General features: G+C 31.3%; 1 protein-coding gene and 1 pseudogene across 1 annotated transcript; both read right to left on the bottom strand.

Moving 5' to 3' along the window:
* Nucleotides 1-55,179: 55,179 nt before the first annotated feature.
* LOC142222236 (large ribosomal subunit protein P1-like) lies at nucleotides 55,180-57,272 on the bottom strand (annotated as a pseudogene).
* Nucleotides 57,273-57,801: 529 nt separating this feature from the next.
* LOC142222226 (large ribosomal subunit protein P1-like) lies at nucleotides 57,802-60,302 on the bottom strand. Its single transcript, XM_075292244.1, has 3 exons — nucleotides 60,261-60,302; nucleotides 60,197-60,218; nucleotides 57,802-58,037 (listed from the first exon to the last, which is right to left on the bottom strand). Exons 1-3 carry the CDS (start codon nucleotides 60,300-60,302, stop codon nucleotides 57,811-57,813), a joined length of 291 nt encoding a protein of 96 aa, XP_075148359.1. The 3' UTR covers nucleotides 57,802-57,810.
* Nucleotides 60,303-72,089: the final 11,787 nt, after the last annotated feature.

Raw genomic sequence — 72,089 nt, 5'->3', positions numbered from 1 at the left:
ATAAAATTTTGACAAAATTTTCTATAGAAATAAAATTTTGACAAAATTTTCTATAGAAATAAAATTTTGACAAAATTTTCTATAGAAACTAAATTTTGAAAAAATTGAAATAATTTTTTTTATTGAAATTTACTGAAACAGTTCTACCAAAAATGGTAGATTTTTTACTGTTTGGTAGAGTTCTTGATGTTTTGGTAGATTTTGCAAAATATTCCCCTCTAACTAAGAAGTACTTCACAAATTTCCTCTAGAAATAAAATTTTGACACAATTTTCATAGAAATAAAATTTTAAGAAAATTTTCTATAGAAATAAAATTTTAACAAAATTTCCTATAGAAATAAAATTTTGACAAAATTTTCTATAAAATAAAATTTTGACAAAATTTTCTATAGAAATAAAATTTTGACAAAATTTTCTATAGAAATAAAATTTTGACAAAATTTTCTATAGAAACTAAATTTTGAAAAAATTGAAATAATTTTTTTTATTGAAATAAAATTTTAACAAAATTTTCTATAGAAATAAAATATTGGCAAAAAAGTCTATGAAAATAAAATTTTGACAAAATTTTCTATAGAAATAAAATTTTGACAAAATTGAAATTAATTTTCTATAGAAATAAAATTTCGACAAAATTTTCTATAGAAATAAAACTTTGACAAAATTTTCTATAGAAATAAAATTGTTAGAAAATTTTCTAAGAGATAAAATTGTGAGTAAATTTTCTAAGCAATAAAATGTTGAGAAAAATTTCTATAGAAATAAAATTTTGAAAAGATTTAAATAATTATTTTTTTTATAGAAATAAAATATTAACAAAATTTTCTTTAGAAATAAAATGTTGACAAAATTTTCTATAGAAATAAAATTTTTAGACAATTTTCTAAGGGATAAAATTGTGAGAAAATTTTCTAAGAAATAAAATTTTGAGAAAATTTTCTATAGAAATAAAATTTTGACCCTATGTAGGCCAAAATTTGTGTTACCATCTCAACTACTTCACATTTGCTGGAAGCTATATAAAGGAGACAATTTTTTTACTTCTACAAAATCACTAGAATTAAAATTTAAATCGGCTAACGCTATCCAGTTAATTGGAGGAAACTTCCATTAAAAATGGGTCTAAAATGTGTAAGAGTTTACCATATTTTCCCAACTCTGGTGTACGTATATATGGGAGCTATATCTGAACCGATTTTTACTAAATTTGACATGTATAGTTAGAATAATAATTCTGTTATCTATGCGAAATTTCACGTAAATGGGAGTATAACTTTGGCCCCCCTGGTCATATGAGTGCAGATCGGACGGAAGATATATATGGGATCAATATCTAAATCTGAACCGATTTCAACCAAATTTGGCACAATTACCGATACTAATAAACGTTCTCCTTGTGCGAAATTTGAAGCAAATCACGGCAAAACCCTGGATTTTGAGGCCATATAAGTTCCAATCTGACGAAAGATATATAGGGGAGCTATATCTAAATCTGAATCGATTTTGACCATATTTGGCACATACAATAGTATCGTTAAAAGTACCGCTTGTGCAAAATTTGAAGTAAGTCAGGGCAAAACTCTGGCTTTTGAGACCATATAAGTCCATGTCGGGCGAAAGATATATATGTGAGCTATATCTAAATCTGAACCGATTTTAACAAAATTTGACACACTTAACGATACTAATAAACGTACCCCTTGTGCAAAATTTGAAGCACTTCACAGCAAAACTCTGGATTTTGTGGCCATATAAGTTCAAATCGGACGAAAGATATATATGGGAGCTATATCTAAATTTGAACCGATTTCAATCAAATTTACCAAGCATTTATAGAATGTCAATTCTACCCTCTGTGCAAAATTTCACGAAGATCGGTAGTAAACTTTGGCCTCTGTGGTCATATGAGTCTAAATCGGACGAAAGATATATATGGGAGCTATATCTAAATCTGAACCGATTTGGCTGATATTTTGCAAGATTTTCGAGATTCACAAAATATTTCGATGTACGGTATTTCAAGAAAATCGGTTGATAAAGACGCTAACTATGACCACATCGGGGATAAATATATATTGCAGCTATATCAAAATCTGAACCGATTTTTTCCAAAATCAATAGCGATTGTCTCTGTCCCAAGAAACGGCCCTATGCCAAATTTGAGGACGATCGGACTTAAATTGCGAGCTGTACTTTGTGCACAAAATTACATATACAGACATACGGACAGACAGACAGACAGACAGACAGACGGACATCGCTAAATCGACTCAGAATTTAATTCTAAGCCGATCGGTATACTAAAAGATGGGTCTATGGCCACTATTTCTTGGCGTTACATACAAATGCACAAACTTATTATACCCTGTACCACAGTAGTGGTGAAGGGTATAAATATGGGAAACATTTAAATCTGAAGCAATTTTAAGGAAACTTCGCAAAAGTTTATTTATGATTTATCGCCCGATATATATGTATTAGAAGTTTAGGAAAATTAGAGTCATTTTTACAACTTTTCGACTAAGCAGTGGCGATTTTATAAGGAAAATGTTGGTATTTTGACCATTTTTGTCGAAATCAGAAAAACATATATATGGGAGCTATATCTAAATCTGAACCAAATTTGGCACGCATAGCAACAATGCTAATTCTACTCCCTGTGCAAAATTTCAACTAAATCGGAGTTAAAAATTGGCCTCTGTGGTCAAATGACTGTAAATCGGGCGAAAGCTATATATGGGAGATATATCCAAATCTGAACCGATTTCAACCAAATTTGGCACGCATAGCTACAATGCTAAGTCTACTCCCTGTGCAAAATTTCAATTAAATCGGAGCAAAAAATTGGCCTCTGTGGTCATATGAGTGTAAATCGGGCGAAAGCTATATATTGGAGCTATATCTAAATCTGAACCAATTTGGGTGCTATTTTGCAAGTTTTTCGAGACTCATAAAATATTCGGATGTACGGAATTTGAGGAAGATCGGTTGATATACACGCCAATTATGACCAGATCGGTGAAAAATATATATGGCAGCTATATCTAAATCTGAACCGTTTTTTTCCAAAATCAATAGGGATCGTCTTTGAGCCGAAACAGGACCCTATACCAAATTTTAGGACAATCGGACTAAAACTGGGGGCTGTACTTTGCACACAAAAATACACCAACAGACAGACAGACAGACGGACATCGCTAAATCGACTCAGAATTTAATTCTAAGACGATCGGTATACTAAACGATGGGTCTCAGACTTTTCCTTCTTGGCGTTACATACAAATGCACAAACTTATTATACCCTGTACCACAGTAGTGGTGAAGGGTATAAAAATTAGAAATAAAAATTTGAGAAAGTTTTCTATAGAAGTAAAATTTTGACAAAATTGTCTATAGAAATAATATTTTGACAAAATTAAAGTAATTGTTTTTATAGAAATAAAATTTTAACAAAATTGTCTTTAGTAATAAAATTGTGACAAAATTTTCTTTAGTAATAAAATTTTGACAAAATTAGCTACAAAATAAAATTTTGACAAAATTTTCTACAAAATAAAATTTTGGCAAATTTTTCTATGGAAATAAAATGTTGACAAAATTTAAATAAATTTTCTATAGAAATAAAATTTACTTTTAAATTAAGTTAAGCTTAGTTAAATTAAAACAAGAAATATTTTGAACTGCAGAACTTGGGTCCCTTCCTACTCTTTAGAGTTAGATGTGAATCCCAGTTATGGGTTCCTTTGTTTGTTCTCGACAACACTGTGCCACATCCCATGATCAGCTGCTGCTCACATCAAGTTCATAGAAAATTTTGTTATAATTTTAGCCTGATGCGCTTCTGCAGCCAAAGTTGTAGATGCTCACTTCAAGTCCGTTGGCTATTGAGGATGGATAGAGAAACCTTACGTTTGTTGCGATGGGACCTACAATGATGGTAGTGTCGATGGTGTTGTTCTACAGCTTAAGTGGAATTCACATCAACGGAATTGTATTCGTTCTAGTCCTGTATGCAAGGGACATTAATTTTATGAGGCTTTCAGTTTTCTGTTTTTTTTTTATATTCTTTCAACTTCCCTTTCCAATTTTCCTTTGGCTTCTGGGTTTCATGAATTCGTCCAGTTCCTTTTTTTGTTCGTGCTTCAGCTGAAGTTGTTGATGTAAGTGGTTGTTGTTGCTTTTGTTTCAGTCAGTCACTGGCATATGTTATTGCCAGAAGAACATCAGAAATGGGACGCGAAGTCAAAACAAAAAAATGGTAAGAGTTTAAAGGAGAGAGCGCACCTCTTGTTGTTTTTGTTGTTAATACAATGCAGCACATTATGCACTTTAGTAAGAAGAAAAGCGTAAAGAATTTTAAGTAAAATAAGTGAATGAATGAATGACTGACTGAGTGAGTGAGTGCATGACTACGCTTTTCAACTTTGGCGGCAGTGGGCGGTATTGCACGTTTGCATTGTCCTTGCACAATGGCAATAACATTAACACTAGCAAACAAGACAAACACATCCTTGTACCCCTCATACCACGTCACCCGTAGTCAACTCGTCAACAACAGCTGGAGTAGCGGTAGTAGCAGCAAACGACATTATCGTTACCATCATCGTCATCGTTGTGTCGTGGTCGTGTTGATGCAACCATCACAACATGACCACGCCAACATGTCTACCAAAAGAACATAACACCCAACAACAACTCACACAAACGCACGCATATTCGAAGAGTATATGCATGGGGCAATGTATGCTCATATACTCATTCTCTGAACCACCCATAGAACTCCTTCGCTCATGGACAACAGAGACATTTCACTTTATTATGCACCGCAATCATCATCGCCACCATCAACGCCGTCATAATAAACGCCACGAACACGACAGGATGTACAAGCAGTTAATGACGTTACACTGTGAGACAAACCATATACAGAATGTAGGATATCATATAAAGGATTTGATAATACTCGTAAGTAGGGAATGGGTTCGAACGGCTTAATTATATTTCCATTTTGAAGTAATCTAATAAATAAATCAATTTGTTTAATTATTGGTAATGGCAAAAAGTCTTTTGATGTATTGTCAATAGATGTAATTGGAATTAACTTTTTCTACTGATACCAATCATATTTTTCCATACCATATGGTATGGGAAATATGGTTGAAGGAAACAGGCCAAACAATGTCGAAAATAATATCAAATTTTATGATCAGTTTAGAATTATTGAAACTGGCTACCTTTGGCAGAAATTAAGGCCTTCAAACGGATTCGGACAACTGTTGCCAATCGAGCTAAAAAATAATATACCAAGATTTTTAGAAAATTTTATCAAAACACTTCGAGACAAAACAATCTTATTTTGTCACAATTTTATTTCTATAGAAAATTTTGTCAAATATTTATCTTTATAGAACATTTTATTTTTATAGAAAATTTTGTCAAAAATCTATTTCTATTGAAAATTTTGTATAAAATTTAATTTCTATAGAACATTTTGGCAAAATTTTATTTCTATTGAAAATTTTGGCAAAATTTTATTTCTATTAAAAATTTTGGCAAAATTTTATTTCTATAGAAAATTTTGGCAAAATTTTATTTCTATTGAAAATTTTGTCACAATTTTAATTCTATAGAAATATTTGTCAAAATTTTATTTCTATAAAAAATTTTGTCAAAATTTTATTTCACTACAAAATTTTGTCAAAATTTTATTTCTATACTAAATATTGTTAAAATTTTTTTTCTATACAAAACTTTGTCAAAATTTTACTTCTAGACAAAATTTTGTCAAAATTTCATTTCTAAGAAATAATTGTCAATATTGCGTTTCTATAGAAAATTTTATTAAAATTTTATTTCTATAGAAAATTTTATTAAAATTTTATTTCTATAGAAAATTTTATTAAAATTTTATTTCTATGGAAAATTTTAACAAAATTTTATTTCTATAGAAAATTTTATTTCTATGGAAAATTTTTTCAAAATTTTATTTCTATTGAAAAACATTTTCAATTTTTTCAATTTTTTTTTGTACAGAGAATTTTGTCAAAATTTAGTTTTATTGAAAATTTTGTCAACATTTTACTTCTATAGAAAATTTTGCCAAAGTTTTATATCGATAGAACATTTTGCCAAATTTTATTTCTATAGAAAAATTGGTCAAAAAATTATTTCTGAAATTTTCTGAAAATTTTATTTCTATAGAAAATTTTCTGAAAATTTTATTGCTATAAAAAATTATCTGACAACTTTATTTCTATGGAAAACTTTGTCAAAATTTTATTTCTATAGAAGATTTTTTAAAAAAATTTATTTTTATAGAAAAATTTGTCAAACTTTTATTTCTATAGAAAAATTTGTCAAACTTTTATTTCTATAGAAAATTTTGTCAAATTTTATTTCTATGGAAAATTTAGTTTAAAAAATTTATTTCTATATAAAATTTGGAAAACATATTATTTCTATAGAAAATTTTGCTAATATTTTTTTTTTATTTTTTTATAGAAAATTTTGCTAAAATTGTTTTTAAAAATTTTATAGAAAATTTTGTCAAAATTTTTTTCTATGGATAATTTGTAAAGTACCCAGCAAAAACTGGGTAAGCACTAGTGATTCTATCAGTAATACCGGTAATCAAAAAGTAACTACTTGTAGTATTACCTGGGATTTAAAAATAATAACTTACCTGTGTAGGCAAAAAGTGATTCTTTCTATTAATACCGGTAATCAAAATCATATCTTGAGGTCCGGGTTCGGCTCAACAGTGGGCACCGTTAATAATAACGATAAGTAATGCCAAATTACATTTCACAAAAAAATTGCCAATAAAATATACCTTTGTTTTCTAAAGTTGTATAGTACATAATTTATACTACAAAATAACATCATTGAATAGATCCATGTCGTGGAGCGTGGTATAGTGTGTTGGATTACAAAACAACAGGGGTGAGTTCGCACTTTTTGGGTATCTTTATGGTAAATATATTATTTTTTGAGAGCTGGTATGCTTGCGAAGAAGTACTTATTTTTCGACTGCTGGTATGCTTGCACGGAAGTACTTTCCTCCAATGTCATGACCGTGTAAAAGTATTACTACTGATATATGTACGAAGAAGTTGTTACCAACTTGGCGCAGGCATACTTGTACTCATACCTGGTAATAGGAGTTTTTGCTGGGTACCTCTTAGTTGGAATGAAATATGTTGCGAAATCTTCCAAAACATCAATAATTCTACTAATCTAATACAAAATCAATACAAATTTTTTTCAAAATTTTATATCTATACTAAATATGGTTAAAATTTTATTTCTGTACAAAACTTTGTCAAAATTTTACTTCTATACAAAATTTTGTCAAAATTTCATTTCTAAAGAAATATTTGTCAATATTGCATTTCTATAGAAAATTTTATTAAAATTTTATTTCTATAGTAAATTTTATTAAAATTTTATTTCTATAGAAAATTTTATTTCTATGGAAATTTTTTTCAAAATTTTATTTCTATTGAAAATGTTGTCAACATTTTTTTGTAAAATTTTTTTTTTCAAAATTTAATTTTATTGAAAATTTTGCCAACATTTTATTTCTATAGCAAAATTGGTAAAAAAAAAATATTTCTGAAATTTTCTGAAAAATTTTATATCTATTGAAAATTTTATTTCTATAAAAAATTATCTGACAATTTTATTTCTATTGAAAACTTTGTCAAAATTTTATTTCTATAGAAAATTTTTTCAAAAATTTTATTTCTATACAAAATTTTGTAAAAATTTTATTTCTATGGAAAATTTTGTCAAATTTTATTTCTATGCACCGAAAAAAAAGTGAACTGTTTTATAGGAAGAATGAACTACCTCGCTTGAAAATTGAACTAAATTTTACTCCACATTTTGAGATTTCCACAAAGTGTTGTTAACACCAGGAAAATTTGTAAAATTTGTAGTTCACGAAATTACATCCTCTCATAGAAGAAAAAATGAACTAAAAATAAAGAAGAAAATCATTGGCGCCAAATCATCACCATTTTAACCATACAGTAGTTCATTCTTACTATTTTTGGGAATCGAACGAAAATCTTCGTTTGCTTTAGTTCATATTGAACTTATGTGTACGGTCGGTCATTGAACTTTATACCCACGTTTAGTTCATAAAACTTTTGAGACATACTTAAAAAAAGTAAAATTTCATTAAGCAGTAGAAAATTTCGAAAAAAATAATAAAATTTAACTACTAGGTTAGGTTAGGTTAGGTGGCAGCCCGATGTATCATATCACATGATGGTTACATCAGACAAATCTTTGCCCCGCTACTAAGTAAATTTTCGTCACACGAATAGCACCATGTCTACACAATAAAACATCGATAGGCAAAAAATTAACGTCCCCTACTCAGTTAATCTTCGTCTCACGACTATCCCCGCACCAGTAAAACAAATCTTCTTCAAACATAGACTAACCTTTGCGATCGGCGTTAAACTTTCTCACAAGATCGACCCCGCTACGACGAAGTTAATCTCAGACAATGAGATTTTGCCAAGTCGGCGGATAAAAGTCTCCCCGAGCAAAAAGCGTCTTCGTCATTCGACTATCCCCGCGTCTGTGAAGTAAATCTTCGTCAAATACGGATTAATCCTCGCAAAGCACACCGCTTTCTTTAAACTTCCTTAGGTTAGGTGGCAGCCCGAAGTATCAGGCTCACTTAGACTATTCAGTCCATTGTGATACCACATTGGTGAAGTTCTCTCTTATCACTGAGTGCTGCCCGATTCCATGTTAAGCTCAATGACAAGGGACCTCCTTTTTATAGCCGAGTCCGAACGGCGTTCCACATTGCAGTGAAACCACTTAGAGAAGCTTTGAAACCCTCAGAAATGTCACCAGCATTACTGAGGTAGGATAATCCACCGCTGAAAAACTTTTGGTGTTCGGTCGAAGCAGGAATCGAACCCACGACCTTGTGTATGCAAGGCGGGCATGCTAACCATTGCACCACGGTGGCTCCCAATTTAACTACTAGCAAATAATTTGTTTCCGATAAAAATAAGTTAAATTTAGCGTTAGTTTAACTACCGAAATTTTTTTCTGTGTGGAAAATTTGAATAAAAAAATGTATTTCTATGGAAAATTTGTTTAAAAAAATTATTACTATATAAAATTTGGAAAACATATTATTTCTATAGAAAATTTTGCTAATTTTTTTTTAATTTTTTATAGAATATATTGTTAATTTTTATTTTAATTTTTATAGAAAATTTTGTCCCCTTAGTTGGAATGGAATATGTTGCGAAATCTTCCAAAACTTCAATAATTCTACTAATCTACTAAACAGTAATAACTTTACCATTTTTTGATAGAATTCAACCTAATTCTACTGTGATAACCGTGATTCGGATCCATATATTTTCGTGACCAAGTTTTGTTTGAAGCGTGCTAAGTGCGTGGTGCTGAGTTGTGTTGGAATGTCTATGGTCCAAAATGTTTGTATGTCTATGGCTTCACAACAGTATTTAAGAGATTTTTCCTATAATATTCGGCATTTATTTTTGAGCTCAGGGTCGATGAATACGAACTTGGGGGGATCATTGGCTATTGCGACGATCTACACCATTACTAGCGGTTAGATTAGATCCCAGCAAAAAAGTTGCTTTGAAAAAAGTAGTTTAGAGCCCCAATTTGTGATCCGCAAGTAGTGCAAACTTTGATCATCTCCAATGAATTTTACATGGGATTGTCACAGGATGGAAGTACTTAACAAATTTCTTCAAGAAAAATTTTTCTATAGAAATAAAATTTTGACACAATTTTCTATACAAACAAAATTTTGAGAAAATTTCAATACAAATAAAATTTAAAAAAAAATTGTATAGAAATAAAATTTTGTCAAATTTTTTATAGAAATAAAATTTTGTTAAAGTTTTCTATAGAAATAAAATTTTGACAAAATGTTGACAAAATTTTCTATAGAAATAAAATTTTGACAAAATTTTCTATAGAAAAAATTTTTGACCAAATTTTCGATAGAAATAAATTTTTGTCAAAATTTTCTATAGAAAAAATTTTTGACCAAATTTTTGATAGAAATAAATTTTTGGAAAAATAAAATTTTAACTAAATTTTCTATAGCAATAAAATTTTGGGAAAATTTCCTATAGAAATAAAAGTTTGATAAAATTTCCTAATGAAATAAAATTTTCACAAAATTTTCTATAGAAATAAAGTTTCATTGTTGTTGTTTTTTTATTTCAGCTTAAAACCATACATTGACTAAACTACAAGAGTAGCTTAACCAACAGAGGAAAAGAATGTTTGTCAAATTTATTTGGGCAAAGCCCTATAGACTGCAAGATGGTTGGATGGACGCACGTTTCGGAATTACCACATTCCTCATCAGCATCCTCTACTTGCAGCAAAACTATCAACCAATTATCAGAATAAATTCAGGCAGTTTATTAAACCCAACAAAAACCACACTTGAACCCTCCGAAAAAAGGTTTTACATTGATAGCCGACAAAATTTTCTATTGAAATAAAATCTTGACAAATTTTTCTAAACAAATAAAATGTTGAGAATATTTTCTATAGGAAAAAAATTTGATAAATTCTTCTATAGAAATAACATTTTGACAGAATTTTCTAAACAAATAAAATTTTGGGAAAATTTTCGATAGAAATACATTTTTGACAAAATTTTCTATACAAATAAATTTTTGACAAAATTTTCTATAGAAAAAATTGTTTACCAAATTTTCGATAGAAATAAATTTTTGACATAATTTTCTATAGAAATAAAATTTTGGGAAAATTTTCTATAGTACTAAAGTTTGGATAAAATTTCCTATAGAAATAAAATTTTGAAAAAATTTTCTACAGAGATAAAATTTTGACGGAATTTTCTATAAAAATGTTGACAAACTTTTCTATAGAAATAAAATTTTTGGAAAATTTTCTATAGTAGTAACGTTTGGATAAAATTTCCTAAAGAAATAAAATTTTGACAAAATTTTATATAGAAAGAAAATGTTGAAAAAATGTTGTAAACAAATAAAATTTTGGGAAAATTTTCTATAGAAAAAAGTTTTTGACCAAATTTTCGATAGAAATAAAATTTTGACAAAACTTTCTATAGAAAAAAAATTTTACCAAATTTTCAATAGAAATAAATTTTTGACAAAATTTTCTATAGAAATAAAATTTTGGGAAAATTTTCTATAGTAGTAAAGTTTGGATAAAATTTCCTATAGAAATAAAATTTTGATAAAATTTTCTATAAAAATAAAATTTTGGGAAAATTTTCTATAGAAATAAAATTGTGACAAAATTTTTTAAACAAACAAAATGTTGAGAAAATTTTCTATAGGAAAAAAAATTTGATAAATTCTTCTATAGAAATAAAATTTTGAGAGAATTTTTTATAGAAATAAAATGTTAACAAGATTTTCTAAACAAATAAAGTTTTTGGGAAAATTTTCTATAGAAAAAAGTTTTTGACCAAATTTTCGATACAAATAAATTTTTGACAAAATTTTCTATAGAAATAAAATTTTGACCAAATTTTTTTAAGAAATAAAATGTTGACTAAATTTTCTATAGAAATAAAATTTTGTGAAAATTTTCTATAGTAGTAAAGTTTGGATAAAATTTCCTATAGAAATAAAATGTTGATAAAACTTTCTACAGAAATAAAATGTTGCCAGAATTTTCTATAGAAATAACATGTTGACAAAATTTCCTAACAAATAAAATTTTGTGAACATTATCTATAGAAATAAAGTTTTGACAACATTTTCTATACAACTAAAATTTTAACAAAATTTCCTATACAAATTAAATTTTGCCAAAATTTTCTAAACAAATTAAATTTTGCCCACATTTTCTAAACAAATAAAATTTTAAGAAAATTTTCTATAGGAAAAAAAATTTGATAAATTGTTCTATAGAAATAAAATTTTGACAGAATTTTCTATAGAAATAAAATTTTGACAGAATTTTCTATAAAATAAAATTTTTACAAAATTTTCTATAGCAATAAAATTTTGACCAAATTTTCTATAGGAAGAAATTGTAGACAAATTTTTCTATAGAAAGAAAATGTAGACAAAATTTTCTATAAAAATGAAGTTTTCGCAAGATTTTCAATAGAAATAAAATCTTGGCAAAATTTTCTATACAAATAAACTTTGGGCTCACAATTGTTCCTGAGTGTCGAGTTCATCCTATAGTCTAAGGATCACATATCCTGGCCAAGTTACTGGTTACACTTCCACACGTAAGCAAATAATGATGCTGCTTCCTCTTTCCGCTAGACAAGATTGTGACAATTTTTGTTCTGTTCATTTTGGATTTTTCTGTGAAGCAAATAAGCAAATGACTTCGCCTACTTAGAGTCTCGCGATTTTCAGGCTCATCCTTTTTTTGTTGTAACCAGCTATTATTTTGCAAAATTTTGCAAAAAAAAAATGGCAGGACCTGCATTCGCTCAGATTAAAACGAATAAGGTCGTGAATTAATGGATGGATGAAAGGTAGAAAAGATGAGGCAACAACCATGGTTGAATATGTAGACGATAATGCAGCGAATGAGTATTAGGGATGTCAGAAGAGAAGTGTAGGGATTATGTTTGGGATTTTGCGAAGCATAAAATAATTACTTGTCGGCAGGAAAAAAAAACAAAATGTCTCCGAAAGAGTTTAATTGCATTTAAATCCCTCTTAAATTGTAATTTAATTGTAGTTCCCAAAAGTGGACAACATTTAGATGTCCTTGAATGTCCATTTTTGAGAGGATTCACTATATATTCTTGGTCTTGGCGAAATCCTGAAATATATCGCTAGATATTTTTCATCTATTCCTTGACATCGGTAACTGTTACCATAATCCAAGTACTGCGGTGAACTTCTATACAATGAAGCTCTCTCTCTCTATATAATGAATAAAAAAAATGTTATTTCTATAGAAAGTTTTTTTTTCAAAATTTTATTTCTATAGAAAATATTGTCAAAATTTTATTTCTGTAGAAAATTTTTTTCAACATTTTATTTCTATAGAAAATTTTGTCAAAATTTTATTTCTGTAGAAAATTTTGTCAACATTTTATTTATATAGATTTTTTTTTAAATTGTATTTCTAAAGAAAATTTTGTCAAAATTTTATTTTTAGAGAAAAAAATTTATTTCTATAGAAAATTTTTTCAAAATTTTATTTCTATAGAAAAATGTTTCAAAATTTTATTTCTGTAGAAAATTTTGTCAACATTTTATTTATATAGATTTTTTTTTTAAGGAAATTTTGTCAAAATTTTATTTTTATAGAAAAAATTTTATTTCTATAGAAAATTCTGTCAAAATTTTATTTCCATAGAAAATTTTGTCAACATTTTATTTCTATAGAAAATTTGGTTAAAAGTTTATTTCTATAGAAAATTTTGTCAAAATTTTATTTTTATAGAAAATTTTGTCAAAATTTTATTACTATGGAAAATTTTGTCAACATTTTATTTCTGTAGAAAAATTTGTCAAAATTTTATTTCTGTGGAAATTTTTGTCAAAATTTTAGTTTTATAGAAATTTTGGTCAAAATGTTATTTCTATAAAAAATCGTGTAAAAATTGTATTCGTATCGAAAATTTGGCCAAAATTTTAATCTATAGAAAATTTTGTCAAAATTTTATTTCTATAGAAAATTTGTTTATTTTGGAAAAGCTTTAATAGAACTTTGCGCGCAAGCCATGTTGGAGGATACATACGAAATTTCCTCCGCATTTTCTTGCCAAAGCCAAATTTGTATACTCAATTGCTATCCCTACCGATGACAATTTCAATGCTCTTGCATTAATGGCGTTTTATGGTAGTCTGCAGGCGGTATAAGCTCGCTGTAGAGTAGCACTTCATTTAGGTATAATGATGTTGAGTAAAAGGCAGCATGGATGACTGATAACTGACTGCTTACCATTTGCTTCGACTAGGTTTGACACTTACTCTCATTTGACAGTCGAAAGTCACAATTTGAAATGAAATGGTGGCACTTGAATATGACTGACAACAAGGTTGTGGTTGGAGGGTTTTGTTTTTTGAAAGTTGTTCCGAATCTGACAGCATTCGCTGAGTTGAAATGGTTGTTGTGGCACATGGCGGATATGGAAATATATGTGCTCGACTGTGCCCATAGCTTACCTTCTGCATGATGGGTTGGATATTATCCATTCCGTGTTCATCCTGCAAACATTCAAATACATTTCGCGAGGACTTGCGTCCAGATGTAATGCACTTTCTCTCTGCATTGCGAGCTCAATACTACTGACTAAGGGGAAACATTTGTGAAACAAGATTTCTCGACATTCTACTGACTAAGGGGAAACATTTGTGAAACAAGATTTCTCGATCTGTAAATTTATCATTTGGCAACGTAGGATCAAAAGTCAATGACATCAATATTCCATTCGTCCTTGTATGTCAATAAAGATGAACATTTTTCAAAAGGAAGATTTCACATTGCGTAAATGTTGGTGGATATGTAGACAACATTTACAAGGACATCAGAATTCTGGTTGTTTGCAATATTTGATGAAATGTCGATGGAGTGAACCATTTTTCAGAGATGCGCTATATATTGAGTATTTTGGGGAGCAATTTCTATGTTGAACATACCAAAAAGTAATTATGTCCAGTTATGTACTAGACCATTGACGGCGTTTGGTTAAGATGCGTTATAACCTGAATCAAGAAAACACCACCGGGTTAAGGACCACGGTTCCCACAGTAGCTAGAATTCTACAAAAAATGGTAGATTTTTTACTCTTTGGTAAATTAGTAGAATTCTTGATGTTTTGGTATATTTTGTAATATAGTCTTTTCCAATTAGGAGGTACTTGATAGAACAGAATTTTCTATAGAAATAAAATTTTCACAAAATTTTCTATAGAAATAAAATTTTGACAAAATTGTCTATAGCAAAAAATTTGGACAAAATTTTCTATAGAAATAAAATTTTGACAAAATTTTTTATAGAAATAAAATTTTGACAAAATTTTTTATAGAAATAAAATTTTGACAAAAATTATATAGAGAAATACAATTTTGAAAAAATTTTCTATAGAAATAAAATTTTGACAAAAATTTCTATAGAAATAAAATTTTAACAAAACTTTCTACAGAAATAAAATTTTAACAAAATTTTCTACAGAAATAAGATTTTAACAAAATTTTCTAGAGAAATAAAATCTTGACAAAATTTTCTATAGAATTAAAATTTTGAAAAAATGTTCTATAGAAATAAAATTTTGAAAAAATTTCTATTGAAATAAAATTTTGATAGAATTTTCTAAAAAAAATAATTGACAAACTTTTCTATAGAATTACAATTTTGACAAAATTTTCTATAGAAATAAAATTTTGACAAAACTTTGTATAGAAATAAAATTTTGACAAAATTTTATATAGAAATAAAATTTTGACACAATTTTCTAGAGAAATATAATTTTGACAAAATTTTCTAGAGAAATAAAATTTTGACAAAATTTTCTAGAGAAATAAAATTTTGATAAAATTTTCTATAGAAATAAAATTTTGATAAACTTTTCTAAAGAATTAAAATTTTGACAAAATTTTCTATAGAAATAAAATTTTGACAAAATTTTCTAGAGAAATAAAATTTTGAAAAAATTGTCTAGAGAAATAAAATTTTAAGAAAATTTTCTAGAGAAATAAAATTTTCTACAGAAATAGAATTTTCTAGAGGAATAAAATTTTGACAAAATTTTCTATAGATATAAAATTTTGCCAAAATTTTCTAGAGAAATAAAATTTTAACAAAATTTTCTAGAGAAATAAATTTTTAACAAAATTTTATACAGAAATAAAATGTTGACAAAATTTTCTATAAAAACAAAATTTTGACAAAATTTTCTATGGAAATAAAATTTTGAAAAAATGTTCTATAGAAATAAAAATTGACAAAATTTTCTATAAAAACAAAATTTTCTATAGAAATAAAATTTTCAAAAAATGTTCTATAGAAATAAAATTTTGATAAAATTTTCTAAATAAAAAAATAATTGAGAATTAAAATTTTGACAAAATTTTTAATAGAAATAAAATTTTGACAAAATTTTCTAGAGAAATAAAATTTTAACAGAATTTTCTAGAGAAATAAAATTTTAACAAAATTTTCTACAGAAACAAAATTTTGACAAAATTTTCTATAGAAGTAAAATTTTGAAAAAATGTTCTATAGAAATAAAATTTTGAAAAAATTTCTATTGAAATAAAATTTTGATAAAATTTTCTAAAAAAAATAATTGACAAACTTTTCTATAGAATTACAATTTTGACAAAATTTTCTATAGACATAAAATTTTGACAAAACTTTGTATAGAAATAAAATTTTGACAAAATTTTCTATAGAAATAAAATTTTGACAAAATTTTCTAGAGAAATATAATTTTGACAAAATTTTCTAGAGAAATAAAATTTTGACAAAATTTTCTATAGAAATAAAATTTTCAAAAAATGTTCTATAGAAATAAAATTTTGATAAAATTTTCTATAGAAATAAAATTTTGATAAACTTTTCTAAAGAATTAAAATTTTGACAAAATTTTCTATAGAAATAAAATTTTGACAAAATTTTCTAGAGAAATAAAATTTTGAAAAAATTGTCTAGAGAAATAAAATTTTAAGAAAATTTTCTAGAGAAATAAAATTTTAACAAAATTTTCTACAGAAATAGAATTTTCGAGAGGAATAAAATTTTAACAAAATCGTCTAAAGAAATAAAATTTTAACAAAATTGTCTAGAGGAGTAAAATTTTGACAAAATTTTCTATAAACACAAAATTTTGACAAAATTTTCTATAGAATTAAAATTTTGAAATTTTTTCTATAGAAATAAAATTTTGAAAAATTTTCTATAGAGAAATAAAATTTTGACAAAATTTTCTAGAGAAATAAAATTTTAACAAAATTTTATACAGAAATAAAATGTTGAAAAAATTTTCTATAGAAATTAAATTTTGAAAAAATGTTCTATAGAAATAAAATTTTGACAAATTTTTCTATAGAAATAAAATTTTGACAAAATTTTCTAGAGAAATAAAATTTTAACAAAATTTTCTACAGAAATAAAATTTTGACAAAATTTTCTATAAAAACAAAATTTTGACAAAATCTTCTACAGAAATAAAATTTTGACAAAATTTTCTATAGATATAAAATTTTGGCAAAATTTTCTAGAGAAATAAAATTTTAACAAAATTTTCTAGAGAAATAAATTTTTAACAAAATTTTCTACAGAAATAAAATTTTGACAAAATTTTCTATAAAAAAAAATTTTGACAAAATTTTCTATAAAAAAAAATTTTGACAAAATCTTCTACAGAAATAAAATTTTGACAAAATTTTCTATAGATATAAAATTTTGGCAAAATTTTCTAGAGAAATAAAATTTTAACAAAATTTTCTAGAGAAATAAATTTTTAACAAAATTTTATACAGAAATAAAATGTTGACAAAATATTCTATAAAAACAAAATTTTGACAAAATTTTCTATAGAAATAAAATTTTGAAAAAATGTTCTATAGAAATAAAAATTGACAAAATTTTCTATAAAAACAAAATTTTCTCTAGAAATAAAATTTTCAAAAAATGTTCTATAGAAGTAAAATTTTGATATAATTTTCTAAAAAAAAAATAATTGAGAATTAAAATTTTGACAAAATTTTTAATAGAAATAAAATTTTGACAAAATTTTCTAGAGTAATAAAATTTTAACAGAATTTTCTAGAGAAATAAAATTTTAACAAAATTTTCTACAGAAACAAAATTTTGACAAAATTTTATATAGAAGTAAAATTTTGAAAAAATGTTCTTTGGAAATAAAATTTTGACAAAATTTCCTATAGAAATAAAATTTTGACAAAAATTTTCTTTAAAAAAATCGTTGACAAAATTTTCTGTAAAACAAAATTTTGACAAAATTTTCTATAGAAATAAAATGTTGACAAAATGTTCTATAGAAATACAATTTTGACAACATTTTCTATAGAAATAAAATTTTGACAAAATTTTCTTTAGAAATAAAATTTTAACAAAATTTTCTATAGAAATAAAATTTTGACAAAATTTTCTGTAGAAATAAAATTTTGACAAAATTTTCTATAGTGATAAAATTTTGATAAAATTTTCTATAGAAATAAAATTTTGACAAAATTTTCTATAGAAATAAAATTTTGACAAAAATTTTTATAGAAATAAAATTTTAACAAAATTTTCTATAGAAATAAAATTTTGACAAAATTTTCTAGAGAAATAAATTGTTAACAAAAATTTATATAGAAATAAAATTTTGACAATTTTTTCTACAGAAATAAAATTTTAACAAAATTTTCTACAAAAACAAAATTTTGACAAAATTTTTTATAGAAATAATGTTTTGGCATTGTTGTTTTTTTATTTCAGTTTAAAACCATACATTGACTAAACTACAAGTGTAGCTTAACCAACAGAGGAAAAGAATGTTTGTCAAATTTATTTGGGCAAAGCCCTATAGACTGCAAGATGGTTGGATGGACGCACGTTTCGGAATTACCACATTCCTCATCAGCATCCTCTACTTGCAGCAAAACTATCAACCAATTATCAGAATAAATTCAGGCAGTTCATTAAACCCAACAATAAACCACACTTGAACCCTCCGAAAAAAGGCTTTACATTGATAGCCGACTTATGCCGAAATAAATTCAAAACAAACATATCTCTTGACACATTTCAGAATACCTCAAAGTTTCTCTAAGTGATCTTTATTTAGGTACTCTAAGTTCGCTCTGTGGGAACTGTAGACCCAAAGACCTCGGTGTGGGAGATGTAAGCTTCAAATACAAATCAAATATCAGGATAGGAACATTAGGCTCTGAGTACTCAGAGGTCTCTATGTGGGAATTGTAGACTGTAGGCTCGGATGGCTCAATGTGGAATTTTTAGGCTAAAATCTTTCAGTTTTGGCTTAAGGGTCTCTGTGTGAGAACTCTATGTCTGAAATTCTCTCTGTAGGAACTGGAGGTCCACAGGTCTCTGTGTGGGCGATGTAAGCTTGAAACTATCAGGGTAGGCACATTTGGCTCTGAAGACTCAAAGTTCTGTGTGTGGCAGGTGTCAACTTGTAAGTCTGCAGGTATCTATGTGTGGTGGTTCATCCCCTGAAAGTTACGTTGTGGGGTTATTTATAAATATTTCAAAACTTTGCTAAGTGGTTTCACACGTAATTTGGAGTGTTATACAGACTCGGCAGTAAAAATGAGGTCCCTTATCATTGAGCTGAATATAGAATCGGGAAGTACTCCATGATAAGAGAGAAATTCACTATCTGTGGTATCGAAATGCACCGAATAGTGCCACTACACCTAACCTTACATAACCTAGTATGGAATCCCTTATTACTACTCTTGATTAAATTAATTATTAGAAGGTTTTTTTTTCAATTCTCTTAATATGTTAATTAAAAATCTGTTGGTGATATTTCTTCCTGTGCACGGTGAAGAGTTAAAATAACCTTCAAATAAAGAACTTCAAAATCAAAGGACACCGCTCACCATTGTGTAGTCAACAACAATTCCGAAGTCCTCTTCATCGCGAAAAGTGAGCAAAGCATTAATTACTCTCAAAAAACATCTTAAAATCATTACAGAGCCAAGAATAAATGAAGACTAAAATATGTTTTTATGCACCCAATTCAGAAAGAAATAAACTTCAACGTACCACCTTAAAGCGTTAATAATGAAATTATTTGATGTCATTCATGCAATCACTTTGGTAGAGCCTAAGATTTGGCATGAATTACTTCTATAAGGTTTTGAAATTTCATCCCTTACTGTAGGCTATAATTTCATACACTTCTTGACGCATTGTCTTAAATCGAGCACATCCCTAAACAAAATATTTTCCCTTTACCAGAAATCATTTTTTAATGACCCATACATTAGGGATTTATAATTCATATAATTAATGCAGCAAAATTCTCCAAATAAATGCAAATCTTCTATGGGTAGAGGGGGATTTATCTATAAAAAAATCTCAAAGATAAAAATTTAGGAATAAATTTAATTTAAATGCCACATTGGCTTGTGGTCAATATAAGCCCATCAAGTGCCATCAATGGCAAAAACATATTGCAATTTTATCATGGTCATATTATTTTTGTTGAATTAATGTGAACATTTTCTGATGACTTCAATGAAATGAAACAGCAAAATAGCTACACGGGGTATTGTAAAATATTAATGCTGCAGCTTTGACATATACCTCAAACGGATTCTTAGCAGCTGCCAAAGATGCCATCATACCTCCCAGTTCCCTTTGAAATTCTGAAATTTTTTTCATCCACATGCGCTGACATTACAAGAAATATTGCAGCAAATACCACATTTCTTCCTATTTAAGTATCCCGAATCGCCAGCACCAGCAGGGACCACAACTGATGTTTCCCATGTTTTGCTGGTTAATGTTGGCATTTGTGATGGAGTTGAGTTGAGTTCTTATTCTACAAACTTTACAAACAATCGAGTTGTAAATGTTGTCGAATCGTTTGGGGGTGGCAAGTATGTCAGTTGAAGAATCAAAAAGAAAATGCAACAACATTAACTTAAGAATAAAATAAAATTGTTCATGAATTGTTCTGTATCAAAAAGAGAACTGAAATTCAACATATTGCTACGGCTGCTGCTGCTGTGCTATTATACAATTTATTATTCCAAAGGGATACATCTGTCAAAATAGGGTTATGATGCAGGGAATGATAGAATAGATGAAAATTTACGAAATTAGCACAATATAGTAGTAGAAGCACTGAAGATAGTATTGTCAGATAAAGGGTGATACGGTCAAAATTTGGTCAATATAAACTTGACGTATTTCTTTCAATTTTGCATTTAAAAAACCTGAACACCCCTCATTTTGAAGGTGTGTGTGTAGAATGTTGCTCCTATTTTGATTTTGGAATTCACTCTTCAGTTGTCAAAATGCCGTCCAAGCAAGAAGAGCAGCGTATCAAAATTTTGCTCGCGCATCGCGAAAATCCGAGCTACTCGCACGCAAAGCTGGCAAAATCGCTAAAAGTTGCCAAATCAACCGTTACAAATGTAATTAAAGTGTTTGGGGAACAGTGTTTGTCGACAGCCAGGAAGTCTGGATCGGGGGGAAATCGAAAACCGGAAGCCGCTGAGACGACACAGGGAGTTGCCGGTAGTTTCAAGCGAAACCCTAACCTCTCTCTCCGAGATGCCGCAAATAAGCTGGGTGTATCGCCTACAACCGTACATCGAGCCAAAAAACGAGCCGCACTATCGACTTACAAGAAGGTAGTGACTCCAAATCGCGATGATAAACAAAATACGACGGCCAAAGCGCGATCCCGGAGGCTGTACACGGCGATGCTGATGAAGTTTGACTGCGTGGTAATGGACGACGAAACCTACGTCAAAGCCGACTACAAGCAGCTTCCGGGACAGGAGTTTTATAAGGCAAAAGGAAGGGGAAAGGTTGCAGATATTTTCAAGCACATAAAACTGTCAAAGTTCGCAAAGAAATATCTGGTTTGGCAAGCCATCTGTACCTGTGGCTTGAAAAGCAGCATTTTCATAGCTTCCGGGACTGTCAACCAAGAAATTTACGTGAAAGAGTGTTTGAATAAATGTCTGCTGCCTTTCCTGAAGAAACACGGTTGTTCCGTACTGTTTTGGCTGGATTTGGCATCTTGCCATTACGGTAAAAAGGCCATGGAGTGGTACGCCGCCAACAACGTGCAGGTGGTTCCCAAGGACAAGAACCCTCCCAACATGCCAGAGCTCCGCCCAATTGAGAAATACTCGGCTATTGTCAAGCGAAACCTAAAGAACACCAAAAAAAACTGCTAAGGACGAGCAACAGTTCAAGGCAAACTGGCTTTCTGCGGCAAAGAAGGTGGACAAAGTGGCTGTACAAAATCTGATGGCAGGTGTCAAGCGTGAGGCCCGGCAAATCGGATTTGGAAAAGCGAAAGCCTAACTGAATATTTTTCCTGAATTTTATACTAATTGAACTTGAAAAAGAAATTGAATTTGATTTTTTAAATAAACGATTTCACCGATTTACACGCGTTTTCCCTTGACCAAATTTTGACCGTATCACCCTTTACTTTTGATCCAAAATTGTCAAAACGGATTAAATTTAGCCGGGCCAATATTTAAATACCCATCGGGAAAATCTTGCGTTATGGATTACATGCTAGTATATAGATTTTTAGATGGATTTTATGACACATATTCCCTAAAGGAGAACGCTTCAAATGGCTAAGTTCCACTGTTAAGTTAAGTGTAAATTTCATAAAAACGTTCCTTCTTATCCTCAAGGTCTTCATATATTGATGTCTGGAATGCAAACTACTGAAGATGCCCATACCAGACGACACATTCCCCGTTGGTTAAGCTGATGATATAGCCGCTGCGAAAAAAAACGAGGAATACTGTAGAGGCTCAACGAAAAATGCGCCAATCCATGATACGCGCGAATGACCTGTTAGATACGCAATTCGCCATGCAAATTACCGAAATTTTACAATTAGAGGAAGCCTGATGTTTCGCTCTCACTTAGACTATTCAGGATATTGAGACAAGGAAACTCCTTTTTATAGCCGAGTCTGAAGGACATTCTATATTACGGTGAAATCACTTAGAGAAAGTTTGAAACTTTCAGAGAGGTCACGAGCATTACTGTGAGAGGACAAATCTCCGGTGAAAATCTTTGCCTATAGACCATGCTGGTAATCCCAATATGACAGTAAATCAAATACTTAGGGCTAAGGATGGACTCAACGTAATAACGTACCCCAAGTAGAAAGAGTGTGCCGCGGATAAAGCTGCTATGACAATGACATGACTGAGCATGCCTATGGCAAACCTCTTTCAAGCAGAAGGAGGATGCTCATGGGTATGAGAAACATCTTGGGGTCGACCCTACTGGTAATCCCAATAAGACAGTCAATCAAATACTTAGGACTAAGGATAGACTCAACGTACCCCAAGTAGAAAGAGTGCGCCGCGGATAAAGCTGCTATGACAATGACATGACTGAGCATGCCAATGGCAAACCTCTTTCAACCAGAAGGAGGATGCTCATGGGTATGAGAAACATCTTGGGGTCGACCCTACAGAGATGAACTAGAGCAAACAAGCTGCTTTCAATACAGAGAATAGGAGCTCTGAGAAGCAAATGCGAGAACGATTCCAATAGAACTCCAAGCGATTTATTGCAAATACGTATTCGAGACTAAACAACAAGATAGCGAACCTCCAAAAAGAAACCAGTGATAAATGGCAGGAACTATGAAGGAAGAAGACAAAGAGCCTATGGACGCACCGACTTATAACCGACATACAAAGAAACCAGTGATAAATGACAGGAACTATGAAGGAGGAAGACAAAGAGCCTATATACGCACCGACTTATAACCGACCTACAATTAATGCGGGAAAGAAGCCATGGTGCGAAATAAGGATGCACATAGACGACATCCTTATAATGCAGTAAATCAAATACTTGGGACTAAGGATGGACTAAAAAATTACCATACTCTAAGTAGCAACGGAAAATGCTGTTACGATAACGTCATCCCATGAGAAAGATAATGGTAGGTATTGGAGGTCCTCTTCCAAGCAAAAAAAGGATACTCAAGGAGATGAGTAACATTATACCCCTCTATAGATATGAGATCTGAGCGTCAACAGAGATGAACTAGAGTGGATAAGCTGCTTTCAATACAGAGAATGGCAGTTCCGTGAATTATTTCAGCCTGCCTAATAGTATCTGAGAAGGGCGCATTAGCAATAACAGGAACTATTCAAATGGACCTCCAGGCAATAGGGCGGGAAAAACTATTCAAGGCCAAACAACAAGGCTCAAAAAAACTTGATACCGTACATACAACAGAAAGTAGGGATAAATGGCAGAAACGAAGCGGCTGTGCATAAACTGTACCAAAGCAAACGTTTGAAAGACTAGCTAGACAAGCCATTAGGTTAGGTTAGGTGGAAGCCCGATGTATCAGGCTCAGTTAGACTATTCAGTCCACTGTGATACCACATTGGTGAACTTTTCTCTTATCATTGAGTGCTGCCCGATTCCATGTTAAGATCAATGACAAGGGACCTCCTTCTAATAGCCGAGTCCGAACGGCGTTCCACATTGCAGTGAAACCACTTAGAGAAGCTGTGAAACCCTCAGAAATGTCACCAACATTACAGAGGTGGGATAATCCACCGCTGAAAAACTTTTTGGTGTTCGGTCGAAGCAGAAATCGAACCCACGACTTTGTGTATGCAAGGCGGGCATGCTAACCATTGCACCACGGTGGCTCCCATGACTTATGGTTTACACTTAGCCAAAGACCAAACTGCTACAACTAAGAAGACAGTATCTGCCTCTACAAATTGGAATACCCATGTACCATGTCGGTAATACCAATAAGACGGTCAATCAGACTAAGGGTGAACTCCAAACTAAGGTACTCCAAGCAGATAGAGCAACAGAAAATGCTGGTAAGATAACGACACGACTGGATAACGGTAAACATTGTTAGTCCTTTCCCAAGAACAAAAAGGATTCTCATGGAGATGAGTAACATCATACTCCTCTATGGATGTGAGATCTGTTCCCTACAGAGACGAACTAGAGCGATCAATCGCCTATCAATACAGAGTATGATAGCTCTGAGCATGACTTCAGCCTGCCGAAAGTATCTGGGAAGCCGCAAAAGAGAGGGAAAAAGTATTCGAGGTCAAACAACAATGCGTTTTGATACCGAACATCCAACAACCGACCAGGGATACATGTCAGGAACGAAGAGGCTCCACGCAAACAGTACCAAAGCCATGATAATTAGATAATTAGCCATGCAAAAGACCGAACTGCTACTAAAACAGCATCTGTCTCTAGAAATAGAAATGCATAGGGTCCATGTCGGCAATTCCAACAACACCGTAAATCAGACTAAGCCTGGACTTCAAACTAACGTACTCCAAACAGATACAGTACACAACGAAAAAGGCTGCTATGGTAACCACACTATGGAGAAGGCTAATGACAAACTTTGTAAGTCCTCTTTCTAGAAAGAAGAATGATAATCATGGAGATGAGTAACATCATACTCCTCTATGGATGTGAGATTTGGTCGCGAACAAGCTGAGAAGAGAACCCCAACTCTGAGAACCACTTCAGCATACTGCACATAATCAGGGTAAGGCGCATTAGCAATAGCGGAAACAATCCCATAAAAAATAACAAGGCGCGACAAATTTGATACCGAATATCGGACAAGAGACCACCCAGCAAAAACTGGAGCACTATTTCAGCAGGATTGTAAGGGAGAGAGGCAGTACCAACTGCTCTCAAAACAACCGAATCAGCGCTGATTTTTGTGAGCGATGCCCCGATTTAGAGCAGCTTCTACATAGCGCTGAAATAATTGCTGATTTTAATAAAAATATTGCTTAGAAGTAATAAATAATCTTGAGTATAACATTGTTGGTATGAAAGAAGGCCCCAGCAAAAAATACTTCAGCAGTAAGAGTTTAGTTGCGCTTTTTGGTATACAATAAAGTAGGCAGTAAATGAGTAATCAAACCAGTTTATGATCATTCCTTTACGTTATTGCAACCAATCCATGCAGTAAAGATGCATGAAAGGTAGCGCTGTTTTCCATCACGCCAACAATGCTATATTCACGATTATATATCACTTCTGAGCAATATTTTTATTAAAATCAGCAATTATTTCAGCGCTATGTAGAAGCTGCTCTAAATCGGGACATCGCCCACAAAAATCAGCGCTGATTCGGTTGTTTTGTGAGCAGTTGGTACTGCCTCTCTCCATTACAATCCTGCTGAAATAGTGCTCCATATTTTGCTGGGACAGCACTACCTTTCATGCATCACCGATTCATGCAGTGTGGATGTACTGCCTACTTTATTGTATACGAAAAAGCGCAACTAAACTCTTACCGCTGAAGTATTTTTTACTGGGCAGGTATAAATGATAGGAACGACGGAGGAACAAGGCAAAGGATAGATGGACACATTGTCAAAACTTACATAATGCAATCAGGTAGAGTATCGTAAAAGCTGCCTTGATAACGACACGATTGAGAAGGATAAAAAACATTGAAAGTCCTCCTTCAATCAGAGGAAGGATACGCAAGGAAACGAGGAACATCATGACTAGTTTAGGTCGTAGCCCGTCGTGTCTCGCTCACTTAGACTATACTGTCCATTATGATACCTCATTGGTGAACTTCTCTCTTATCACTGAGTGCTACCCGATTCCATGTTAAGCTCAATGACGAGGACTTTCTTTTTATAGCCGAGTCCGAACGGCATTCCACATAGCAGTGAAACCAGCTTTAAAACACTCAGAAATGCCACCAGCATTACTAAGGTGGGATGAAAAAATTGTTGGTGTTCGGTCGAAGCAGGAATCGAACCCACGACCTTGTGTTTGCAATGCGGGCATGCCAATATTGCACCACGGTGGATCCATGGATATGAGATCTGGTCGTCGAGAATCACTTCAGCATACTACGTAGTATCAAGGGAAGTCGCATTAGAAGGAACGGTCCCAATAGACCTCCAGACAGTTGAGCGGAAAAGTAAAGTATTCGAGGCCAAACAATAGGGCGCGACAAACTTGATGTCGATGGAGTTAAGAGACAAAGACAAAGATACCAAGCCGCATTAGCAATAGTGGGAACGATCCCAATATACCTCCACACAATTGAGCGGAATAAAGTATTATAGGTCAAACAATAAGGCCCAACAATACCGAAAATCCAACAAGAGACCACCGTGGTGCAATGGTTAGCATGCCCGCCTTGCATACACAAGGTCGTGGATTCGATTCCTGCTTCGACCGAACACCAAAAAGTTTTTCAGCGGTGGATTATCCCACCTCAGTAATACTGGTGACATTTCTGAGGGTTTCAAAGCTTCTTTAAGTGGATTCACTGCAATGTGGAACGCCGTTCGGACTCGGCTATAAAAAGGAAGTCCCTTGTCATTGAGCTTAACATGGAATCGGGCAGCACTCAGTGATAAGAGAGAAGTTTACCAATGTGGTATCACAATGGACTGAATAGTCTAAGTGAGCCTGATACATCGGGCTGCCACCTAACCTAACAAGAGACCACTGATAGGTGATAGGAACGATGGAGGAAGGAGACAACTTATCTCAGATGCTCTCTTGTTACGGCAGTTTTCGAAAGTATCTGAACCGTACAAGGAAATGGGACACAGCCACCTGCATTTACGAAGAAGTAACAAATTCCGCCGACCATCCATCCATCCTGGGCAAAACGGTGGAGTGAGCTTGAGGACGAAATAAGGCGTATCTCCCCGAGAAATATAATCCACAAGATGGGAGAAAGCGAGAGGAACTGGTTGACTGTAAAGCGTTTTGTCGTATACGTTCTCCCCAAGAAAGAAGTTGAAGGAGTCCTAGTGAGACTGAAGAAGTTGACATGGGCGCGACAACATGAGAAACAGAAGCTTTAGTCTGGACGCATTAAACAAGGAGGAGTAGTTCGAAGTCGATTCAGAGAAGGATATCATACCCCCAGGGAAGAGGGAGAGTTGATGTCGTCGATTGTGATGGAGTCCAAAACACATGTGGATGTACTGTGAGGAACATATTGCATTTTCCTACCCTTACCCCAATAAAAATCTACTCTAGAAGTTATATGGGGAAAGTTCTGTGGCTATACAAAAAGATGGAGGGGTGCACAACGTATTCGGCTCACTATTTGTGGATATGAGATACATCGGATAAATTGCGATATTAAAAAACCCTCAAGAAATTAATTCCTGCGGGATGGGCGGGGGTGATTGGTCGATGTATATGGGGGCTTTAATCAAATCTAGGTTAGGTTAAAGTGGCAGCCCGATTAAGTTTCAGGTTCACTTAGACTATTCAGTCCATTGTAATATCGCACCGATATAAGCCATGTTGGAACTTAATTAAATGTGGCAATTTTTTGACATGCTGCACAGTGGTTCCAAATAGAGGTCTGCATCGAATAACTTTTCACTACATGTATGCAATTCGCTGTCGAATATAGTACATACATTGTATTTCTCTCAGAGCGCAAGTAGTGAAGTGAAGAAAACACTTGCTTGTCAAATACCACCAAGTACTTATCCGAAACAATATGTGTTCCGAAAAAAAGGAACAATAAAAATGTAAGTACTTGAGAAAAAGTACAACATGGATTCTCTTCACTTCACGTGGTACCACAAGTATTGCTCAGTTATGTGCGAAGCAACACTTTACATTATTATTAATTATAGATATGTATGTATGTACATATTTCATATATTTATGTATGTCACACACTAACCTTAACGTTTGCCGTTCTTTATATCAATCCGAAAACATATATTATGGAGAGTAACTGTATTCTTGTATTTCTGAAACTGCACGTGGTACATGGAGTACTCTATGAAGTTTTGTTCTCGCAACATACTCGACGTGATCACTTTGAGTACACTTCAATAAGAGAGAAAGAGGAATATGTGTTTGTTGGTAGTGAAGACATCGGAGTAGCAACAAGAAGGTACTCGGCAAAGGCAAAACAATTGGTACACATTTTAATGTGTACCAATTGTTTTGCGACTCTCTCAAATAGATGTACTCATTTAGCAAGTACACGTGTACTCTGCATTTACAAATGGAATTGTGCAGACCTCTAGTTCCAACTAGCTTTTTTGGAAATAATTCTGCAACTTTTGAACGGATAAAGATATCAACATTTCTGTGTGTACAAGCTGACGTGTTTTTCCTCTAAGTTTGCAAATTTGTGGGTCGCTAATGGGTCCACGGGCTTTATGTCCCAAAGTGGGGACATACTATTGCAAATTGGCTTGGCAATCGGTGCTTTGCCAAATGAAAATTTGTGAAAAAAAAATTTTCTGTTCTCATATACTACTTGATCAAAACGGCCGAAAAAAGCTAAAGACGTAGTGATCTATAAGAAACAAGCAAAACAAGTATATAAGGCCGTAAGTTCGGCCAGGCCGAATCTTATGTACCCTCCACCATGGATTGCGTAGAAATTTCTACGAAAGACTGTCATCCACAAATTTCAACTCACTCGGATGAAATTTGCTCCTCCAAGAGGCTCCAAAACCAAATCTCGGGATCGGCTATAAATGATTATGGACTGATATGGATCACTTTTGGCATGGTTGTTAAATATCATATACTACCACCACGTATCAAATTTCAACCAGATCGGAAGAACTTTGCTTCTCCAAAAGGCACCGGCGGTCACATCTGGGGATCGGTTTATATGGGGCCTATATATAATTATGGACTGATATGAACCAATTCCTGCATGGTTGGTGGATACCACATACTAACATCACGTACCAAATTTCAACCGAATCGGATGAATTTTGCTCTTCCAAGCGGCACCGAAGGTCAAATCTGGGGATCGGTTTATATGGGGGCTATAAATGATTATGGACTGATATGGACCACTTTTGGCATGGTTGTTAAATATCATATACTACCACCACGTACCAAATTTCAACCAGATCGGATGAATTTTGCTTCTCCAAAAGGCACCGGCGGTCACATCTGGGGATCGGTTTATATGGGGCCTATATATAATTATGGACCGATATCGACACATTTTTGCATGGGTGTTTGAGGCCATATATTAACATCACGTACCAAATTTCAACTGAATCAGATGAATTTTGGTCTTCCAAGAGGCTCCGGAGGTCAAATCTGGTGATCGGTTTATATGGGGGCTATATATAATTATGGACCGATATGGACCAATTTTTGCATGGCCATTAGAGACCATATACTAACATCATGTACCAAATTTCTCTTAGAGGCTCTGCAAGCCAAATCGGGGGATCGGTTTATATGGGGGGCTATATATAATTATGGACCGATGTGGACCAATTTTTGCATGGTCATTAGAGACCATATGCTAACACCATGTACCAAATTTCAGCCGGATCGGATGAAATTTGTTTCTCTTAGAGGCTCTGCAAGCCAAATCGGGGGATCGGTTTATATGGGGGGCTATATATAATTATGGACCGATGTGGACCAATTTTTGCATGGTCATTAGAGACCATATGCTAACACCATGTACCAAATTTCAGCCGGATCGGATGAAATTTGTTTCTCTTAGAGGCTCTGCAAGCCAAATCGGGGGATCGGTTTATATGGGGGGCTATATATAATTATGGACCGATGTGAAACAATTTTTGCATGGTTGTTAGAGACCATATACCGATATGGCCCATTTGCAATACCATCCGACCTACATCAATAACAACTACTTGGGCCAAGTTTTAAGTCGATAGCTTGTTTCGTTCGGAAGTTAGCGTGATTTCAACAGACGGACGGACGGACATGCTCAGATCGACTCAGAATTTCACCACGACCCAGAATACATATACTTTATGGGGTCTTATATCAGTATTTCGATGTGTTACAAACGGAATGACAAAGTTAATATACCTCCCATCCTATGGTGGAGGGTATAAAAATATTGGGAGAAATCCATAAAAATGTGTTACAGAACAAAAAAAAACCCAAAAATGGTCAAAATGTGTTTTTTTTTTTTAAATTCTAGTTTGTGGAGTTTACAACTTTTAATCTAAAGCGCATAGGTACAATTTTTTTTCTTCTAAAATTTGTTGAATTTTAAAGGGAATGCAGTTAAGTAGAAAAATTACGGATCCACTCAAAAACGGAACTTCTAGGTTCAAAGTGCTGACCCCATTTTGTCAAAATTAAAAAAAAAAAATAAATAAATTATGGGGCCATATTTGGCGAACGGTAAAAGATGATTGCATAGAGATTTAAAAGTTCTATCCGGCAAAGAACCATCGAAATCGGTTCAAAATTGCGGAGTTTCATACCCCCGAGGTGACTAACTTTCAACGCCTATAGATCAGCCTGTGGAACAACTAGGTACCCATAAATTTTCAAGCTTAGAGGAAAACACCTCAGCTTTTATACAAAGAAATAATTATATTGATATTTTCATCCGTTCGAAAGTTGCAGAATTATTTCCAAAAAAAAAAGCGATTTGGAACCACTGTGTGTTGTGCGACTTTTTAAATATCCGCCTGAAAGTATGCAAAGAAAATTTTCTGTTGTAAATAAACTGAGCTACTCCCATTAACTGATAATTTTCTACGAGTGATTTTCAATTAAATGAAGATAAAATTATTGTTAAATTAGTTTAGATCAAATTTTAAAAGGCAATTTTTATAGAAAAAGTTACAATACTTTCATCAAAATCCGATTTTTTTTCTCTGCGAAAAAATGTGCCAATTTTGTGAATTATTGAGCCACTTTTTACTACGTGTGACACTTTTTGTGTCATTTTTTGGAAATTCTTAACGGAAACGCGTTTAGGAACCAATGTTTCTGGTGGGCCACATTTTCAGTGTGATCAAAATCGATTTCTCCTCAGATAACTCCACAATAATCTTTTCGAGATTAATATTCTTCACAAAAAAATCACTCCCTAATGGGTTACCATATACCTATATTCTTCCATTGAATGTATATGTGTACATGTATATTTGTAGGTGTATAAGTGGCCTTGTTAACAACCAGGAATTGCATACAACAAAGAAGGATGCTTGGGCCATACAAAAAATAAAAACGAGAAAAATTAAAAGCAAATATTTCAATATGGAATAGCCATTTGTGAGAGATGTTGAAAGGAGATCTATGGACACGATTATGCTACTGAGCAAAACACCACTCAGAAAAATGTACACATATATACCATTGCATTTATCCTGCAGAAGAAGAAGAAGAAGACTATATATACATAGAGTATTCCATGAAGTCATGCCAAGGACTCCAATAGAAAATTCGAGAAATAAAATATTTATTTTAAATCAAACGTTTTATGGGGCTACATTTGCCCCAATCATTTGTTCATGGTCAGAGACAGCAATAAATTTTAAGCATAAATTATAGAGAGTATTAAGTCGTAGTTTAAAGTGAACCAATGAAAATGTTCATTAATACGATGAAATATTTCGTTTTTTAAAGGAAATTATTTTTTTCCAACTAATTTCATTGTATTTATGAAATTGTGTGGATGGCTCTATGAAACCTTTCGTTAATATTACGAAAGTTTTCTTATGAGCGACCAGTCATGACATTTTCATTTAAAAACAATTTCCTAAATTTATCTTTAATTATTTTTTTAACATTTTAAAAACTATTTTTATTACTTATCTCGTTTATCTATTTATATCAGGGATCCGGAGCGGTCCATTTTTTTCGCTCCGCTCCGCTCCCGCTCCGGAGAAAAAAAAACCGCTCCGCTCCTCGCTCCGCTCCGAGAAAAAAAAAATCGCTCCGCTCCGCTCCACGCTCCGCTCCGCTCCTCTTCGAGAAAATTATAGTACAAACATTGTATTATTTGTTCAATTGAGTTTTATTTTATTTAGAAAAATCGGGCGGTACATATATGGGAGCTATAGCTAAATCTGAACCGATTTCGATGATTTTTTGCACATATAGTTAGTGCTATAGAAGATTACATTTCGCCAACTTTGAGTAAGATCGGTTGATAAATAACCTAATTTGACAAAATCGGGCGATACATATATATGGGACCTATATCTAAATCTGAACCGATTTCGATGAAATTTTCAGACTTAAAGGGTGATACAGAAGATTATTTTGTGCTAAATTTGACGACGATCGGTTAGTAAAAAAAAGTGCAACGTGACCCCATTTGTCGAAATCGGGCAATACATATATATGGGAGCTATATCTAAATTTGATCCGATTTCTTCCAAATTCAATAACGTTCGTCCTTGTGCCCAAAAAAACTCCCTGTACCAAATTTCATCAAAATCGGTTAATAATTGCGACCGAAATCCTGTGAACAACAAATACATGGACAGACGGACGGACGCCAAGCGCTAGATCGACTCAGGAGGTGATTCTGAGTCGATCGGTATATATTTTATGGGGTCTAAAATCAATATTTCTTGTAGGCACATTTTTTGGCAGATCAAACTTGTTATACCCTAACCACTATGTGGTTTAGGGTATAATGACTTTAAAACAATGTGTTGAAATATTTTATTAATTTTGAAGATTTTTTCAGAAATATTAAATCCATTTTGACTTCATTAAAGGAAGTATTCTAGGAAGCATATGTTAATTTTTCATTTTTTTTAGATTTTTTCGTCGGTTGTTATCAAAATCCTTTAAAAACGAGTTAAAGAGTTATTTTTTTCCATATTAAGACTCGACTTCCAGTAGAAATTATGCTATGTTTCAAGTAAAAAGCGTCTTTAAAATAAAGTGTTGAAAAACATGTCTTATTTTTTAACGATTTTTTGCTTTGTAGGCAAGATGCAAAAAGGAAACAAATTTAAAGACAATTTTATTAATTTTAAAGAATTTTTCTTATTATTAAAGTCACGTTGACCTTACACGCACAGAAAAAACATGTTTGGACATGGTTGCCGCATCCATTTAATGCTTATTTAGAGTATGTAATTGTCGCGAAAACCATGTATTTTGTCTTTGTAAAAATAATTTTCGAGCGGAGAAAAATATATGTTGGCAATAAGCATTTAAATGGTTCTCAAATGCCGCAAACATGTTCTATTATTTAAATGATAGAATTTGAGACCATTATATGGTCAGGAAAATCATGTATCTGACCATTCAATTTTTTTACTTTTTTGCAGAGAAAAAAGTATTTTTATAGTTTACGTATAGACATGTCTACAACCATTACATGGCCATAAAGACCATGTACATTGTTTTCGTGACCATTTAATTTTTTAATTTTTTTTGCAGCGACAAGAATTTTATAAAAACATTGAGCAGGTACACACGATTTTCATTTTGCGCGTCAGTCGTGTGTTGATTGTTTCTTGGAATAGACGGAGAATACGGAATTATTGTGTTTTGTGTTAATTTATTTATTCAGAAATGGCACGTGGTTTTATGTGAATACAAAAAAGGAAAGTGTAATTGAAAAAAATATACCTGGTTTTTGTTCTGCATTTTAATATATGGTATAATTTATTTTTATTTGCAGTTACATGATGTCTGCGTTTGTACATTTGATGGGCACGAAGTAAATATGGAATGATTACTTATTGTTGAAATTGAATCACACTAGAGTGTGTAAAAATATGTGAAGTTTGCTTGCACGACATTATAAATACAAATAAACAATGAATTAATTTATAAATAAATAAAAACAAATAAATAAAGTTGATTTTGTGTTTTCTTTTCTTAAGTGGCGTCCTTTTTTCGACGACGAAAAAAGTTTTTTCATAAAAATCAAAACATTTTAGGTTGTGACCATGTTCTTTTAACTAGAAGAAAAACATTTTTGACGAATACCATAACATTTTAGATCGTGACCATTGTCTTTTAATGGAAACAAAATTCTTTTTATCAATATAATAACATTTTAGATGAGGACAATTGTATTTTTCTTAGAACCATGTTCACTAAGCCAACATGGTTGCAGGTTAAAATGTTACATGGTCGCCGCAAAAATAGCTGCTATCATATTATTTTGCTCTTCGAATATGATTGTGGCAATCATGTTTCTTCTCTGCGTGTACCTCAAAAATTTTATCTTTCATGTTATGATACACATTTTTAAGTAAAATCACTTAATTATAAGGACATTACAACTTCATTCAAAAGTTTATTGCCTTTTGGACAAGAAAACAAGTATATACAGCACTAAGTTCGGCCGGGCCGAACCTTAAATACCCACCACCATGAACCAAATATTAGGGTTTCCTTTGAAATTTTAGGAGGGCTTGAGGACTTGAGGACACTTCCCGAAGATAAATTTAAAGATTTCACCTATGAGGACTATATCAGATTCTGGATTTATAAGAACCATTTTTGTTTGAGTTTTAGAGGAATCATTAACATCTCTTGTAAGTGTGCAAGAAAATTATAAAATAGCGTCTTGATTTGAAATCTTAAATATGTAGAAGTAAAATCCGGAAATTTTACATTGAGTTTCAAGCAATTCAAGTGAAGTCGGTCTATATGGAGGCATTACCAAATGGACCGAGCCTAAAATACCAGAATATTTACAATTTCCGGCAAATCAGATAAAAATTACGGTTTCTAGAAACCCAAGGAGTTAAATCGGGAGATCGTTCTTATGGGGGCTATACTAAAATATGGACCGATACTCACCGTTTTCGGCACACCTCTTTATGACCCGAAAATACCTCTAGATTTCCAATTTCAGGCAAATAGGATAAAAACTTCGGATTCTAGAAGCCCAAGAAGTAAAATCGGAAAATCGGTCTATATGGGGGCTTTACCAAAATATGGACCGATACTCACCATTTTCAGCACACCTCTTTATGGTCCTAAAATTCCTCTAGATTTCCAATTTCACACAAATTGGATAAAAAATACGCTTTCTATAAGCCCAAGACCCCAAATCGGGAGGTCGTTTTATATGGGGACCATACCAAAACATGGACCGATACTCACAATTTTTGGCACACGTATTTGTGGTCCTACAATACCTCTAGATTTCCAATTTCAGGTAAATTGAATAAAAACTGCGGTTTCTATAAGCCCAAGAAGTAAAATCGGGAGATCGGTCTATATGGGGGCTATACCAAAATATGGACCGATACTTAAAATTTTTGGCACACGTATTTGTGGTCCGACAATACCTCTAGATTTCCAATTTCAGGTAAATTGAATAAAAACTGCGGTTTCTATAAGCCCAAGAAGTAAAATCGGGAGATCGGTCTATATGGGGGCTATACCAAAACATGGACCGATACTCACCATTTTTGGCACACCTCTTTACGGTCATAAAATACCTCCAGATTTCAAATTTCAGGCAAATTGGATAAAAAATACGATTTATATAAGCCCAAGACCCCAAATCGGGAGGTCGGTTTATATGGGGACTATATCAAAACCTGGACCAATATAACCCATCTTCGAACTTGACCCGCCTGCAGACAAAAGACGAGGTTGTGCAAAATTTCAGCACGATTGCTTCATTATTGAAGACTGTAGCGTGATTACAACAGACAGACAGACAGACGGACAGAGGGACATCGTTATATCGTCTTAGAATTTCTCCCTGATCAAGAATATATATCCCTTTCCGACCTATAGCCGATCCACGTGATAGATTTTCCTAAATTTTTCAATTCTGTTATTTATGTGTATATAGAACATTTTAAATTATTAAGTTTGTTCAGTTTGATCCTGTATCCTGTTTTTTTCAGGATACGTACAATTGTTGCAGTCCGGTAAATTCCGGTAAAAGTCCGGGCGTAAAAATATCAAAAAACACAAAATAATCACGAAGTTACTGTGTGCATACAATATTTAAAATGTTTTCTTATTGAAAACACTTGTTTGATGAAATATTCCACAATTCAAATAATTTTAATATATTTGCAAACTTACATCTTCCACTTATTTTTACAAATGCGCAAAGTACACTGCTGAAACTACAAAATTAATATGAAAAGCAAATATTTATAACGGTTCTTCACATTCTTAGACAAAGAGAGAGCATATACCATTATTTTTTTGCCGCTCTTATCGCAGTACGTCATATATTAAAGAAATTAAAGAGACTTAAACTTACCCGCACAATTGTGCGTACACGGTCGGAAAGGGATATACTTTATATAGTCGGAAATCGATATTTCGATGTGTTACAAACGGAATGACAAACTTATTATACCCCCGTCACCATTCTATGGTGATGGGTATAAAAAACTTTATTTTAGAGAAATGCGTCTTCCATGTTAAGCAAAATTTGCATTCTTATTCTAAGGACATGGAATCTTTGACTTCACGACAATATTTTTTTCAGTGTAAAAAACTAAAAAATTAAATATAAATAAGATCGTTTAATTGCATTTATTTGACGTTCATTACAAACATCTTTGTAGTAATACGGGATGAAATTGATCGAAAGTACTGTTGTTACTTTTACAACACGTACTAGATATATATTTTGACATTTGCCGTTTTTGAAAACAATTACTAAAAAACACGTTGTGTTTTCCCCAATGTACGTACGTACAAAAATACATATCGTACATTTTAAACGTTTACTCACACTACGCTAAGTACTAGCTAAATTTGAAATTACCTACACAGTGTAATTTCAAAGTTACACATTTCATTCAAGTAATATTTTATTCGGAGCGGAGCGGTTTTTCATTTGGAAACCGCTCCGCTCCCGCTCCGCTCCGGATTTTAGAAATGCCGCTCCCGCTCCGCTCCCGCTCCGCTCCCGCTCCGCTCCCGCTCCGGCAAAAAAAGGGCTTGCTCCGCTCCGCTCCACGCTCCGCTCCGCTCCACGCTCCGCTCCGCTCCGCTCCGGATCCCTGATTTATATATCCTATTTTTTGAAGTTAATCCCTTATGCTCTTCAGCTATCACCATGAGTAGGAGTAAAATCGATATTAAACTCAACTTCTACCAAAAAAACAGAAATCACACAAATCACACAGCAGCCATCAACGCCGAAAATTGCTGACATTAAATGCAGTTTTCGAACAAAAATTATGCGGTTGTTACTTTTAACGATTTGTTGGTGCTGCGGCTTCAGTTGCCGGAGGTTTGTGGCATCAAGGATGAAGTTAAAAATGATTTCGGTTTGTCTTTGTGGTCTTGAAAATACATTTGCTTTTTGGCCAAATAATGCCATCCATCGTTAGCAATTGACGATCAATCGACTTTAATGGGATACTGGTGGTGAATGTAATGTAATGGCATATTTAAATAAATTTTTGGTTGGTTATTAAAGATTAAATTTCATGTTTTTTTTTGGTTTTATGAAATTAAATAGAATATGAATTAAAAAAATGGAAATCTCATAGGGGACTAGACAATAGGTTTGAGTAAAAATGTTTTCTATAAAAATTGTTTAAATTTTAAATTTCAATAAAATATCGCTATATTTAATCAATTATGAAAAAATATCACTAAAGGATGGGGTTTCCCTTACACGCAAAAAAGATGTTAATCTTATATTAAAATTGTTTTTTTTTTATTAAGCAAATGAAAATTAAATCTAGTTTGTATAGAATAAAAATTGGAGTAGATATCTAATACAGTGAAACCCTTTCAAACATCTTTCAAAAGTGGATAATTTTAGTGAGACATTCGATATACTACCACATTAAAATCAACCCCTCTAAGTTGATACCTCACAAATATGGACAAAATTTAGGCGACCGTGGGTTTCCAATTCACTGTATATGGATTTTCCCATTTTGTAAGGATAAGAAAAATTAAAAAGGGGAGTGTACAGTTTCTATGAAAAACTTTCATATCTATTGAGGAGTTCAGCTGCCAGTAGAGGTTTTGTGGTGAAGTTGAGTTCCCCTTCTTTCTCAACAGAGAAGATGAGCTCCCTGTAGTAAATGTTTGTGGTGGTGAGCTCCCAGTTCTTTGTGTTTAGAAGAGTTGAGCTCCCAGTGGTAGTTTTGTGGTGTAGTTGAGCTTCTCCTTTTTTTCTAAACAGAGGAGTTGAGCTCCATGTAATAAGTGTAGGTGGATTTGAACTCCCAATTATTTGTGTGTTTGAGGTAGAGTTGAGCTCTCAGTCGAGGAGCTACGCTCCCAATGGCGGTATTGTAATCCAGTTCCCAGCTCCCAGCGTTGGTTTTGTGGCGAAGTTGAACTTCTAGTGGTGATGGCATTGATCTCCTCGAGTTCTATATCGAGGAGTTGCGCTACTTGGTTCTAATGTATTAATCAAAATTCTCATAGTTGGAAAATTTTGATCAATCCCATGTGCCCATTTTCATCAATCACATGTGCCAATAAAAGTTTGCAACAAATTGCTATAGCAATAAAATTTTGCAAAAATTTTCTATAGAAATGAAATTTTGCAAAAATTGTCTAAAGAAATGAAATTTTGCAAAAATTTTCAATAGAAACAAAATTTTGCAAAAAGTTTCTATAGAACTACAATTTGAGAAAAAATTTCTATATAAATAAAATTTTGCAAAAAGTTTCTAAAGAAATAAAATTTGGGAAAATTTTCTTGAGGAATAAAATTTTGACAAAATTTTTCTATACAAATAACATTTTGACAAAATTTTCTATATAAATAAAATTTTGCAAAAATTTTCTATAAAATAAAATTATAAGAACATTTTCTATAGAAATAAAATTTTGCAAAAATGTTCTATAGAAATAAAATTTTGCAAAAATGTTCTATAGAAATAAAATTTTAACAAAATTTTCTATAGAAATAAAATTTTAACAAAATTTTCTATAGAAATAAAATTTTGACAAAATTTTCTATAGAAATAAAATTTTGACAAATTTTTCTATAGAAATAAAATTTTAACAAAATTTTCCATAGAAATAAAATTTTGACAAAATTTTCTATAGAAATAAAATTTTGTTGTTGTTTTTTATTTCAGCTTAAAACCATACATTGACTAAACTACAAGAGTAGCTTAACCAACAGAGGAAAAGAATGTTTGTCAAATTTATTTGGGCAAAGCCCTATAGACTGCAAGATGGTTGGATGGACGCACGTTTCGGAATAACCACATTCCTCATCAGCATCCTCTACTTGCAGCAAAACTATCAACCAATTATCAGAATAAATTCAGGCAGTTTATTAAACCCAACAAAAACCACACTTGAACCCTCCGAAAAAAGGTTTTACATTGATAGCCGGCTTATGCCGAAAATAAATTCGAAACAAACATATCTCTTTTCCTATGCCACTGTCAAATCATCGATTTGAATTCACATGGCTGGGTTTATGTAAAACCTTTTTTCGGAGGGTTCAAGTGTGGTTTTTGTTGGGTTTAATAAACTGCCTGAATTTATTCTGATAATTGGTTGATAGTTTTGCTGCAAGTAGAGGATGCTGATGAGGAATGTGGTAATTCCGAAACGTGCGTCCATCCAACCATCTTGCAGTCTATAGGGCTTTGCCCAAATAAATTTGACAAACATTCTTTTCCTCTGTTGGTTAAGCTACTCTTGTAGTTTAGTCAATGTATGGTTTTAAGCTGAAATAAAAAACAACAACAATGCTTAAAGAACAAAACCAACAATAACAAAACAAAACAAATGGAAAAGAAGAGGAGGCACGCTCAAAATAAACCCAGCCATGTGAATTCAAATCGATGATTTGACAGTGGCATAGGAAAAGAGATATGTTTGTTTCGAATTTATTTTCGGCATAAGCCGGCTATCAATGTAAAACCTTTTTTCGGAGGGTTCAAGTGTGGTTTTTGTTGGGTTTAATAAACTGCCTGAATTTATTCTGATAATTGGTTGATAGTTTTGCTGCAAGTAGAGGATGCTGATGAGGAATGTGGTAATTCCGAAACGTGCGTCCATCCAACCATCTTGCAGTCTATAGGGCTTTGCCCAAATAAATTTGACAAACATTCTTTTCCTCTGTTGGTTAAGCTACTCTTGTAGTTTAGTCAATGTATGGTTTTAAGCTGAAATAAAAAACAACAACAATGCTTAAAGAACAAAACCAACAATAACAAAACAAAACAAATGAAATAAAATTTTGACAAAATTTTCTATAGAAATAAAATGTTGACAAAATTTTATATAGAAATAAAATTTAACAAAATTTTCTATAGAAATAACATTTTGACAAAATTTTCTATAGAAAAAATATTTTGACAAAATTTTGCATCGAAATAAAATTTTGACAAAATTTTCTATAGAAATAAAATTTTGCAAAAATTTTCTATAAAAATAAAATTTTGAGAAAATTTTCTATAGAAATAAATTTTTTAGAAAATTTTCTAAAGAAACCAAATTTTGAAAAACAATTCTATAGAAATAAAATTTTGCAAAAAGTTTCTATAGAAATAAAATTTTGCAAAAAGTTTCTACAGAAATAAAATTTTGGGAAAATTTTCTATAGGAATAAAAATTTTACAAAATTTTCTATAGAAATAAAATTTTGCAAAATTTTTCTATACAAATAACATTGTGACCAAATTTTATAAAAAAAAATTTCGACAGAATTTTCTATAGAAACAAAATTTTGACAAAGTGTTCTATAGAAAGGAACGTTTGAAAAATATTCAACAGAAATAAAATTTTGCAAAAATTTTCTATAGAAATACAATTTGGAAAAATGTTCTATAGAAATAAAATTTTGCAAACATTTTATATAGAAATAAAATTTTTAAAATTTTTTTTTTATAAAATTTCCACAAATTTTTGCATACAAAAAAATTTGACAATTTTTTTTAAAAGTACGATTTTGAAAAAAATTTTTATAGAAATACAATTTTGACAAAATTTTCTATAGAAATAAAATTTTGCAAAAAAATTCTATAGAAATAAAATTTTGACAAAATTTTCTACAGAAATAAAATTTTAACAAAATAAAATTTTGGCAAAACTCTCTATAGAAGTAAATTTGGGAAAATTTCCTATAGGTATACAAATTTGACAAAAAAAGTTTTCTGTAAAAAAAATTTGAGTAAATTTTCTAAATTATTAAAATGTAGAGAAAATAGAATAGAAAATAGAATCCGACAAAAAATTCCATAGATAGAATTGTGCAAACTTTTTCTAAAGATATAAAATTTTCACAAATTTGTCTATAGAAATAAAATTTTGACAACATTTTTTATAGAAATACTATTTTGACAAAATTTTTTATAGAAATAAAATTTTGACAAAATTTTTTATAGAAATAAAATTTTGACAAAATTTTTTATTGAAATAAAATTGTAAGACAATTTTCTATAGAAATAAAATTTTGCAAAAATTTTCTATAAAAATAAAATTTTGAGAAAAATTTCTATATAAATAAAATTTTGACAAATTCTATTCAAAAAAACTTGTGATAAAGTATTCTATAGAAAGAAACGTTTGAAAAAATATTCTACAGATCTAAAATTTGGCTAAAATTTTCTATAGAAATACAACTTGCAAAATTTTGCTATAGAAATAAAATTTTGCAAACATTTTATATAGAAATAAAATTTTGCTAAAATTTTTTATAGAACAAATTATTGCAAAAATGTTCTATAGAAATAAATTTTTTATAAAATTTTCTATAATAAAATTTTCACCAATTTTCACTAATAATATAATATTGTCAAATTTTTTTTGAAGTACAAATTTGACAAAATTTTCTATAGAAATCAAATTTTGACAAAATTTTTTATAGAAATAAAATTTTGACAAAATTTTTTCATAGAAATAAAAGTGTGAGAACATTTTCTATAGAAATACAAGTTTGACAAAATTTTCTACAGAAATAAAATTTTAATTTTAATAAAATGAAATTTTGGCAAAATTCTCTATAGAAGTAAATTTGAGAAAATTTTCTATAGGAATAAAAAGTTGACAAAATTTTCTATAAAAAAATTTGAGCAAATTTTCTAAATTATTAAAATGTTGAGAAATAGAATCCGACAAAAAATTCCATAGATAGAATTGTGCAAAATTTTTCTAAAGAAATAAAATTTTGACAAATTTGTGTATAGAAATAAAGTTTTGACAAAATTTTTTATAGAAATAAAATGTTCTTATAGAAATAAAATTTTGACAAAAATTTTTATAGAAAAAGAAATTTTGACAAAATTTTCTATAGAAATAAAATTTTGACAAAATTTTCTATAGAAATACAATTTGGAAAAATTTTCTATAGAAATAAAATTTTGACAAAATTTTTTATAGAAATAAAATTTTGACAAAATTTTCTGTAGAAATAAATGTTTGCAAAAAATTGATATAGAATAAAATTTTTACAAAATTTTTCTATAGAAATAAAATTTTGCAAAAATATTCTATAGATATAAAATTTTTTTCTTATTCCTGAAAACAAAAAATTAAGGCATCCAAATCTTCTCTTATGTCCGCATCATTGCCTGATAAAGGTGTTTCTTTAAGTGATGCTTCACATTTTTCTCTTCAATTCATTCCTATTGAAAGTGATAGCAGCAAGAATTATTTCATCTTAAAATCCATCGAAATGTGACTCAAATTACTCTTCAAAAAAATATACCCAAAATCTCCATTCATTAAATTTAAGCCTATATGAGATGTGTGATAAACCAATATTCACTCCACTCCAAAATGAAATCTTCACTCCTCCTAAAGCCTCAAATTTCCTTGAACTTTCCGATAACGACATGTAAATCTATATGACCTCCAATTACACTGGCATACTTTATATGCTCCAATGCGATTTATTCACACAGCTGCAATGCCAGTGATTGATTTACATCCGTTACAAGGATTCGAATTTGTTTTCACTTTTGCATTTCGGAGAAGGGGAAGGGAGAATCGATGGATGGGATGATGATGATGATTCCAATGACTACAACGAAGACACTCTATAAAGGATCAAAGTGAGTGAATTGCTTCGTTTCATGGTTCAGTAGGCAAAGCGGTCGGTCGAATGTTGATATGACCGTTGTAAATGTGGTTCCAATAATCATGGATTTATGGAGAGAAAAAAAAACAAAGTTTCCAAAAGAGTGGAATTCCTATGAACTTTTCTGGCAAGCAAAGACTTAAACACACACACATAGGCAAATGCATTCATTCTTTCGTTCATTCTTCGAATATACAACAAGGATTTGCTGCTTCTCCCATTTATTTTCCCATTGTAAAGGAATTCTTTGGTAATTTTCTTGGCCATAATCCATAATCTTTGAGCTTTTGCATAGCATTCGTTTCATTGCTACATCCTTCATTGCCGCCTTTTACTGCAATTCTGAGGAGTTTTTCACATGGATTCAGTTGTGTTTTCCTTGCCGTCGAAAAGCAAAAAAAAATCCCATAAAAATTAAAAAGTTTTCATTTTTATACTCACATCCTTCCGGTCTGCCATCCTGCTTGATGTTGGTGATGATGAAAGGAATTGAATGAAACTCCACTAAATCGCCAGGGCCATATCACCACTGGCAATTATCTGTGTTCGTTTGTGGACTCCCTTTGCAATCGTATTCATTGCAAAACAAATCACTTTTAATGCTGCTTCAGCTGGAGAAGGAACAAGAAGACCAAAATTAAGAAGAGAAAAGGATGTGCAGAGAAGAAAATAAAATTCCCCCAAAAAAAAAAACTTCCAATTCAATGGGCTTGATTTCACGAAAGTTCCCACAATGTTTGCAAAGAAATTGTCAACAACAAAGATTTCTCTTTTAATAATATCGCAGGTTTTTTTTTTCCTTGAATTTTTGGCCAAGATTATGGACTACAATAGAGATATCGATGTGTCACTATGGAAGGTAGTTTCAACAACAGATAAAAGTCTTGAGGCGTGTCTGATTATTCCACAAGTTTTTGGATAGGCTTGGAATCTGTATTGATCAGAGGATTTTATAAAAATGACCACATTCTTGCTCCTAAGAGAGACTGTATTGCATGAACTGAGATTGCATTGCATGAATTAGTTGGAATAATATCTGGATGAATACACAAATTTTGAATTTTCGGGACTTTGAATATCAATTCTAGTTGCCCAATAAGGAAACTTCAAAAATGGACCAATTTCCCCAAGAAAAAGAAAATTGTTTCCAACTCTAGGATAGGCAAATAATTAAAGATGTATGTATATTGAAAGAGGACTTTTCTTTTCTAAAGAATGAAATTTTAGACAAACGAATTTCAAGAGTGAACTTAATTTGTCATACATTTTCTTAAGGAACAAACTTTTTTTCACTTTAGGTATACACTAAAAAAAAAGCATGCCCGGTTCTAAAGATTTTGTCTTTACTTTAAAAATTTTGGTATTGATTCCGAGCCAAAGGAGAGGGGAATAGAAGTAAGGATACTTTTAAGGCACAATTCTCTTTATACCCTGCTCCACACTGTGGAACAGGGTATTATAAGTTAGTGCATATGTTTGCAACACCCAGAAGGAGACGAGATAGACACATGGTGTCTTTGGCAAAAATGCTCAGGGTGGGCTCCTGAGTCGATATAGCGATGTCCGTCTGTCCGTGAACACATTTTTGTAATCAAAGTCTAGGTCGCAGTTTTAGTCCAATCAAATTTGGCACAAGTATGTGTTTTGGCTCAGAATAGATCCATATTGATTTTGGAAGAAATCGGTTCAGATTTAGATATAGCTCCCATATATATATTTCGCCCGATATGGACTTATATGGCCCCAGAAGCCAGAGTTTTACCCTAATTTGCTTAAAATTTTGCACAAGAAGAACAATTAACACTATAGTCAAGTGTGCCAAATTTGGTTGAAATCGGTTCAGATTTAGATATAGCTCCAATATATAGCTTTCGCCCGATTTACACTCATATGACCACAGAGGCCAATTTTTAACTCCGATTTAGTTGAAATTTTGCACAGGGAGTAGAATTAGCATTGTAGCTATGCGTGCCAAATTTGGTTGAAATCGGTTCAGATTTAGATATAGCTCCAATATATATGTTTTTCTGGTTTCGACAAAAATGGTGAAAATACCAACATTTTCCTTGTTAAATCGCCACTGCTTAGTCGAAAAGTTGTAAAAATGACTCTAATTTTCCTAAACTTCTAATACATATATATCGAGCGATAAATCATAAATAAACTATTGCGAAGTTTCCTTAACATTTCTTCAGATTTAAATGTTTCCCATATTTTTTTTACTAACATTGTGTTCCACCCTAGTGCATTAGCCGACTTAAATTTTGAGTCTATAGATTTTGTAGAAGTCTATCAAATTCTGTCCAGATCGAGTGATATTTAAAGGTATGTATTTGGGACAAACCTTTATATATAGCCCCCAACACATTTGACGGATGTGATATGGTATCGAAAATTTAGATCTACAAAGTGGTGCAGGGTATAATATAGTCGGCCCCGCCCGACTTTAGACTTTCCTTACTTGTTTAAATTTGGGTTTTGTGTAGTTACTTCTAAGAAGCAAATTTTAATTTTTCGCTTTTTCAGCTATTTTTCTTCATATGCTATTAAAGTCTTTTAAAAACGATTTAACATCAACTTTATTTTTCAAATTCATACTCGACTTCCAGTAGAAATTATGATATGTTTCAAGTAAAAAAGTCTAAAAAAAATTTTTCAAGTAAAAAAGTCTAAAAAGTTTAAAAACATGTCCTATATTTGAACGATTTTTGGCTTTGTAGTCAAGATGAAAAAAGACATCAAATTTAAAGACAAATTCATTAAATTTAAAGAATGTTTCTGAATTATTAAAGTCAAGTTGACCTCAACCCAAACATTTTTTCTTTCATGTTATGATACCCATTTTTAAGTAAAATAACTTAATTGTAAGGACAATGCGACTTCATTGAAAAGTTTATCGACTTTTGGCCTAGGAAATAAACTTTATATTATAGAAATGCATCTTCCAAGCTAAGCAAAATATGCATTCGTATTTTAAAGACATGAAATCTTTGACCTCACTCCAATATATTTTTTTTCAGTGTAGGGAAGAAATAATTACGAACCAATATGAACTTTTGTGCGGTAATTATAGAGCCATATGGGGGTCGCTTTATAAGGGGGCTATGGTTAGGTTGAGGTTAGGTTAAAGTGGCAGCCCGATTAAGATTCAGGCTCACTTAGACTATTCAGTCCATTGTGATACCACATTTACCTATTACATATGGGCACTTCTAGTCTTAACCACTGAATCTTCTCTATTATTTACTTTTGTGGAACCAACCAGATTGCTCCAAAAACATTAACAAACTGCCTAAGTTAACGTTTTCCAGGTCAGCCAGTAATCTAAATCTATATGCTCCTAAAATTCGCTTACGCCTTACACAAAAAGCAGGACACTCACACAAGAGGTGTTTAATTGATTCCTTTTCCTCCACATCCACATGACAGCTTATACAATAGTCATTATACTGCAAATTCGCCTATAAGGCAGCGACCCGTTATAGCAGATATCAGGAGTGCTATCTGACGCCTTGGGAACACTAGCATATCTAGTGTGCGGTTTAAGTTTAAATGGGGCCATATTTGCTTGGTGTCGTTACAACCCTTGCAATTTTCCCATCGAATATTGGCCATCGTAACAGCCTTCTCACGCAGTAAGAGCTTGCAGGTGGCCAGAGGCATACCAACACATTCTTGTTCCCCTGGAATATGTAAGGTAGTTCCTAGCCTTGCTAACACATCTGCTTCGCAGTTCCCCGGTATGTTCCTATGGCCAGGCACCCATATTAGGTGAATATTGTACTGCTCAGCCATCTCGTTGAGAGATTTGCGGCAGTCTATGGCCGTTTTCGAGTTAAGGAACACCGAGTCCAAGGATTTTATTGCAGGTTGACTATCTGAGTATATATTAATGCCAATATTGCTTGGAGCATTACTTCTCAGCCAATTCACCACTTCTCTTATTGCTAATATTTCATCCTGAAAAACACTACAGTGATTAGGTAATCTTTTCGCTATTCGAAGTTCCAGATCTTTAGAATATACTCCGAAACCCACTTGGCCATCCAATTTGGAGCCATCAGTGTAGAAATCTATATATCTTTTATTCCCCGGGGTCCGTGTACACCACGCCTCACTGTTGGGAATTAGAGTCTCAAACTTTTTGTCGAAATGTGGACTCGCCACAGTGTAATCCACTATGTTAGGCACATCTGGCATTGTTTTGAGGACCGAACTGTGACCGTAACTTTTTAAGGGGGCTAAACACAATTATGAACACGAGTCTACCAAAAATGGCAAATTTTTTACTGTTTGGTAGATTGGTAGAATTCTTGATGTTTAGGAAGATTTTGCAAAATATTCCTCTCCAATTATGAAATGCTTAATAAATTTTCTATAGAAATAAAAATTTGAAAAAATTTTCTATAAAAAAAAAATTTTGACAAAATTGTCTATAGAAAAAAAATTGACATAATTTTCTATAGAAATATAAAATTTTTTGGGGGCTACCATATATATAATATAGATCGATACGGACCAATTTTGGCATGGTTGTTATCCGCCATACACTAGCGAAATGTACCAAATTTCAACAGGATCGGATGAATTTTGTTCCTCCAAGAAGCTCCTCAGGGCAAATCTGGGGATCGGTTTATATAAGGACTATATATAATTATGGACCGATATGGACCAATTCTGGCATGACACGTACCAAATTTCAACAGAATCGGATAAAGTTTGCTTTGGCTCCGCAAGCCAAATCTGGGGATCGGTTTATATGGGGGCTATATATAATTATGGACCGATGTGGACCAATTTTCGCATGGTTGTTAGAGACACCATGTACCAAGTTTCAGCCAGATTGGATGAAATATGCTTCTAAAGGGTGATACGGTCAAAATTTGGTCAAGGGAAAACGCGTGTAAATCGGTGAAATCGTTTATTTAAAAAATCAAATTAAATTTCTTTTTCAAGTTCAATTAGTATAAAATTCAGGAAAAATATTCAGTTAGGCTTTCGCTTTTCCAAATCCGAATTGCCGGGCCTCACGCTTGACACCTGCCATCAGATTTTTTACAGCCACCTTGTCCACCTTCTTCGCCGCAGAAAGCCAGTTTGCCTTGAACTGCTGCTCGTCCTTAGCAGTTTTTTTGGTCTTCTTTAGGTTCCGCTTGACAATAGCCCAGTATTTCTCAATTGGGCGGAGCTCTGGCGTGTTGGGAGGGTTCTTGTCCGTGGGAACACCCTGCACCTTGTTGGCGGCGTACCACTCCATGGCCTTTGTACCGTAATGGCAAGATGCCAAATCCGGCCAAAACAGTACGGAACAACCGTGTTTCTTCAGGAAAGGCAGCAGACGTTTATTCAAACAGTCCTTCACGTAAATTTCTTGGTTGACAGTCGCGGAAGCTATGAAAATGCTGCTTTTCAAGCCACAGGTACAGATGGCTTGCCAAACCAGATATTTCTTTGCGAACTTTGACAGTTTTATGTGCTTGAAAATATCTGCTACCTTTCCCCTTCCTTTTGCCGTATAAAACTCCTGTCCCGGAAGCTGCTTGTAGTCGGCTTTGACGTAGGATTCGTCGTCCATTACCACGCAGTCAAACTTCGTCAGCATCGTCGTGTACAGCCTCCGGGATCGCGCTTTGGCCGTCGTATTTTGTTTATCATCGCGATTTGGAGTCACTACCTTCTTGTAAGTCGATAGTCCGGCTCGTTTTTTGGCTCGATGCACGGTTGTAGACGACACACCCAGCTTATTTGCGGCATCTCGGAGAGAGAGGTTAGGGTTTCGCTTGAAACTACCGGCAACTCTCTTTGTCGTCTCAGCGGCTTCCGGTTTTCGATTTCCCCCCGATCCAGACTTCCTGGCTGTCGACAAACGTTCCCCAAACACTTAAATTACATTTGTAACGGTTGATTTGGCAACTTTTAGCGATTTTGCCAGCTTTGCGGGCGAGTAGCTTGGATTTTCGCGATGCGCGAGCAAAATTTTGATACGCTGCTCTTCTTGCTTGGACGGCATTTTGACAACTGAAGAGTGAATTCCAAAATCAAAATAGGAGCAACATTCTACCTTCAAAATGAGGGGTGTTCAGGTTTTTTAAATGCAAAATTGAAAGAAATACGTCAAGTTTATATTGACCAAATTTTGACCGTATCACCCTTTAGGTTTCTATTCTGACCCAAAACAGAAATTTGTGCCAAATTTGAAGTCGATTGGAATTAAACTGCGACCTAGACTTTGATTACAAAAATGTGTTCACGGACAGACGGACAGACGGGCATGGCTATATCGACTCAGGAGCCCACCCTGAGCATTTTTGCCAAAGACACCATGTGTCTATCTCGTCTCCTTCTGGGTGTTGCAAACATATGCACTAACTTATAATACCCTGTTCCACAATGTGGCGCAGGGTAAAATGAGTCCATCTTTCCTATACTTCTAATACATATCTATCGGCCGATAAATCATAAGTACACTTTTGCGAAGTTGGTATTAGCCGAAATAAATTTTAAGTCAATAGATTTTATAGAAGTCTAACAGATTTTGTCCAGGTCGAGTCAGAATTCAATATACGTATATGGGAACGAAAACCTTTATATATAGCACCCAACACATTCGACGGATTTGATATCGTATCGAAAATGTGGATCTACAAAGTGGTGCAGGGTATAATATAGTCGGCCCCGCCCGACTTTGACTTTCCTTACTTGTTTTTAAATATTTTTATAAATTTTCAAAAGTCCTAGTTAGTTAGTCGTTAGTTCCCTTATTCCCTTAAATCTTTAAAATTGACATAATAAGCAACAACATTGAATTAAAAGTTTGGTTTTAATATTTTTATTTTCATTATAATTACGTTTTATTGTCAACAGGGAATGTCAAATGCAAATGTTTTGAACAGCACTGTATATGACAGCTATATCTAAATTTTACCCGATATCTTCCAAATTCAATAGCGTTCATCCTTACGCCCAAAAAACATCCTGTACCAAATTTCATTAAAGTCGGTTACTAATTGAGACCGCAATCCGTTGAACAACAAATACATGCACAGACGGACGGACACCAAGCGTTACATCGACTCAGGAGGTGATTCTGAGTCGATCGGCATATATTTTATGGGGTCTAAAATCAATATTTTCGATAGGATTTGTTTTTTTTTTTGACAGATCAAAGTTGTTATACACTGACCACCATGTGGTTTAGAGTATAAAAAATTCAGCAGTTTATCCCACATCTCGATAAAAGTTTAGTTAACTACTCATCAACAATTAGACCAATAATTATCATCCCTATCGTCATACACAAAAAAATGAAATTTCACTAATTTCCCATGTAACCCACATCCAACCTGTAATATGGCATCTTTCCCACGCAATCTAAGCCATCATAGGACGAAGAAGTTTCGTATATCTGGCAGATTAAAATTTTTGAGGTCAACACAACAAAAGCAAACGAACGAATCTGCACATAAGCTAAATCAAACTCTTGTATGCACACACACACACCCACAGAGACACACAGATATACGCAGAATGCGTTAGGATTTATACTTTTGTTGATTACGTTTCCTTTTCCGTCCGTTGGTCAAACACGGTTAAAGTAGTCGCAGACTGGGTAGCCAGGCCTGGTCCAACCAAAACACATCCTCATTCGCATACATACTTCCAATCCGTTGAAGTGAATAAGACGGATTTTCTAGAATCAGTTGCATAAAAACCCATAATCCTAAAGGACGTGGCATGCATGACACAGTCTACACATTCGCATAGAAACTTGCGATCACGGATACACACATACACACAAACTCTCTATTTGTCATCGTTGTGCACACTCATACCAGTTCAAACGAACATAGTTAGATGGATGGGCAAACGAATGGATACGTAATGTTGGCGTGTTATATGATGCAATTTTTTTTTTTAGTATCATAGAGTGGGGGATTTTGTGGGTAGAAATGAAAAAACTAAAAGGTTTCCATATCAGAATTGCAAAGCGTTGCTATTAAAGAAATTTGTGTATACCTTACTAGGGATATAAAAGTCGAAAATCTAGTCTAAATATTATTTCTATCTAAAAATTTGTCAAAATTTTATTATTTTAGAAAACTTTATCAAAGATTTATTTCTATTGAAAATTTTGTCTAAATTTTATTTCTATAGAAAATCTTATCAAAATTTTTCTTCTCCAGAAAATTTTGTCAAAATTTTACTTCTACCGAAAATTTTACAAAAATTATTTAAATCTATCGAATTTTGTCAAAATTTTATTTTAATAGATTTTTATTTTTATGGAAAAATTTTTGAAAGTTTTATTTCTGCAGAAAATTTTGGCAAATTTTTCTATAGAAAAATTTGTCAAAATATTTTATTTGTAAAATATTTTATTTCTTTTGAAAACCGTAATTTTATTTATTTTGTAAAGATTTTATTTCTATAAAAAATTTTGTCAAAATTTTATTTTTATAGAAAAGTTTGTCAAAATTTTATTTTATAGAAAATTTTGTAAAATATTTATTTCTATAGAAAAATTTGTCAAAATTTTATTTCTATAGAAATGTTTGCCAAAATTTTATTTTTATAGAAAATTTTGTAAAATATTTATTTCCATAGAAAATGTTGTCAAAATTTTATTTCTATAGGCAATTTGGTCAACATTTTATTTCTATAAAAAATATTGCCAAAAATTTTATTTTCATTGGAATTTTTTTTCAAAATTTTATTTCTATAGAAAATTTTGTCATAACTTTATTTCAAGAGAACAATTGTGTCAAAATTTTATTTCGGTACAAAATGTTGTCAAAATGTTATTTCTATAAAAAATTTTGTCAAGTTTTTATTTCGAGAGAAAAATTTTGTCAATATTTTACTTCTATAGAAAATTTTATCAAATTTGTATTTCTATATTTTGTCAAAATTTTATTTATATAGAAAATTTTGTCAAAATTTTATTTCCATAGAAAATTTTGTCAACATTTTATTTCTATAGATAATTTTGTCAACATTTTATTTATAGAAAATTTTGTAAAATTTTTATATCTATAGAAAATTTTGTGAAAATTTTATTTCTATAGAACATTTTGCCAAAATTTTATTTCTGTAGAAAATTTTTACAAAATTTTATATCTATAGAAAATGTTGTAAAATTTTATTTTAATAGGAAATTTTTGCAAAATTTTATTCCTATAGAAAATTTCCTCAAAATTTTATTTCTATAGAAAAGTTTGTAAAAATTTTATTTCTATAAAAAATTTGGTCAAAATTTGATTTTTAAAGGAAATTTTGTCAAAATTTGATTTTTATAGAAAATTTTGTCAAAATTTGATTTTTATAGAGAATTTTGTTAAAATTTTACTTCTATCGAAAATTTTGTCAAAATTTTATTTTAGTAGAATTTTTTTATGGAAAATTTTGTTACAATCTTACTATAGAAAAATTTGTAAAAACGTTATTTCTATAGAAAATGTCGTAACATTACTTCTATATAATTTTTTGTAAAAATTTTATTTCTATAGAAAAGTTTGTGAAATTTTTATTTCTATAGAAAAGTTTTTCAAAATTTTGTTCGGAAATTATATCAATTTTTTTTCCTGCAGAAAAGGTAGTCAAAATTTTATTTCTATAGAAAATTTGTCAAAGTTTTATTTCTGCGGAAAATTTTGTTAAAATTTTGTTTCTATAGAAAATTTTTGCAAAATTTTATTTCTATAGAAAATTTTCCCAAAATTTTATTTCTATAGAAAATTTTCTCAAAACTTTATTTCTAAAGAAAATTTTGTCAAAATTTTATTTCTATAGAAATTTTTGCAAAATTTTATTTCTATAGAAAATTTTACTTGAATTTTATTTTTTTTTAGAAAAATTTGTAAAATATTTATATCTATGGAACATTTTTGCAAAATTTTTTTTCTATTTTGTTAAAATTTTATTTCTATAGGAAATTTTGTCAAATGTTATTTCTATAGAAAATTTTGTCAAAATTATATTTTTATAGGAAATTTTGTAAAAATTGTATTTCTATAGACAAATTTGTCAAAATTTTGTTTCCATAAATTATTTGGTCAAAATTTGATTTTTATAGAAAATTTGGTCAAAATTTGATTTTTATAGAAAATTGTGTCAACATATTATTTCTATGGAAACTTTTGTCAACATTTTATTTCTGTAGAAAATTTGTGACGTACCTCTTAGTTGAATAGGAATATGAAAACAAAGTTCTTTCAAACTCCAAATCTTCCATTGTCCTTCAGGCTCTTCAATATTTCCCTACAAATCCTCGAATAGCATTCGATGCCATGGCTTATTTGGATTTCAGCCAAACTTTGTTAATGAAAATCTCAATTGCATTTGCATGCTGGCCATTCGAATTTTCATGAATATTTTCTTTGTGCAGCAGTTGTTGCTAATTTCAGCTGCAAAGGAATAATTCAATGTGGCCATATCCCCACCAAAATCCGACCATCGTCCTGCTTATTCGCATTGCTATTGTTAATCGATTTGGCTGATAGGTTTTGCCAATTACTCTTGGTTCTTGTGACCCGAACACAAGTGGCTCCTAGGAAAACTGAATTGGATAAGGTTACCCGGGTAGTTTTTCTTTTATGTTTTTTGTCCAACGTGCCTTGAAATCATTTCAATATTTTAATTGGAGTTCAATGAGATTGGAACGGCAAAATTGTCACATAAAACTTGTAAACTTGTCTTTAGGTAGATTATTTGCTGGGGGAAACTTAAGATTTGTTTTCGGGAAAAGTTCTAGATGTTTAAGCAGACGAGATATGAAAGTTTTTGGTTTTGCATAATCACATTGGGTGGGAATCGGGGGAGGGCTTGGTTTTTATTAATTTCCAATTGCCCAGAAGAAGTGTTAAGGTCAATAACACACCAGAGTATATGGTAAGGAAATAAAGTAAAAAATATTACAAAATTAAGGAAACTAATAAAAAAAAAACTATTGGAAAATTTGACAATTGAGATCTCCATACTCAAAATACATCCACAGTAAAACCTCTTAAATCTGAAAACCTCTCAAAAGTGCACAACTTTCGTCAGATGTTTGCTATATTTTCACATTAAAATTAACCTCTTATATGGGAGAATAAATTCGGGTAATAAACTCAACCCAAAGTGAACAAAACTTGAAACTTCCGAAAAAAGATTGACAAGCAAATTTGTTTAGGCAGTAGCCGACTATCAAACCTTTTTTCGGAAGCTTCAAGTCTAGTTCACTTCGGGTTGAGTGAATTACCCGAATTTATTCTGATAATTGGTTGATAGTTTTGCTGAAAGTAGAGGATGCTGATGAGGAATGTGGTAATTCCGAAACGTGCGTCCATCCAACCATCTTGCAGTCTATAGGGCTTTGCCCAAATAAATTTAACAAGCATACTTAAATTTATTTGGGCAAAGCAAAATTTTCTATAGAAATAAAACTTTGACAAAATTTTCTATAGAAATAAAATGTTGACAAAATTTTCTATAGAAATACAATTTTGACAAAATTTTCTGTAGAAATAAATTTTTGGCAAAATTTTCTATAGAAATAAAATTTTGGCAACATTGTTTATAGAAATAAATTTTTGACAAAATTTTCTGTAGATATAAAATGTTGACAAAATTTTCTATGGAAATAACTTTTTGACACAATTTTCTATAGAAATAAAATTTTGGCAAAATTGTTTATAGAAATAAAAAAATTAAATCAATAAAAAAGTATCATTGTTGTTTTTAGATAATGTTAAAAACAAAAATATTGTCCATTTAATCGAAGAGAGCGAAGCCCATATCATCGTCAGATTCCTCAGGTTCATCTCCCTTCTTCTTTTCTTCCTTCTTGGCCTCAGCGGCGGGAGCAGCGCCACCAGCAGGAGCGGCAGCACCACCAGCGGGAGCAGCACCGATTGGTGATCAAATCCTTAACATTGACACCATCCAAAGCCTTGGCGAACAAACCGAAAATTTGAACAAAATTTGCTATAGAAATCAAATGTTGACAAAATTTTCTATAGAAATAAAATTTTGACAAAATTTTCTAGAGAAATAAAATTTTGAGAAAATTTTCTGTAGAAATAAAATTTTGACAAAATTTTCTATAAAAATAGAATTTTGACAAAATTTTCTATGGAAATAAAATTTTGACAAAATTTTCTATGGAAATAAAATTTTGACAAAATTTTCTATAGAAATAAAATTTTGACAAAATTTTCTATAGAAATAAAATTTGGACATAATTTTTTATGGAAATAAAATTTTGACAAAATTTTCTATGGAAATAAAATTTTGACAAAATTGTCTATAGAAATAAAAGTTTTGACAAAATTTTCTATAGAAATACAATTTTGAAAAAATTTTTATAGAAATAGAGCTCTGACAACATTTTCTATAGAAATAAGATTTTGACAAAATTTTCTACATAAACAAAATGTTGACAAAATTTTCTATAGAAATAAAATGTTGACAAAATTTTCTATAGAAATAAAATTTTGACAAAATTTTCTACAGAAATAAAATGTTGACAAAATTTTCTATAGAAATAAAATGTTGACAAAATTTTCTATAGAAATAAAATTTTGACAAAATTTTCTATAGAAATAAAACTTTGACAAAATTTTCTATAGAAATAAAATTTTGACAAAATTTTCTATAGAAATAAAATTTTGACAAAATTTGCTATAGAAAGAAAATGTTGACATAATTTTTTATAGAAATCAAATTTTGTTTTGTTTGTTATTGTTGGTTTCTCTTCAATCATTATTGTTGTTTTTGATCTCAGCTTAAAACCATGCATTGACTAAACTACAAGTGTAGCTTAACCAACAGAGGTCAAATTTATTTGGGCAAAGCCCTATAGACTGCAAGATGGTTGGATGGACGCACGTTTCGGAATTACCACATTCGGGTAATTCACTCAACCCAAAGTGAACAAAACTTGAACCTTGCGAAAAAAGGTTGACAAGCAAATTTGTTTAGACATTAGCCAACTATCAAACCTTTTTACGGAAGGTTCAAGTGTAGTTCACTTTGGGTTGAGTGAATTACCCGAATTTATTCTGATAATTGGTTGATAGTTTTGCTGAAAGTAGAGGATGCTGATGAGGAATGTGGTAATTCCGAAACGTGCGTCCATCCAACCATCTTGCAATCTATAGGGCTTTGCCCAAATAAATTTGACAAGCATACTTTTCCTCTGTTGGTTAAGCTACACTTGAAGTTTAGTCAATGCATGGTTTTAAGCTGAGATCAAAAACAAAAATACAATATTGACAAAATTTTCTATAGGAATAAAATTTTGACAAAATTTTCTATAGAAATAAAATTTTGGCAAAATTGTTTATAGAAATAAAATTTTGACAAAATTTTTTGTAAAGGGTGGTTAAAATTTCAAGGGCCGATGTTGATTTTGAATAAAACACAAACTATTTAGGAAATTATTGTAATTTTATTTTATTATGATATATTGTTATTACTCAATTATATATTGAACAAAATATCGGCCAAATGGGCGCCGCGACCTCGGTGGCACACCTTCATCCGATGGTCCAAATTTTCGATGACGCTGAGGCAGAATGGAGGTTCTATGCCGTTAATGTGCCGAATTATCTAATCCTTTAGCTCTTGAATTGTTACTTATCGAAGTACACCTTTTCTTTCAAATAACCCCAAAGAAAAAAGTCCAACGGTGTCAAATCACATGATCTTGGCGGCCAATTGACATCGCCATTACGTGAGATAACACGGCCATTGAGTTTGTTGCGCAAAAGAGCCATTGTTTCGTTAGCTGTGTGGCAAGTGGCACCGTCCTGCTGAAACCATATATCGTCCACAGCCATATCTTCCAATTCGGGCCATAAAAAGATCGTTATCATCTCACGATAGCGAACACCATTCACAGTAACTGCCTGACCGGCCTCATAAACCGCACCAAACAGTCACTCTTTGTGGATGCATTGGTTTTTCGACAATCACTCTTGGATTCTCATTCGCCCAAATGCGGCAATTCTGTTTATTGACGAATCCACTGAGGTGAAAATGTGCCTCATCACTGAAGATGATTTTCTTCGAAAATTGATCATCCACTGTTGCCATTTTTTGGAACCATTCTGCCCATTCACGACGTCTATGGTTCAAATGAGTAAATCTGAATTAGAGAAATGTCAAATAAAATTCGGAAAAAACTTAGCTCTTAGGTGTGGTTCACATTCAACGTCGGCCCTTGCAATTTAACCACCCTTTAGAAATAAAATTTTGACAAAATTTTCTATGGAAATAAAATTTTGACAAAACTTGCTATGGAAATAAAAAATTTAAATCAATAAAAAAGTATCATTGTTGTTCTTAGATAATGTTAAAAACAAAAATATTGTCCATTTAATCGAAGAGAACTAAGCCCATTTCATCGTCAGATTCCTCAGGTTCCTCTTCCTTCTTCTTTTCTTCCTTCTTGGCCTCAGCGGCGGGAGCAGCGCCACCAGCAGGAGCGGCAGCACCACCAGCGGGAGCAGCACCGACGCCGGAGCCAATGTTGGTGATCAAATGCTTAACATTGACACCTTCTAAATCCTTGGCGAACAAACCGAAAATTTTGACAAAATTTGCTATAGAAATCAAATGTTGACAAAATTTTCTATAGAAATAAAATTTTGATAACATTTTCTATAGAAGTAAAAAAATTTTGACAAAATTTGTTATAGTAATAAAAGTTTGACAAAATTTTCTATAAAAATAAAATTTTGACAAAATTTTCTATGAAAATAAAATTTTGACAAAATTTTCTATAGAAATGCAATTTTGACAAAATTTTCTATAGAAATAGAATTTTGACAAAATTTGCTATAGTAATAAACTTTTGACAAAATTTTCTATGAAAATAAAATTTTGACAAAATTTTCTGTAGAAATAAAATTTTAGCAAAATTTTCTATGGAAATAAAATTTTGGCAAAATTTTCTATAGAAATAAAGTTTTGACAAAATTTTCTACTGAAATAAAATTTTGAAAAATTTTCTACTGAAATAAAATTTTGAAAAATTTTCTATAGAAACAAAATTTTGACAAAATTTTCTACTGAAATAAAATTTTGACAAAATTTTCTACTGAAATAAAATTTTGACAAAATTTTCTATGGAAATAAAATTTTGACAAAATTTTCTATGGAAATAAAATTTTGACAATATTTTCTATAGAAATAAAATTTTGACAAAATTTTCTATGAAAATAAAATTTTGACAAAATTTTCTATAGAAATAAAATTTTGACAATATTTTCTATGGAAATAAAATTTTGACAAAATTTTCTATGGAAATAAAATTTTGACAATATTTTCTATGGAAATAAAATTTTGGCAATATTTTCTATAGAAATAAAATTTTGACAAAATTTTCTATGAAAATAAAATTTTGACAAAATTTTCTATAGAAATAAAATTTTGACAAAATTTGGTATAGAAATAAAATTTTGACAAAATTTTGACAAAATATTCTATAGAAATAAAATTTTGACAAAATTTTCTATAGAAATAAAATTTTGACAAAATTTGGTATAGAAATAAAATTTTGACTAAATTTTGTATAGAAATAAAATTTTGACAAAATATTCTATAGAAATAAAATTTTGACAAAATATTCTATAGAAATAAAATGTTGACAAAATTTTCTATGGGAATAAAATTTTGACAAAATTTTCTATAGAAATAAAATTTTGACAAAATTTTCTATAGAAATAAAATTTTGACAAAATTTTCTATAGAAATAATATTTGGACAAAATTTTCTATAGAAATACAATTTTGACAAAATTTTCTATAGTAATAGAACTCTGACTAAATTTGTTATAGAAATAAAATTTTTGACAAATTTTCTATAGAAAAAATTTTGACAAAATTTGCTTTAGAAATAAAATATTGACAACATTTTCTATAGAAATACAATTTTGACAAAATTTTCTATAGAAATAAAATTTTGACAAAATTTTCTATAGAAATTAAATTTTGACAAAATTTTCTATTAAAATAAAATTTGGACAAAATTTTCCATAGAAGTAAAATTTTGACAACATTTTCTATAGGAATAAAATTTTGACAAAATTTTCTAAATTTGGGGAATTTTGTATAGAAATACAATTTTTTTCTATAGATCTTACACAGAATTTCAACATGACCCAGAGAATATACACTTCAGTTGGTTTGAGACCAATATTTCAATGTATTATAAACATAATGACAAAGTAGTATATGCTATGATAGATGGTTTAAAAAATTCTTATAACCCATAAACTCTAGGTTCAAAATCTAGTAAAAGTAGATTTGAAATCCCTTTTTTATAAGACAAATTATATTTGAAATCTGGGTAAATTGGATTTTGATAATGGATAATGTGTAATGTGAATGAGATATTAGAATTAATGCTCTTGAGCTCATTTAATTTCTTTTCGAAATTAAATGACACAATGTCCGATTCACACCAATTCTTTATAAATTTTCTAACCAGATTACTACAGTCAATATTATTTCGTCTTTGAAATAAAAACAAAAAGAACATCGTAATTTCATCTTTCCCTTCCATCAGGATATATGAAATAATGACACATTTTTACAACAAATCCCTTGTCACAACTAATACTAGCAAGGGCATAAGAGAGTGATATATATGGAGAGAGAGGGAGAGAGAGAGAGTGGGATTGAAATTGTGATTTAAAAACAAAAGACCATACACAGCTGTCATAAAAACAAAACACACAAAATCTATGTGAACATCAAACCACAAGTCCATGACATATCGACCTATAATGATAACACAGTTACACATTGGAATGAGTTCTGCACCAATCTCAAGTTGGAGGAAATATCATCATCTTCAAGTATCATTGACTTCAGATTTTGACCACAAAACCAAATCAAAGGAAATAACAATAACAACAACAACAAATAATATGTATTAACAAAAACCACAAAAATTGTTGTACATTTCGAAGTCTTTGGTAATGTGTTTGTTGCTGTTGTTGTTACAATTCGTATCTCTGAATTGAATAAGATTTCCTTATCTCTGAATCATAGAATTCTTATAGCAATTGAATGACCATCATTCTTTTTCGCTCTCTATCTCACTCTCTCTCTCTCTCTCTCTCTCGGTATATCTTTAGTAAAAATCTACAATCATTTGTCTTTTCTCCATTTCATTTGACTCTCTATGTACATGGATGTGGGACTTTTTGAATTCCTCCATACTATCACTGAAGAGAAATTATTTCCAAGTCAATGATTTGGATTCGCAATGTATAAAAAGATATGGAATCATGCTACTCTGCTTCGAAATGTCGATGATGTTTGTGACAGACTATTTATAGGGGGTATGGGTGCATCTATTATTTTGGGTATATGATAGATTTCATGACCAATAATTATTGTACACGAAGGTGGAGACAGATTCTAGTAGAAGTAGTTTTTACTGTTCCAGTTGCTAGATTGAAAAACAGTTAACTAGAAGAAGATTTACCCACATAAGATAATTATAGTCTAGTTCGAGAGAGAGAGAGAGGGAGAGGATCTTTGGTCAATGCCAAATTGCGACGGTAGGCATAATATTGGTAAAATTTTGGACTGTTCCTAAACTTTTTTTTTGGGAATTTCACATATAGTAGACGAGAGTAGGATAAACGAGTATATGGTGCCGCAAGTTTGGCCAGATCGAATCTTAAATACCCACCACCATGTATCAAATAAAATAAATACCTCTTCGAGGTGAGTTACTTGATACTACATAGAATTTTAGGTGAATTTAATGAAACATGCTCCCATAAGAAGATCGGTACAAATGTTTAATTTTTATTATAACCTGTGCCACACAGTGGAACAGGGTATTATAAGTTAGTACATATGTTTGCAACACGCAGAAGGAGACGAGATAGACACATGGTGCCTTTGGCAATATTGCTCAGGATCGGTCCCTGAGTCTGTCTGTGAACACATTTTTGTTATCAAAGTCAAGATCGCAGTTTCAGTCCAATTGACCCAGGGTTCATAAAGATGGCACTTTTGTGCTTTTTGTTTTTTTTTGTGCCGTGGCACGACCGCTTGACATTTGGTACATACTTGTTTTTACTAACATTGTGTTCCACTCCAGGATAAATCTAATCAGGCATCTTTACACAATATGGTCGGCATCTACCCAGCCAAAAGCAAAGAGCTTCCAAAAAAGTAGTTTGGATCCCCAATTTGTGATGCGGAAGTAGTACATAAAGGGTGATACGGTCAAAATTTGGTCAAGGGAAAACGCGTGTAAATCGGTGAAATCGTTTATTTAAAAAATCAAATTAAATTTCTTTTTCAAGTTCAATTAGTATAAAATTCAGGAAAAATATTCAGTTACGCTTTCGCTTTTCCAAATCCGAATTGCCGGGCCTCACGCTTGACACCTGCCATCAGATTTTGTACAGCCACCTTGTCCACCTTCTTCGCCGCAGAAAGCCAGTTTGCCTTGAACTGCTGCTCGTCCTTAGCAGTTTTTTTGGTCTTCTTTAGGTTCCGCTTGACAATAGCCCAGTATTTCTCAATTGGGCGGAGCTCTGGCGTGTTGGGAGGGTTCTTGTCCGTGGGAACCACCTGCACGTTGTTGGCGGCGTACCACTCCATGGCCTTTTTACCGTAATGGCAAGATGCCAAATCCGGCCAAAACAGTACGGAACAACCGTGTTTCTTCAGGAAAGGCAGCAGACGTTTATTCAAACACTCTTTCACGTAAATTTCTTGGTTGACAGTCCCGGAAGCTATGAAAATGCTGCTTTTCAAGCCACAGGTACAGATGGCTTGCCAAACCAGATATTTCTTTGCGAACTTTGACAGTTTTGTGTGTTTGAAAATATCTGCTACCTTTCCCCTTCCTTTTGCCGTATAAAACTCCTGTCCCGGAAGCTGCTTTTAGTCGGCTTTGACGTAGGTTTCGTCGTCCATTACCACGCAGTCAAACTTCGTCAGCATCGTCGTGTACAGCCTCCGGGATCGCGCTTTGGCCGTCGTATTTTGTTTATCATCGCGATTTGGAGTCACTACCTTCTTGTAAGTCGATAGTCCGGCTCGTTTTTTGGCTCGATGCACGGCTGTAGACGATATACCCAGCTTATTTGCGGCATCTCGGAGAGTGAGGTTAGGGTTTCGCTTGAAACTACCGGCAACTCTCTTTGTCGTCTCAGCGGCTTCCGGTTTTCGATTTCCCCCCGATCCAGACTTCCTGGCTGTCGACAAACGTTCCCCAAACACTTTAATTACATTTGTAACTTTTAGCGATTTTGCCAGCTTTGCGTGCGAGTAGCTCGGATTTTCGCGATGCGCGAGCAAAATTTTGATACGCTGCTCTTCTTGCTTGGACGGCATTTTGACAACTGAAGAGTGAATTCCAAAATCAAAATAGGAGCAACATTGTACACACACACCTTCAAAATGAGGCGTGTTCAGGGGTTTTAAATGCAAAATTGAAGGAAATACGTCAAGTTTATATTGACCAAATTTTGACCGTATCACCCTTTAGGGGCCCAGAAGCCAGAGTTTTGGTTAGGTAGTTTGTTCGCGAACTACCAAACTCCAATAAGTTATGAATTAAAATAGTATTTCAGAAAACTGCTATACATTTCTCTAACCACTTTTAAAGCAAATATTTGCATTGTTTTCACAAGAAGGTACAATACATTTTGGTCTTAGAAATACTAATTTTCGATATTGCTTTAGTACAATAGCATCTATACTCTTTATCGTCTCTGATTACATTTGTCATACTGACAACTCATTAACTGCAATCCCATATTGAATTGCCCATATGTTTTAGGACCTTCTTGACATTCCAAACAGTAAATGTTAAACGTTGTTGAGATACCCATTCTTCACTTCATTGTTAGCAAATTGTAAAATATTGTTTTTATCTACTCCACACAACATCACTACATTCAAACAATGTAGGGAGATGGGAGGGCAAAACTTTAAGCTGTATGTGGGTTTGGGTATGTGTGTTTCATATCAATACTCATTGATATTGATATCCGTACATTGTGCGAGTACCAATAAGATTATGTGGTTTTGTTTGTTTGTTTGTTTGTATGGTGTAAGTTCATGTGTTTACGTGTGTGCATTTTGTTATCATTTGAAATGTCAATGCATGTCAATTTGTTTCTTAATATCTCCAACCAACGACAGCCAACAAAAGAGATGAAAGAGATGAAAGAGCAAAGCAGAGAGAGAGAGAGTGAGATGATGGCAAAACAAAGTAAAGTAACTTAGGAATGAGAGGAAGAAATTACGTATTAGTAATCATCCAAGTATCCCAGATAAGTTCACTCACACACACACACACAGATTATATGGAGCCAAGCATCTTGTCCATTGTCCCTCTTTGTCGTATCACTGTTTCAAAGATATCGGAAATCTGTTTGTTCATAACAAAAGTTTATCTTTTTTTCTTACTTACTGAAGGATAATCATTTAAGAATGTCTTATGTTCTCAATATTCTGCAAGAGTATACTTTCTAGATTGAGTATTGTTGATGAGTTTTGGTTTTTTTTTATTGGTACATTGACGCATGCATTAAAATGAACTTCATTAGTTTAAAGAAAGTATATAGAAATGTTGTAATATGTTAACAAGGTCATTATGAGTATCGATAAGTTTGATACCTATAAGAATTTTAATATCAAGATTTCTAGAATATATTTTAATACTCTTGGTACGTCCATGTTGATGTTGGTGTGCGGTGGAGAGGAAATTTTATCAAAATTTTATTTCTATAGAAATTTTTTTAAAATTTTATTTCTATAAAAAATGTTGTCAAAACTTTATTTCTATAGAAAATTATTGTCAAAATTTTATTTCTATAGAAAATTTTGTCAAAATTTTATGTCTGTAGAAAATGTTGCCAACATATTATTTCTATAGAAAATTTAGTTAAGATTTTATTTCTATAGAAAATTTTGTCAACATATTATTTCTATAGAAAATGTTGTCAAAATTTTATTTCTATAGAAAATGTTGTCAACATATTATTTCTATAGAAAATATTGTTAAAATTTTATTTCTATAGAAAATTGTCAAAATTGTATTTCTATAGAATATTTTATTAGAATTTTATGTCTATAGAAAATTTTGTCAAAATTTTAATTCTATAGAAAATTTAGTCAAAATTTTATTTCTATAGAAAATTTTGTCAACATATTTCTATAAAAAATTTTCTCAAATTTTAATTTTATAGAAAATTTCGTCACAATTTTATTTCTATAGAAAATTTTGTCAACATATTATTTCTATAGAAAATTTTGCTAAAATTTTATTTCTATAGAAAATGTTGTCAAATTTTTATTTCTATAGAAAATTTTGTTAAAATTTTATTTCTGTAGAAAATTTTGTCAACATATTATTTCTATAGAAAATTTTGTTAAAATTTTATTTATATAGAAAATTTTGTCAACATATTATTTCTGTAGATTTTTTTTTTTAATTTTATTTCTATAGAATATTTTATTAAAGTTTTAATTCTATAGAAAATTTTGTAAAATTTTATTTCTATAGAAAATTTTGTCAAAATTTTATTTCTGTAGAAAATTTTGTCAAAATTTTATTTCTATAGAATATTTTGTCAAAATTTTATTGCTACAGAAAATTTTATCTACATTTTATTTCTATAGAAAATTTTCTCAAAATTTTATTTCTATAGAAAAATTTCTCAAAATTTTATTTCTATAGAAAAATTTGCTAAAATTTTATTTCTATAGAAATGTTAGTCAAAATCTTATATCTATAGAACATTTTTGTTAAAATTTTATTTCTATAGAATATTTTATTAAGATTTTATTTCTATAGAATATTTTATTAAAGGTTTAATTCTATAGAACATTTTTCAAAATTTTATTTCTATAAAAAATTTTGTCAAAATTTTATTTCTATAGAAAATTTTGTTAAAATTGTATTTCTATAGAAAATTTTGTTAAAATTTTATTTCTATAGAAAAATTTCTCAAAATTTTATTTCTATAGAAAAATTTCTCAAAATTTTATGTCTATAGAAAATTTTATTTCTATAGAAAATTTGGTTAAAATTTTATTTTTATAGAAAATTTTGTCGAAATTTTATTTCTATAGAAAATGTTGGCAAAATTTTATTTCTGTAGAATATTTTGTTAAAATGTTATTTCTATAGAAAATTTTGTTAAAATTTATTTCTATAGAAAATTTTGTCAACATTTTATTTCTATAGAAAATTTTGTTAAAATGTTATTTCTATAGAAAATTTAGTCAAAATTTTATTTCTATAGAAAATTTTGTTAAACATTTATTTCTATAGAAAATTTTGTCAAAATTTTATTTCTTTAGAAACGTTTGTCAAAAATTTATTTCTTTAGAAACATTTGTTAAAATTTTATTGATGTAGACAGTTTTGTCAACATTTTATTTCTATAGAATTTTTTTTAATTTTATTTCTATAGAAAATTTTGTCAAAATTTCATTTCTATAGAATTTTTTTTAATTTTATTTCTATAGAAAATTTTGTCAAAATTTCATTTCTATAGAAAATTTTGTTAAAATTTTATTTCTGTAGAAAATTTTGTCAACATATTATTTTTATAGATTTTTTTTTTTTAATTTTCTTTCTATAGAATATTTTATTAAAGTTTTATTCTATAGAAATTTTTGTCTACATTTTATTTCTATAGAAAGTTTTCTCAAAATTTTCTTTCTATGAAAATTTTGTCAAAATTTTATTTCTATAGAAAATTTTGTTAAAATTTTATTTATATAGAAAATTTTGTTAAAATTTTATTTCTATAGAAAAATTTTTCAAAATTTTATATCTATAGAAAATTTTGTCAAAATTTGACTTCTAAAGAAAATGTTGTAAAAATTTTATATCTATACACAATTTTGTCAACATATTATTTCTGTAGAAAAATTTCACAAAGTTTTATTTCTATAGAAAATTTTCTTAAAATTTTATTTGCATAGAAAATTTTGTCAAATTTTTATTCCTATAGATAATTTTGTCAAAATTTTCTATAGAAAATTTTGTCAAAATTTTATTTCTATAGAAAATTTTGTCAAAATTGTATTTCTATATAATATTTTATCAAAATTTTATTTTTCATAGAAAATTTTGTCAAAATTTTAATTCTATAGAAAATTTTGTCAACATATTATTATTTCTATAGAAAATTTTGCTAAAATTTTATTGCTATAGATAATGTTGTCAACATTTTATTTCTATAGAAAATTTTGTCAAAATTTTATTTCTAAAGAAAATTTTGTCAAAATTTTATTTCTATAGAAAATATTGTTAAAATTTTATTTCTATAGAAAATGTTATCAAAATTTTAATTCTATAGAAAATTTTGTCAAAATTTTATTTCTTTAGAAACGTTTGTCAAAATCTTATTTCTATAGAAAATTTTGTCAAAATTTTATTTCTATAGAAAATTTTGTCAAAACGTTATTTCTATAGAAAATTTTGTCAAAATTTTATTTCTATAGAAAATGTTGTCAACATTTGATTTCTATAAAAAATTTTGTCAAAATTTTATTTCTATAGAAAATTTTGTCAACATATTATTTTTATAGAATATTGTGTCAAAATTGTATTTCTATAGAATATTTTATTAAAATTTTATTTCTATAAAAATTTTATGAAGTATCTCTTAATTCGAGAGGAATATTTTACAAAATCTACCAAAACAGCAAAAATTCTACCAATCTACCAAACAGTAAAAAATTTAACATTTATGGTAGAATTCTACCACTTGTACGTGCCGTGCCTGTACGTCATGCCAAATAACAAAACTGGGTCTTTAAGATAGTCTTTCAATATTCTCGTTAAGTATTTCGGTATGTGAAACATCGTCTCTTGGGTGCTCTTGAAATTGATCCAAGCTGAGAGGCATTTCAGCATGGCGCACAATAACAGGGGAGTCGACATTAGTAGTAGCTCCGACGATCCCAATAAATGTTCAGGCGATTGAGCGGAAACAAAGTATTCTGCTCCATTTCTGGCTATGCACCGTCTTGCGAAGATCTACATTTTGGTATTATTTATCGCCAATCTTATTCCCCAAAACGCGTCAGGAGTTCAAAGTTCAACGAATTGACATTCGGAGAGTTTGATGGGCATTGTGCGATAGCAATGAAGACTGCTAAGGTCTGTTGGAATGACCATGGTTGAATGCGGCCGAAATGTTTGTCTGTCCAGAGATTCAATGCTGTCTATCGGACATTTTCCCGATAATATTAGGCATTTATTTCGAACACACGGTCGTTACGGCTGCTCACACAATTACCGTCAGCGGCGCGCTAATTCTGCTGGCCAATCAAAAATGTACAGCTGACGTCTTTGCCAAGCATACCTGATTATGTTTTTTATTCACAAACTGGAAAAGCGAATCATCGACCGCAAAGTCAAAATAAACGGCGAATATTATCGGGAAAATGCCCTAAATATTGGATAGAGCCCATGGACCATTGACTAAGGACTAAGCACGCGTCAACCTTGAATGACGTAAAAAAGAGGTCCTTCGCATACAATTGGCCGCGGGAAGAGGTCGATATATCGCAGAGACACTTTCGTGGCGCGTGATGGCTTCCGTTCGAACATCCGATAATTCATCCCAAAGTTATGCAATTCGAACAAATCTTAACTGATTCTAAAATTTTATATTTTTTTCGATCTAGTCGGCTGCTCTCCATTTACTTATTTTTATTCGTAATGAGAAAATTCCATCATTATAAAAAATAATCCGCTTTAAAAAGAAAACTTACATTAACACTGACAACATTTTCATTCCAAAAGATTTTTTTCATTCATATCAAATATCGATGTACGTGAGCTGTCAACAACTTGAAATTAGATTTCTCCCCTTCATTTTTTCAAATGATGTGGAAAATTTTATTCTCGCGTAAAAAGTTTTCAGTTTTTTGTGTTTGTTTTCTCATGTTCTAATTAGACGCTAACAAAATCCAAAAGGGAGAGGGAAAATTAGAAACTTTTGTTGTTTGTTATATTTGGTTTTGTATGGCGACGATCCTATTCCCAAAGGATTTTGAAAGTTTTCGGGTATAAGCAAAAATATGATTTTGAATATGAAAACTAATTTTTTTTTATTAAATTGACGTAGTTGTGCTGTAAACTTATTTCCTTTTTAGGGGACAAGGGCATTATTGGAATATTTTTTAGAATATTATTTCGTTCACCGTTGAGTTTACAGTTTGTTATGCGCTTCTATTCTTAATTCTATTTTAATTTGCTAGAAATCGCATCAAAAGTGTGTCCTTAACCATTCTATCAAAGACAATAACATTTTATGGCCCTATTAAAAATGACGAAGTTAGGCCCATACATTCAAATAGAATTATCTAATAAATTTTGAAAAAAATTGGAAAACTCCTTCTTATAATGGCAATTATGATAATTCCACATACATTATATTTGTTTAATAATATAGAAAAATATATCAATATAAAAATATATAAATATAAAATATATAGAAAAATATTGTTTAATAATATAGAAAAATATATATATACAAGGACAAAGTATTTATCGCATTTCAACAACCGCAAAACATCATCAAAAATGATAAACTCCATATGGGTCATTATCATATTTGATATCATATTACATTTTACAATCCACAGATATTATATTGAAAAATTTTTAAATTATTATTGTACCACAACATAATTATATTATACTCAGAGAAATAATAGGACGAGTTTATGCTTTTTTGACTTATGGGTAACCCCAGCCAGATAAGAAAAATACTGGAGAACTACCCAAAGATAATTGGGCGACAATCAGACTTTGCAACTTTGGATAATGTTTTTACTTTTCCACAAACCCAAAAAAAAACAAGTAAGGAAAGTCTAAAGTCGGCGGGGCCGACTATATTATACCCTGCAACACTTTGTAGATCTAAATTTTCGATACCATATCACATCGGTCAAATGTGTTGGGGGCTATATATAAAGGTTTGTCCCAAATACATATATTTAAATATCACTCGATCTGGACAGAATTTGATAGACTTCTACAAAATCTATAGACCCAAAATTTAAGTCGGCTAATGCACTAGGGTGGAACACAATGTTAGTAAAAACAAGTATATACAGCAGTAAGTTCGGCCGGGCCGAACCTTAAATACCCACCACCATGAACCAAATATTAGGGTTTCCTTTGAAATTTCAGGAGGGCTTGAGGACACTTCCGGAAGATAAATTTAAAGATTTCACCTATGAGGACTATATCAGGTTCTGGATTTATAAGAACCATTTTTGTTCGAGTTTTAGAGGAATTATTAACATCTCTTGTAAGTGTGCAAGAAAATTATAAAATAACGTCTTGATCTGAAATCTTAAATCTGTAGATTTTCACCGGGAAGTAAAATTTGGAAATTTTACATTGAGTTTTAAGCACTTTTCATGATCAGTTGGCCTTCTACACCCTCAAGAAGTGAAGTCGGTCTATATGGAGGCATTACCAAATGGACCGATAAAAACTTAATCCGATACACGTTTTTCTGAGTCTCAAATACCAGAATATTTAGAATTTCAGGCAAATCAGATAAAAACTACGGTTTCTAGAAACCCAAGGAGTTAAATCTGGAAATCGTTCTCATGGGAGCTATACTAAAATATGGACCGATACTCACCGTTTTCGGCACACCTCTTTATGGCCCGAAAATACCTCTAGATTTCCAATTTCAGGCAAATTGGATAAAAACATTGGATTCTAGTAGCCCAAGAAGTAAAATCGAGAAATCGGTCTATATGGGGGCTATACCAAAATATGGACCGATACTCATCATTTTCGGCACACCTATTTATGGTCCTAAAATACATATAGATTTCCAATTTCAGGCAAATTGGATAAAAACTACGGTTTCTATAAGCCCAAGACCCCAAATTGGGAGGTCGGTTTATACGGGCACCATACCAAAACATGGACCGATGCTCACCATTTTTGGCGCACCTCTTTACGGTTCTAAAGTACCTTTTGATTTTCAAATTCAGATAAATTGGATAAAAACTGCGGTTTCTATAAGCCCAAGAAGTAAAATCGGGAGATCGGTCTATATGGGGGCTATACCAAAATAATGACCGATACTCACCATTTTTGGCACACCTTTTTATGGTCATAATATACCTCTAGATTTAAAATTTCAAGAAAATTGGATAAAAACTACGATTTCTATAAGCCCAAGAAGTAAAATCGGGAGATCGGTCTATATGGGGGCTATACCAAAATATGGATCGATACTCACAATTTTTAGCACACATATTTGTGGTCTTACAATACCTCTAGATTTCCAATTTCAGATAAATTGAATAAAAACTGCGGTTTCTATAAGCCCAAGAAGTAAAATCGGGAGATCGGTCTATATGGGGGCTATACCAAAACATGGACCGATACTCACCATTTTTGGCACACCTCTTTATGGTCATAAAATACCTCTAGATTTCAAATTTCAGGCAAATTGGATAAAAACTGAGGTTTCTATAAGCCCAAGAAGTAAAATCGGGAGATCGGTCTATATGGGGGCTATACCAAAACATGGACCGATACTCACCATTTTTGGCACACCTCTTTATGGTCATAAAATACTTCTAGATTTCAAATTTCAGGCAAATTGAATAAAAACTGCAGTTTCTATAAGCCCAAGAAGTAAAATCGGGAGATCGGTCTATATGGGGGCTATACCAAAATAAGGATCGATACTCACAATTTTTGGCACACGTATTTGTGGTCCTACAATACCTCTAGATTTCCAATTTCAGGCAAATTGGATAAAAACTACGATTTCTATAAGCCCAAGACCCCAAATCGGGAGGTCGGTTTATATGGGGACTATATCAAAACCTGGACCGATATAGCACATCTTCGAACTTGACCTGCCTGCAGACAAAAGACGAGTTTGTGCAAAATTTCAGCACGATTGCTTCATTATTGAAGACTGTAGCGTGATTACAACAGACAGACAGACAGACAGACGGACAGACGGACATCGTTATATCGTCTTAGAATTTCTCCCTGATCAAGAATATATATACTTTATATAGTCGGAAATCGATATTTCGATGTGTTACAAACGGAATGACAAACTTATTATACCCCCGTCACCATTCTATGGTGGTGGGTATAAAAATATGGGAAACATTTAAATCTGAAGTAATTTTAAGGAAACTTCTCAAAAGTTTATTTATGATTTATCGCTCGATATATATGTATTAAAAGTTTAGGAAAATTAGAATCATTTTTACAACTTTTCAACTAAGCAGTGGCGATTTTACAAGGAAAATGTTGGTATTTTGACCATTTTTATCGAAATCAGAAAAACATATATATGAGAGCTATATCTAAATCTGAACCGATTGAAATCGGAGCAAAAAATTGGCCACTATGGTCATATGAGTGTAAATCGGGCGAAAGCTATATATGGGAGCTATATCTAAATCTGAACCGATTTCAATAAAATTTGGCATACTTGACTACACTATTAATTGTACTCCTAGTGCAAAATTTCAACCAAATTGGGGTAAAACTCTGGCTTCTGGGACCGTATTAGTCCATATCTGGCAATATATATATATATATATATATATATATATATATATATATATATATATATATATATATAT

This window comes from Haematobia irritans, chromosome 1, assembly GCF_050003625.1.
Source record: "Haematobia irritans isolate KBUSLIRL chromosome 1, ASM5000362v1, whole genome shotgun sequence".
Lineage (NCBI taxonomy): Eukaryota > Metazoa > Arthropoda > Insecta > Diptera > Muscidae > Haematobia > Haematobia irritans.
The sequence above is the reverse complement of the archived record's forward strand: the minus strand, read 5'-3'. Positions and strand labels throughout refer to the sequence as shown.

What these genes read in the sequence shown, in the direction of transcription:
- LOC142222226 (XM_075292244.1), bottom strand. Translation starts at nt 60,302, where the DNA reads ATGATACTTGAAGATGATGATATTTCCTCCAACTTGAGATTG. An exon ending in TTTCCTCCAACTTGAGATTG is followed by an intron (nt 60,219 to 60,260) that starts GTGCAGAACTCA and finishes TTATCATTATAG; the next exon opens with GTCGATATGTCATGGACTTG. An exon ending in CGATATGTCATGGACTTGTG is followed by an intron (nt 58,038 to 60,196) that starts GTTTGATGTTCA and finishes TGATTTCTATAG; the next exon opens with CAAATTTTGTCAAAATTTTC.